Source organism: Sesamum indicum, unplaced genomic scaffold (assembly GCF_000512975.1).
Source record: "Sesamum indicum cultivar Zhongzhi No. 13 unplaced genomic scaffold, S_indicum_v1.0 scaffold00106, whole genome shotgun sequence".
NCBI lineage: Eukaryota > Viridiplantae > Streptophyta > Magnoliopsida > Lamiales > Pedaliaceae > Sesamum > Sesamum indicum.
This window is the reverse complement of record NW_011628043.1, coordinates 659,133-716,766: the sequence shown is the minus strand read 5'-3', so window position 1 is coordinate 716,766 and position 57,634 is coordinate 659,133. Positions and strand designations below refer to the sequence as shown.

General features: G+C 36.2%; 1 non-coding gene and 1 pseudogene across 1 annotated transcript; one reads left to right on the top strand and one right to left on the bottom strand.

Annotated features, from left to right (window-relative positions):
- Positions 1 to 30,550: 30,550 nt before the first annotated feature.
- TRNAN-AUU lies at positions 30,551 to 30,622 on the top strand. Its single transcript has one exon. It is a non-coding gene; the product is annotated as a tRNA-Asn (tRNA).
- Positions 30,623 to 31,505: 883 nt separating this feature from the next.
- Positions 31,506 to 43,233, bottom strand: LOC105178822 (annotated as a pseudogene).
- Between the last annotated feature and the right edge of the window lie 14,401 nt (positions 43,234 to 57,634).

Genomic DNA, 57,634 nt, shown 5'->3' with positions numbered 1-57,634 from the left:
ATACAGGCTAGGAAAGTAATTAATTATGCTTTGTTCAGGCAATTAACATATACAATAATCAATATGAGGCACAACATCGACTATGTGATAAAAGGGACCATTTCGAGGAGGAGAAATGGAAACAGAGAAAATAAAAGAGAAGTCGAAGAGCAATAAAGCACACTAACATAGGCATAACACTAAGATAACGAGAAACAAGGAGCAAAAGAGGGAGAAATAGAAAGAGCAAGGATTTCAAAGAATCATGAAAGATAATATGATGAGATCTGTTGGGAATTTATCCACAAAGTGATGGACTCAAATAAAACAATAATTACAGAGATAATGGTGGATTTGAAAACCTTTAGAATCACTCAAAATTCCACATGAATAACTACAATAATTTCAGATCAATGAATAAAGAAAGAATAAAAGAAAAATAGCTATACGAAAAGCAGTAAAGTAACCGGCTCAGGAGCCAGATCTGGCAACCGAATGCCCAAGCGCCAACACCGGCCTACAACCCTCATGGCTGCAAAAAACCACAAAGCCACCATGACACAAAGATCCACAAATAGACCACAGCTTCATTTAGAATCACTCAAAATTCCACTAAGAAGTTTCTTTCACACTCAGCAAATATTCTGACAAAGTATTTAAGGAAAAGGGGTTTTACTTTTGCTGTTGTTCTATCTCTTTAAAACCATAGAAGACCTATATATATACACATATAGAACACAGAGAATAGAGATAGAAAGAGGTGAGATGATGAGAGATTTTCAAGAGCATTGGAAACTTGAGAGGAACAAAACAAGAGATAGAAAGGAGGGAGAGGAAGAGACATCTGCTGAATAGTGGAAGAATAGAGTTAAGTAGAAGAAGGGTTGGGTCAGGTAATGGGCCGGGCAGCAGGTGGGCTGCCATCCCATTTTTGGGGGGGGGGGGCATGGGCCAAAAACTCCAACAACATCATTGAATAATATAACATTATACTCCAGAATGAATCATGCTTTCTCGAAGAGACAATGTACATGTTTTGTATTTTCTATAATTTTAAGCGAATAATTGCATCAGATATCCAAATACTTCAATAGGTAAAACTTTTTTATGAAACAGATAATATGGGCTAGGAAAGTAATTTAACTACGCTATCTTTAGGTTGCTTATACAATAGTCAATATGCAGGACATCACTGAGCATGTGATAAAATGGACTATCTCAAGGAGGAGAACACATAGAGAAAAATAAAAGATAAGTTCGAGAGCAAACAAGAACGCAAATGTCTAATATGGCACTGCAATAAATGGGTTGTACATCTTAAGAGATTTGCAGCATAGGGTGCTTGCAATAGCAAGTTCCATTGTGGCAATACGAGTCTCATCTATGTTAGTCGTCTTATTGCTATTTTTAAGTATAAAATTCAAGTAAAAACATAACAATTCATTTTCTAGGTGCGAGATATTGGATAAGAATAAACTCGAGACAGCTAGAGATATGGTTTTCAGTTAAATGCAAAGCTACTATATGAAGTCTAAAAAATTATAAATAACTATTGACATTACACTACAAATGGAACCTATAGAAGAGAATTTGAGTGAGAATTAACTATTTGAAAGAATAACAAGGACAACATCTAGTAGGATATACTCTCAAGCTTAGAAGAAGTACGCACATGCATGCTCATCTGCACCTAGGTCCAGATGGAGGAAGACATGAATTTTGACATAAATGCGCATCCGCATCTACGTCGGGAGAGAGGAAGACATGAATTGAGCTTGACGTAAATGCTTATCCGGATCTAGGTCTGGAGGGAGGAACCTAAGCTTGTCGCAAATGCTCATCCACATCTAGGTTTTGAGGGAGGAAGACATGGAGTAAGTGTGACGTGCATGCTCATCCGCATCTAAGTTCAGGGGGAGGAAGGTGAGAAAAAAGTGAGGTTGTCTTGCATGGCAATCCGCATCTAGGTCTAGATGGTGTAAGTGTGATGTACATGCTCAATCGCGTCTAACTCCGGAGGGAAGAAACTGAAAAAGTAGTGAGCATGATGTGCATGCTCTCCCATGTTTATGTTTGGAGGGAGGAAGGTTGAGAAAGAAGTCAGCTTAACTTGCATGCTCATCCATGTCTAGGTACGGAGGGAGGAAAGTACGAGAGGTTTCATATTTCTCTAAATTTGAATGACCAATTCAACAGTTAGACATTAACAATGCATTTCTACGCAATTATGCTTATGCTTGGCCTATTCAGTAGTTATACAGTAACAACGCATTTCTACAAGGTTATCTTGAGGAAGACATATTCATGTTGCCCCCTAAAGGATATGATGTTCCTCCCAACTTGGGGTGCAAATTACATCGACCTTTATACAGCCTAAAGCAGGCTTCGCGCCAGTGGAATGCAGAGTTCACTTTCAAGCTTGTTGCTTATGGATTTGCTCAATCTGTCCACGATCACTGCTTATTTGTCAAGCCTTCATGCTCGAGTCTTATGGCTTTACTCGTCTATGTAGACGATTTGTATGCGGAGGTGTGTGTAAGAAGTGAGGATGAGTGTTGAGTAGAGCAAATAAAATCGTTCAGCCAAGTAGGACGTTGAGAAATTCTCATTACAGGTCCCTCTCTTGATGATATTGATCAGGTTAAGCGATAACTTCACAAATTGTTCACTATTAAAGACATGGGAGATGCGAGCTACTTTCTCGGACTTGAAATCGCCCGTAGTGCTTTAGGTCTTTATGTGGCACAGACGAAATATGCGATGGACATTATCAAGGACACTGGTTGCCTCCATCAAAGTCTGTGTCTAGTCCATTTCCCTCTGGTTTGAAGCTGGCTGCTAGCTCTGGTCCCATTTTCTCGCGTCCTGATTCTTATTGAAGATTGGTTGGCCGATTACTTTATCTTGGCTTCACGCTATCGAATATTTCCTACTCAGTACAGAAACTTAGTCGTACCTAAATCAATCTTGTGACTTGCATTAGAAGGCAGCATTGCATGTGGTTCGTTATCTCAAGGGATCTCTCTCCAAAGGTCTGTATTTTCCAGCTAGTAATTCCTTGGCTCACAAGATACTATATCTTCCTCAGTGATGCATTGGTGTCGTGGAAAACCAAGAAGTAGTCCACCGTTTCTCGTTCCACTGCTGAGTCTGAATATAAGAGTTTGGCTTCGACTGTTTGTGAAGTTCGTTGGATATCATACATTCTCTCTGATTTCAACATTCCTATCTCACTGCCTATTTATTTGTTTTGTGATAATAAGGCCGCGTTACATATTCTAGCTAACCTAGTCCTTCACGAGCGTACAAAGCACATCGAATAAGATTGTCATCTCGTTCGAAATGCCTTCAAGGAAGGTTTTATTTTTCCTTCCTTTGTTCCTGGTTTTATGCAATTGGCTGATGTATTTACCTCTAGGTTTGGCCTGGTGTCTCTCGATCCCCGTCCCACTTGTGGGGGGGCTGTTGAAGTTGATCATCTCCATTTGCAGCAGAAATCTGAGCAGCAACAACAGCTAAACCAGCAACAGCAGTAGCTTGAAGAAGTAGACGCAGACATTGGCATTTTGGATGCTGGATGAGACGTTTTAATTAAATTGGATTTGGGAAACACGTCTTCTTTATTTTGTTTGTAATTGGATTTGGGAAACCTGCCTTGTCATTTATTCGAATTGTAATTGGGCCAGCTCATTGCCCATATGGTTAGTTTGTTACATTGGCAGTTAACTTACGTGGACGGTATATATATAAGTCAGGAGAATCATCATTTTTATTGTAACAAAAAATTTATAAAGACAGCCTACAGAAATGAAGAACTCCTCTTCCTCGAAAATCGTTTTTGCCTTGTTTGTCTTCCTCGATATGCAATTCAACAACAAGCAACCAGGGGGAACAGAAGATGAGGATTGGTGGAAATCTTCTGACTGATGTGTTTACATTAAAGGAAAGTTCAAATATGAAGAACTGCTAGTTATGCATGAGGCAATTTCGAAAAACAATAATGAGCTATCGAAATGAATTATATGCTGAAAATGTCCAAGATAGACCAATATGGATTATGTTTGATACTTTAGGAAAAGATATTCCCACAATCCAGCACACGATCAACATAAGAATGAAATATGACTTGTGAAACATATATCTTGTAACTACAATATAGTGATTCTACCTAAGATGCAAATGCATATAGATAAATATTACTAATTAATATGAACACAATATTTACGAAAATGTACTTGAAGGCTATGCTGGTATTCAAAGAAAGATGGAATATCCGAGCAACGAAATAGCTTCCTTGTTTGAGCAGGCAGTGACTTTTGATACCAGACAATGTCCCCATTCTCTAGCTGTAATAAAAAAAAATTAGAAAGTTATCAAAATACAATCTTTGTTCTGGCAAGATACTTGTGCTTGTGATTTCATATACCTGGTTGGATATAAATGTAAGTCCCGTGTCAATGTACGCACACATGATTGTGGGCTCAAACTTTATCTCTTGAGAAGCAAAAAACACAAGATATCTTCACCATTTAAAATGTATTTGGGCATTTTGTGAAAGATATCTTCAACATTTAAACGGTATTTGTGCATTTTATGAAAGATATCTTCACCATTTAAAATGGATATGTGCATTGTATTCCATATGCATAGCAATTTTTAAGTCCTTGTAAAGAAATTGCATGTAACATGCGTTATGTTCATCTCCATGACATTTGACAGATGCAATAATAGCTACATTTAATGAAAACAGTTGCATGTGGGTTTCATTTTAAGTTGCAGCTAACAACAATCTATTAGGATTGTTACCAAGATGTAAAAATAAGCAAATACTGTCTCTTACATTTATATATTGGAACAAACCTCGAAGAATTCTATCTCTTCATCAGGAGCATAGCCTGCAAGTTGATTTAACTTCTCTAGAATATCGGATGACTTGTCATAGCTCTCGACAAAAAGTCTTCCAGCATATCTGGTATGAAATGAGAGTAGATTAAAGGCCAACACCATTCTTTTATCTTTACTTTTCAGGGAATTACTCGTGTCTATCTTTTCTATAGATATTTTCTCCACATAGAACCTCATGGGAAACAAGACAACAAGAAAAATACCTTAACTCCCCTTTCTCAGGCTCATAAAGCATAAAGAACAGTAAAATGTCATCACTTTCTTTATCAGGGAGAGGGCCGGCGCGTAAATTCTTAATCATAGTATAAAAATTTAATAACACCAATGATGTAAAGAAAGGCCTCCAAAGCTCATTTACGGCATACATTTGGAATTATCATGAGTTACCTCTGCACGCTCCATTTGTCATCATTGGGATTGTTACTTGATAAGCTCTTTAAATGGCTGACCTAATGTTCATACAATCATATGGCTGACATTCAAATTGTTAAGTTTCTTCAATTTAGTACCCATGTAAGTAACTCCAAAGTGGAAACGGTGTCGATCAAGATGAAAAGCAAAGTCAATCAACAAACTCTAATCATGCCTTCCACATATGTTTCTATCTGCAAGTTTTCTCTTTTTTTTTAATACTTATATATTTTTAGTTTTACAGACATTTCATATAAATGGGATGATTATACAATCCTTCATTAAAATTTGATGTAATTATACATAAATTGTTAGTAGTTTGAAAAATTATATTTAGTAATAATATCTTTTATTTTCATTCAATAATTGAATCCCTCTATTAGTCAAAATTCATAGAATTTTCTTATATATTAGTAAAAGATATTGAAATGGAAAACTATATTTATCCGCGAATGACTTACTACTTACTGCAGGTTAAACAAATTTTTCCTAGCAAAAAACCTTTATAAGGGTGAAGATATACCTCCTCACATGCATTAGTGTGTGTGAAGATGTATAAGACCAGTTTAAATAGAAAAAAATTATTTGTCCTACAATACTTCAGTAATAAGTCAATCAAAGATAAATCTGGATTTTTATTCAATTTTGTTCTTCTAATATCAGCACATTTTGTGAATTTTAACTAACGGAAAGAACTATTTGTTAGATGATAATAAAATCAGAAGTACTACATGTAATTTTTCAAATCACATAAAGTCTACGTATAATTATATCAAACTTAAAGAAAAGGCGGTCCAATTATCCCTAAATAAATACATATTTAATACTATAATGTAAAATATATTAGAATTGCGTTCAATGAATATCTTATTTTTTTAATTCTATTAAATAATCTGATAATTTAACTTATATATTTACTAAAGTATGATTAATAAATGATTTAGTATTTTTATGTTGTTCTCTACATTGAGATATAATACTACTTGTTCTTCTATTTTATTTTACATAATTAACAAAATAATAATTTAATTTGCTATAGCAGTATCTTAATTATTTCAAAATCGGTATGGTTTTATATTTAGAAATTTTTTTTTTCAATTACATATATATTTATATTATTAAATAATTTTGTTATATAATTAATTCAGAACAAAAAACATTTGTAGATAATCTTCTTTATAGTAATGAAAAAATCCAAGAAATACTGAATATTTTTTATATGTTTTATACTTTATCAATGAAATATGTAAATTAGCTAGTTATGTATAAACATTTACATAATTTAATTTGTATAATTACACATCTTTGCTAACTAAAATAATCTATTTTGTATAATTAGCATAAGTAAGAAGTTTTAAAGTTTTATATTTTCTATTAATCAATTAGTAAAAATATTTAAATATTATTATACATTCAATTTCATATTAAATGCCATTATACTTTCATAATTTATTAACTACTTTTGATTAAAAAAAATGTATATATATAAAAATATTTTTATGATTAAACATAAGGTAAATCTTTATTTTATTTGTGTAATATGTTCAATAAATATTCTTAAATACATTAATGTTTTAGAGTTATCTTCCCAATCAAAATTTTAAATTTTCTTAATAAATAATATTGAGTTCAAACTTAGTTTTTCCTTTTCAAGTTATGTCGAGCCCGAACTTGAGTTTGAATCTTAAAATTTTGTTGAACTCATACCCTAACAATTACCTAAAACAAAATAGAAAACAAGAAGCCAATGCTATATACTACCCAACACGACTCGAACTACATTTTCTATTATAATTCTTGTTGCATCTTCTATTTTGTTTCACAAATACATATCACGTGTATAAAGATTATGTTATTAATTTTATCTAGGGAAAATATTTTATACACGTCAAAATATATATGTGAAACTAAATAGAAGATGCAACAGGAGTACAAAATCCAATGTGAACACAATCAGGAAAAACTGCATAATGATGTGGCAAAAGTGATAACAAATATAATTAAGAAGCATAAGATGTTTACAGTGTAGGACTCCTCTAGGAGTGTCAATGGCCGATTAGGATGATGAGTTTTATTTTGGCGCTTTCCCCATAGCCAGAAATGCTGGAAGTACATTGGTGCAAGAAATTCTCTGGCAATCTCTTCCTGTCAATCATCTTCTATTTTAGCGTATACGAACATAGTACAAGTATGGAAAAATAACATTTTTCTTCCGATAAAATAAAGCCGTCCACTTTTGGTCCCATTGGCTAAGGGACTATCACTTTTGGTTACTAACTTTCAAAACATAGCACTTTTAGACTAAAGTGAGAGTCTTGTAACCAAGGGATCAAATGTGTAAAGGCCTAACGACCACGTGTTTTCATTAAAATATCTAACAGAAAGGTGTAATGAGACCAGAAGTGTTTTTCATAAGTTACAGGAACAAAAGTGAAAATTCCATAACCAATGGGACAAAAAGTAGAAAAATCCTAAATTACAATACGAAAAATATCATTTTTCCAACATAATACAAGTGACATAGTACAACTTTAATTACATTATGGATATTTAAGGAATAGTGGAATGTTAAATAGTTAAAATTACTAACTTCCTAGACGAAACATGTTATTTTCCCAACATAGTACAAGTAACAACAAGAATAACAACAACAACGCTACGCTATAGAATTTTTTTTTTGTGTCAACTTACCATATCATCTTTTTGAAATTAGTACTTTGCCAGATTTGATCGTCCTTTTATTGATTTTATGCCGCAAGAACATTGCATGTTGTGCATATGTGAAAAATATGACATGATATTTTTTCGATAAAAACTTGGTTGAGAAATAGTTATAAATGACAAAGTGTAAAATTTTGTAAAGTTAAGATGGCAACTTGACTGAAAAAAATTTAGATGCCAATGTATAAGAGCGGTCATAGTGCGGATCACAAAATATAATTAATCGAAAAGCTTTATGTCTAATACTGTAATGTCATACAACCTCAAGCATCATATTTATCCAAATAATTTAATAACTTATTTTTAAAATAAGAATAATTATCTATAAAATCTTAAAATATCCTATAAGACCTAGAAGCATAAGATGTTTCAATTAAACTTAGCCAAACACCCTCTAAGTTTCTTTTATAAAAGTAAAAATGACTTGAGCTATTGTTTTATCAAACCTTAAGATGCTGAGAAATATCTTTGTCATCAATGTCGCACAGTGTTTATCCTTGTCACTATCATGTATGTACACCAACATATAGGCATTAGACTGCCTCGTAAACTTGAGGGGGGCATTATCTGGATTTCTTGTCATTACATGCTGTCAAGACAAAAATGAAAAGGTAAGAAAGTATTAACAAGTTTTAACAAAAGTAGGAAAAATAAAAGCAAAACTTACTTCTTCTTTAACTCCATAAAGCTCGTCTAAAGCCTTTATTATGTTTTCTTTTGTCACTCGTTCATCATCGAGTTTATACCTGAAACCATTCAGAATGATTTTCTTTATATAGTTTGGAACGAGAGATCTACATGTAATCCATAAAACTCCATTGAATTTTTTTTGTATCAACTTACCATATCAACTTAGCGGAATTAGTACTTTGCCATGTGTGATCGTCCTTTTATTGATTTTATGGCAGAAGAACATTGCATGTTGTGCATATGTGAAAAATATCACATCACATAACTCCTTAAACATCACATGCGCACTGCATATGATGTTTTTTCGATAAAAAATTTGGTTGAGAAATAGTTATAAATAGCAGAGTGTAAAATTTTGAAAAATTAAGATGGTAAGTTGACACAAAAAAAATTTAGATGCCAATGTATAAAATCGGTCATAATGCAGATGACAAGATATAATTAATCCAAAAGCTTATTATGCCTAACACTGTAATGTCATACAAGCTCAAGCATCATATTTATCCAAATAATTTAAGAACCTATTTTTAAAATATGAATAAATATCTATAAAATCTTAAAATATCTTATAAGATCTAGAAGCATAAGATGTTTCAATTAAACTTAACCAAACACCCTCTAAGTTACTTTTATAAAAGTAAAAATGACTTGAGCTGATTTTTTATCAAACCTTAAGATGCTGAGAAATATCTCTGTCATCAATGTCGCACAGTGTTTTATCCTTGTCACTTTCACGTATGTACACCAACATATAGGCATTAGACTGCCTCATAAACTTGAAGAGGGCATTATCTAGATTTGTCGTCATTACATGATGTCAAGACATAAATGAAAAGGTCAGAAAGTATCAACAAGTTTTAATAAAAGTAGGAAAAATTACTTCTTCTTTACCTCCATAAAGTTCGTTTAAAGCCTTTATTATGTCTTCTTTTGTCACTCATTCATTGTCGAACCTATACCTGAAACCATTCAGAATGATTTTCTTTATGTAGTTTGCAACGAGAGATCTACATATAATCTATTGCTAAAAGCAGAAAATTTACATTTTTACGTCTCGAGAAAATAGCATTTTTGGTCCCATATGTTTGGGCCTTTTACAAATAGTCCCATTTGTTGTGATTCTCTCACATTGCAACCCATAAGTTCAAAATTTTCTCATTTTTAGTCCTCATCATACTTTTTTGTCCAATAATTAATGGAGCTGTTAGAAGGTTTTTAAGGGGGACTATGAGGGTTCCACTAATTATTGGACGAAAAATGTACTAAAGGACTAAAATTTAGAAAATTTTCAACTTATGGGATACAATGTAAGAAAATCGTAATAAATGGGACTAAAGTGAAAAAGGCCCTAACATATGGGACCAAAGATACAATTTTTCCTTACATCTCACAAGTTAGTCTTTGGCAATATCTGGTCCCATTGTTTTCGAAATCACCATATTGCATTCCATAACCCCAAAAAGTTTGGAATTTGCATGCCAAGCCTTAATTCTATTAAATTTATTTCATAAAAAATTTAATAGTGTACAAAAATCGCAAAGAGGCTAACTTGTAGGACGTGAATCAATTTTTTCCTAAAAAGCATTAGTTAATGACCTAATAAAAACTTAGTGTGTAAATGAAGCTCGTTAAGTTTAAGCTTCTCAGACTATACGAAGCTAATGAACATTTAAAAATATACAATTGCAATTTTTTATGGATTAAATTCCATAACTAACTCAATACCACTGGATGGATAGAGTTGGCCTTATGACAACATCATAGTATCTGCCGTGCACACCACCACTATGGACCAAAACACTGCAAATAATGAAAATAGTCAGAATGAAAATGTAACCGAAAGTTTTGCAAGTGTGAAGAATAAGAAAATTTAGAGATATTGCAATTTGAATAAGAAAATAATCCCAATGGTCAATTTTCACTGGAAAAAATTTTTTGTCCTATATTTTTTGAATTTTGGCATATTAGTTCTTTATCTTACTAGACTTGCAAAATAGGTCCGCTTTCTACTTTTTAACAATTTTGGTCCATACCAATGCGAGCCAAAGTATTTTTTGAAACCTAGATGACTGGACGTCGTATGTCAACAAACATTGGACTAAGATGCAATCCCTTGTGGAGAAGCTCTGAGACCCCAATGATGATCTTTAAAGCAGATGTGCATTGACGTAATCCTTCGGTCCCCTCATCCCTCCTTCGACCTGTTTATCACAAACTCTAAATGGGCTTAAGAAGACCGTTTCATGAGTTGATAAAATGGTTGAACCAATACGAGGCAGCGATTGAAGAATCTGCACTGTCGGTATTAAATTTGGAGGCTTCAACCTCAAGAGCGCAAGGCAAGGGAGACATACGCCAAATGAGAAAGAAGGATGAAGCTAAGTCTGACATTGCAAGCATTTTCAGCGCTACTGTCGCCTTGATGGGCGAGGGTAGGAGAAAACATTGCTAAAAGGCATTAGAAGAGGGAGTGTCGTGAACTCCCCTTCACCCAACTATGGAATTTGTTGAGAAAACATGATTACTATTCTTATTTCCAAGTGTTGGACACTTGCTCTTGAAACGCATTTCCACAAATGATTGGTAGAAATGAAAGGGAATAGAACGCTAAGTGAAGTAGTCTTAAAGCTAAGGAATAGCTAGGCCATTACTAGAAAAACAATAAGACTAAATAGACTTAGCTAATAGTATTCATGTCAAAATAGTATACGATAATGTAACTCAACGTGATGAAGTCGTTAGTCAACTGTTGGACAAATTAGACTACAAAACTTGATCAATAAAAGATTCTTTTGGGTCGCTGAGTTATTATCGTACTGCATAATTGGAGTATGCATGCTCAAAACAAATGACTAAAACGGTAGAACATAACTTACAGAGAGTGGCATGCATGAGCTAGGGCCATATCCCTCGAGATAGGATGAGTAGGTTGGGAGATTCAAAGAGTCTAACAATAGATGATTTGAGTTTACAAACTTGTGGATCCTTTTCGAGAAGGAAGAAAGCCGTGAAAGCACTTTGTGGGACAAAGAATGCTTTATAAAATGATCTATTGGATTGGATCCAAAATGGACATCTGTAAGTTACTAAATACACAAATGCAAGTAGAGGGTTCACAAGTTCAAGAACTTATAGAAAGTTTGGACAAATTAGACTTGAGGTGGAGAACCAAACTTGTTATGGAGAGAAACCCCTCGATGGGATCAAGGTGATATTTCGCTCATATTTCGCAGCTAATCGTTGTAGTTCGTGACATTGAATTTGTTAGTCTACATTATCATGGTTAAAGGGTTCTTAGATATTTTCTAGAAAATAAAAAATTAAATAATAATCAGCAAATGATTGAAATATTATAAATTAAGGGCCTTCGCGTTAATGTACAAAAAAGTCACATGATTCTCTCATGATCAGCTTCTGATTAGGAGGGACAGATACCGATGAAGTATTTGGGACTCCCCCTTATATCGTTGTGACTTACTCTTTTGCATTGTATACTCCTGCTTGACAAACTTGATCAGCGTATCAAGGGTTGGAAAGGTACGTTTTTATCATATGCTGGACGAGTACAATTTATTAAATCTATTCTTACTGCTCTTGGTGTATATTGGACTTCTGCTTTTATTTTGCCTAAGGGTGTCACTCGGGAGGTAGAAAAGCGACTGAGGGCTTTCCTATGAAGGATTCAACTTCCGTAAAAATGCGAAGGTTGCTTGGGATTGTGTATGTCGACCTATTAATGAAGGTGGTCAAGGCAACCAAGACATCACTGCTCTCAACCGTGCTCTTATGGGAGTTAAACTGTGGCAAGTTATTCGGTGTAATAGGGCATATGACTGGGTAGATTGGATCTATTACATGAGACTGTGAGATATTTCTATCTGGATGGTATCAAATCGAAGGGGTTCATGGGGCTGGCGAAATCTCCTCCATCTTCGGCCCCTCATTCGACCGTTTGTTGAGTATGTTATTGGAGATGGGGCTATGTTCTATTTATGGCAGGATCCTTGTCATGAGTTAGGCCCATTTATTCGACAGTTTCCAAATGTTCCTAGCCTTATGAATACATGGCTGACAGAGACAGTTGTTTCAGGTGATTCAACTCACACTTCGCTTCCCTTGGCCTAACCGCTCGTGGCCTAGCAGATGGAGGGGCAAGCACATGATATATGCGTCCTATCATGCCTTACTTGGTTCCTTGATTTATCACATCTAGCGTGAGCGTAATCTTCGACTTTTTTATGGGAGCCATCGTGATTCACGGACTTTGGGTATACTTATTCTTGACGATGTGCGATAGAGGATTCTTACTGTTCAACTGCCTTATGCTGTTAGCAGATGCACATTTTATCGTTTATGGAGGATTCCTTGGTTTTTCGAGGAATCTACCTAATTGATGCTTGTTGTACTGTACTTATGTACCCCCTCTACTTAATGAAATTTACATTTACCAAAATATTATGAATTAAGCTTAAAGACTTGGTTTATACGAAAGCCCACCACTCTCCCACTATTTATACGAAAGTCCACCACTCTCAAGTTGGGTTTCAGGAGTAATATTTCCTAGTAAGCTTAGGATCCACAAGCGAATTTGCCATGCCCCACTTTTACGATTCAAATGCCAAAGGCCTCGTGGGAGGTATCCAATACCATTTTCATTCCATGAGATTCCCAAGATCCTTTACCTCACCTATTCACATGATTCCGAGACTCCAAGTGAATCATGTTACTCGATGTTAGGCCCCACCCATTTACCAAATTACATTTCATTCGTCGTCCCCCACGACTCGTGAGACAGGAAAACGGTGAACATGTTCCTTTGTTCACAATAATGGTGCAGCTTTCCTCTATCCTAAATGTATCATGACTCATGAGACCACACTTAGCTATCGGTAGCTTCCTCACCACATTGCTGTGGATGGAAGGCTTGGACGGATCAAAACCATTTGGATCGAAGTCCATTATAGGCCTAATATTTGACTTGGTCCAACCAAGTGAGAGTTAATATTGAGTTTTTAGACCGAGACCTCATCACATATTAACATTGCATGCACAAATATAAAATATTTAATGCATTAAGTAAACGCATCGCATGCAATGAAACCTAGCAACCCCTGTTGGATGATCAAGAGCCCAACCTATGTGACTCACTGAGTCTAAGGACTATCTAAGGTGACCCTATGCTATTACAATAGTGATTTACCCATCAACATATAAATGGGCCTTCAAACTCCTTCCTTCTTCGCGGGCCTTCATCTCCATAGGCTTGCCTTTACATAGAAATTATAAAACCTCACCGAAAACCAATGTTACTATCATTACAATTGAAACAAGAAATCCTGATCAAAACCGGGGGAGTACATAAGGGGGATGAGAGCAAGCCTTATTGTTCCAAGGCATAAAAAGAGAGAGAGGAGAAAATAAATCACAAGGGTACACAGACCCACCCAAAAAAATAAAAAGCCATACATGCAGTCTAAGGCTCCGTGATCATCCACTAACATTCAACTACCACATAATCACAATTAATCATGCTAGATAAAAAAAAAATGAACATCCCAAGAAAAATAACATGATATCCAATATCACGACAAACAATTATATGCAGAAAACAACAAGTTTAATATTTACAATTTAAAAGGATCACAGAGTTTCATGCATCCAACCAAATTAATTAAAGCAATTTAATTTAGAGAAAATCTAATATTATCCAAAATTAAATTAGAAAAAATAAATATCTTTAAGAAAATAGAAAATCCAATTTTTCGGAAGACCCAGACGTGCGAACAAGCGGATGGCATTAGTCGGGCTAACTCGCTGGCAGCCCCGCCAACGTGGGCATGTCTTTCCGACCTGCGGTAGACGCTTGCCGCACATTAGGTCATTGACTGCCGACGTTCAGGGCCGGGAGCCAAGGATGACGGCCGTTTTCACTGGGCTGTCGGGATCATTTTCAGGGATGCGGACGACGAGCAAGGCAACGGCCGCTGACGACGGACGCGGACGAGACGTGTTAGGTTTTCGTTGTATCACGCACGGCACCATTCCTTTCCTATGGTGGCGGGAAGTGGTGCGGCGCGCGCATGCTCGTCGGGCACACGTCCTGTGGGGGCGCGCGCACACTCGCCCTGTGGGGGTCGGGCGCCGGGCCAGTTTTGATTTGGGACTTGGCCATTTTTTTAGGACAAGAACGAAATAAGACACACGAGTTGCGGGTGACGGTGCTCGCGCTTTGATAGCCTCTGGGCCATTACGAACAAAAGAAGGAGGACCGGAAAAATTATAAAATCCAATTTTTCGGAAGAAACGGTAAAAAACGGCCTAGCAAAAAATGGAATACGGAAGAAACAGTAAAATATTCTTTTATTTCTACACGTTATACTAAAAATAAAAGTAAATATTTTACCGGAAAATTTAATTTTCTTAAAATACTTAAATCATCCAAAAAATTACAAAAATTGTAAAAGTTAATTTTCTCATATAATTATACAAGAGTAGGCAAAATGAATAACATGCTTCAAAAGCAATAAAATCACGTTATAATGCTTATTCACATCGAACCGAGCAGTGATACCACTTGAAAGCAACAAAAATCCGAGTGGATAGGCCCGAGAATGCGCAAGCGAAAGCCGTAAATAAAAATTAACAAATTAAAAATCAAATTAAATAAATCATGCTTCGAAGGGTGTACACTTGGAGTTCCTTGGCATTCGATGTAGTTAATTAAGTAAACAATAAACTAAAACAGTGCTTATGGTAAAATTAAAACTAGAAGATGCAAGAAACGTAAATCAAGAATTACCTTTGCCTTATTTACTTCGAACTTTCTTTCGTTGAAGCTCTCTAAAGACACGTCTACACCACACCGGAATATGGAATCTCTTAATTCAATTTGCTGAAAATGAATAAGGGAGAAAAGATCACACCAACTATGTAGAAACAGGGAGAGGCCGATTTGGAGCTCTAGGGTAGGAACTTAGTGTTTGTGTTGAGTTATGTTATTAGTTATTCCAAATAACTAATATATATACCTTGTATGAATGTACTGAAATGTGTCGAGGTTCATTCTACAATCCAAAAGGTAATATATTCTTTATACCAAATAAAGAATGGCTAACATAGCACTTTCCAAACTGATAATTGCTAGGCAATTTTTCAACAAGCTTAGTTTAGGGTGTTTTTGGTCGATTTTATTAAGATAAAAATACAAGGCCCAATTAATTTTAATTAAATCTAATTTAATTAAAATCTACCTAATTAAGTTCATCATATATTTAACTCAATTAAATACATGAGCCCAATAAGCCTTTATTAATTTATATGTTTGACTTATTAAATAATAAAGGCAAGCCCAATATAAATTAATCCTAGTAATTTATCCTTGGGCTGCATCCAATGGATCTCTGTTATTTGTAAGTAATGCAATTACTTATTGAATTAATTCCTTATTCCTTCTTGGTAATTTGTGTGTCTCTTTAGGTTCACCTTTCAGCTAGGCTTGGGCTAGTGTCAAACATTATTATTAATTAAATCTAATTTATTTAATAATTCTTGATCAACCCTTGATTAAGAAAGCCCATCACCATGGATGGTCGTCTAGCAACAGTCCATAGGACTAGAGACTAGGCGAATATCCATGTGAACTTTTAGGCTCTCGAGTCCATACGGGTATCGTCCTTCCATCTATCATCTCCCGGCATTATTTTAGGGCATGGAATTTGGTGTAGGCTCCCATTCTAGACTAGGTGTCTATGCTTACTACTTGAGATCGCGTTATGCCAAATTGCTCGACATAGGAAAGGACTTAATTAAGTGGGCTTTAATTAAATTGTATATAATTATTTGGGGCTGGTATTTTAATTAATTAAAATCGGCCCAAGCTCATTAATTAAGTTGGTGGAAATAATTGAAAAAGAAAATTATTGACTAACAAAATTATTTTTGAAAAATGCCATGTTAGTCATCCTTTATTTGGAATAAAGGATTATTACCTTTTGGATGATTAAATGAACCTAGACATATTTAATGCATCCATTCAAGGTATATATATATATATATATATATATATATATTAGTTATTTGGAATAAGTAATGCATACATAATAAATAAAGAAAATAATTTCTTCTTCCCCCTATTCATTCCACTCGGCCAAACCCCCCCTCTTGTGCACACTTGGTGTATTCTTCTCCTTAATTCTTTTCTATCAAATTGAAATGAGGAATCCCAAGTTCCGGTGTGGTGTGGATGCGACTTTAGAGGATCTCTACGTTGACGCCTTGGGTGAACAAATCAAACGGAGAAGGTTTGAATTAATTAAGAAAAAGGTAATTCTTGATTTACGATTTTTTGTTCCTCCCATTTTTTACTATACCAATAGCCCCATTAATTTTATTGTCGTTTAGCTTTATTAACTACATCGAACGAAGGGGAACTCCAAGGGTACACCCCTTGGAATTTATGATTTCGTTGCAATTTCATTTTATTTTACGCAATTTATTTTAACCGCTTCCGCTTGCGCATTCCCGGACTGATCCACTCACACGTAGCGGTGCTTTTCAGTTATGTAAATAAACAAAATTCGTGAGCACAATAAATACAACTACCAAATAATGAACACTCACTTTATTCTTAAACAATGTTACAATTACACCAAAATTGTCAGAATATATTACATAAAGATCAATCTAATTGATTTTTTGGTCACTTATCCTAACAAACTCCCACTTGACTCTAAAGCCAATCACTTATTATCCTCGAACCTGTCTTTCAAGATGCTGAGAATTTAGCAATCTGCGACACTGGCTTGGTCAATGGATATGCTATATTTTCTGCTGATATGACTTGGTCCATCCGAACGTCACCTCTTCCCTCCATCTCCCTAAGTAGATGGTAATGTCTAAGAATGTTCTTGGATCTGTGATGAGATCTCGGTTCCTCCGCTTGCGTTATAGCCCCGTTGTTATCACCGAAGATAAGCACTGGGTCGGCAATGCTAGGCACTACACCCAAATCTTGGATAGAGTTTTTTCATCTAAACTGCCTTCTTAGTTGCTTTTGAAGGCGCTATGTACTCAGGTTCAGTGCTGGAATCCACTGTGGTATCTTGTTTGGACCTTTTCCATGCGACTACACCACCATTCAGCCTGAATACATACCCTAATTGAGACTTGGCATCATCCTCATCAGAGTGGAAGCTATTGTCATTGTAGCCTTCCAGAATTAACTCTCCACCACCGTAAACCAAGAACGTATCTTTAGTCCTTCTCAGGTATTGAAGTATGTTCTTGATTGCAGTCCAGTGAGCCTCACCCGACATGCCTGATATTTGCTTGTTATGCTCAAAGCAAAAATGACATCTGGTCTTGTGACTGCTTCTTGGACAGCTTATTTAATAACTATAATAAATCTAAATTCCTCATCAGTCTTAGGAAACTGTTTCTTGGACAGCTTAACCCCATGCCTCATAGGAAGGAATCCTCGTTTAGAGTTTTTCATCTTGAATATCTTGAAGTCTTTCTCAACATACGAGGTTTGGGTAATTCCTAACATTCTTTTAGATCTATTCCAGATAATCTTGATCCCTAAGATGTAGGAAGCCTCAACCAAATCCTTCATGGAGAATTGTGTGGACAATCATACTTTAGTGTCGCCTAACATCTTAACATCACTCCCAATGAGCAGGATGTCGTCCGCGTAGAGCACGAGGAACGCAATTGAGCTCCCACTGACCTTGTTGTATACACAATGCTCAACATCGTTCTTGATGAAATCATAATCCTGTACGACCTCATCAAAATGGATATTCCAACTTCGGGAAGCTTGTTTGAGACCATAGATGGACCTTTGTAGATGGAAAACCTTCGGCTCTTCTCCAACAGATGTGAAACCGTCAGATAGAGTCAAAAGCCTCAACTATGGATTCGGGTTGATCCATATAGATGTCTTCCTCAACAAAACCATTAAGGAAAGTTGTTTTCACGTCCATCTGCCATATTTCATAGTCATAACATGCAGCTATGGCAAGCATAATCTGAATGGACTTGACCATTGCTATGGGCGAATAGGTTTCCTCAAAATCGACCCAGGTCGTTGAGTATACCTTTTCGCCACAAGCCTGGCCTTAATGGTAATAACCTCCCCGTCAGCTCCAAGCTTATGTTTGTAGACCCATTTACAACCAACAGGTTTAACACCCTTGGGTGAGTCTACCAAAGTCCAAACATTATTTGAACTTATAGAGTGCATCTCGGGTTTCATGGCCACAATTCATTTTTCTGAATAAATGTCCGACATCAAATTGACCAGTCAAACATAAAAATCCCTACCTCTCAGGTTGTTGGGACAATCTGACAGACTTTCGGAGGACAGGAATATCATTAGTGGGAACTATAGGTGTAGATGATGTCACTACATCCATTGAGGTGTTGCCTCACTAGATTCTTCAAGGAGTTATTCCTCACGTTGGGTATCCACTGAAAAATCTTTTTTCAAGAACACTGCATTTCACGAGACAATAACTTGTTGTTCGGAGGTATCATAGAAATAGTACCCCAGTTTCCTTAGGATAACCACGCACCTGCACAAACTAGACCTCGAGTCCAGTTTGTCTCCCACTAGGCTCTAAATGTATGCAGGTCTACCCCACACTTCAAGTACTTGTAGGACGCAGGCTTGCCGTACAATATCTGATACGGAGTTTGGGCCATGGTTTTAGAAGGCGCCATGTTCAACAACTTGATTGTCGTGTCAAGAGCATATCCCCAGAAGAATAAGGATAGTTCGGTAAAATTCATCATGGACCAAACCATGTCCAACAAGGTTCAATTCCTCCTTTCAGAAACATCGTTAAGTTGTCACATTCCAAGAGGGGTCCACTGAGAGAATTTCATTCTCTTTTAGGTAATCTATGAATTCCCCTCTTAAATAGTCACCACCTCTGGCTTGTGTATTTAGTGGCCCACAAACGTCTTGGTCATCTTCTCTTTTAGATAAGACTTACAGGCTGGTAGGTGACCCAAATCATCTATCTCTAAACTTTTTGAGCCTACCAACCTTTTAATCCTATCGTGAGAGATGTGACCTAGCCTTGCATGCCAAATCTGCGTGTTTTCTTCATTTTTTCTTTTACATTTATTTTGAGCAGTCATGAAGAAATCATTCTATCCTAACATGATCACTAACAACTAAGTAGACTCTCCCTACAGCTTTAGTAGGAACAACCTTGCCATCAACAAGCTTCAGGACCACGTCGTCTCTACTTAGCTTTCTGCTTCTTTTCTGCTCCAGCAAATCAGTGCAGCTGTGAGCTCTATAGCCGGTATCTAATACCCAAGAAGCAGAGTTAGTTATCATGTTAACCTTAACAATAAATATACCTGCACTGGAAAGGAGCTTGGGGCACTACCTCTTCTAATGGTCCTTTTCTCGGCAATGCATACAGACTTCATTTGCATTTATTGACTTAGAACCCACCTTTCCTTCGTTAGAAATGGTGACCAGGAAAGCCACTTGGATTGGGGCTTCTCGAAATCATTTAGCAATCTTTACGAATGTGATATTATCTTAATGATTGTATCAAGCATTTATCTATGGCACCATGTGTTTGTTGTGCTTACTATTTATGGTGAATAGGATTTTAACGTCACAACAAATGCCCACGGACCAATTGAATAACCCATGTAGTTTGGTTGCGCATTGGATGGCAGCCATAAACCACCTTTTGAGGATTGATCTGAAACGTTCCAAGTCGGGAATCTTGTGACTGGGCATCAAGAGTCCTATAGAGACTTGCACTAAGTATTGCGTTCATTAGATGAGTGTCGTATTTCATCAGCGACAGACATGGGATGCCTATGCAATTTTAGTGGATTAATTGACAATGTTGTTAACTGATTGATTTGACTTGCAAGAATCATCATATGGAAGCCTAGGAGGCTTGGTCGATGTGACTTGAATTCCCAGCTCCAATAGTACATGGTTAGTCCTTGGACTTAAGGAATCATACCAGTTGTATACATATGATGGCTATATCTTAGATCTGGCGAGAGATGATTGCGCCTTCGATGTCGTCATTATAAACCATTTCTAGTGTAGCTGGATTATATATTGAGGATGGTGGATTTCAAGATAGAATCTGTCCCCTATCAGTATATGATGAATATATCTCCTATGCGCTTTGAGATGGCTTAGACACTCTAAGTTTATGGCTATAGTGATTGGTCGAATAGAAAATGATTTCCTTTATTAATCAATAGAGTAAGCGCATCTCAAGTATTCAGCATAGTTGCCTAGTCCAGGATGGGAACCTACGGCAAATTCTATGCCCTAGTCTAAGGCGGGGAGATGGTCGACGGAAGGACCGTACCTGTATGGAACTTGAGAGTATAAATGTTCACACCAACATTCACCTAGTCTCTAGTGCCATGGACCGTTTCTAGACGACCACCCATGATAACGGGCACTTCTGATTAATGGTTAATTGAAAATAATTAATTAAATTAGATTTAATTAATTATTTATGTTTAACACAATGCCCAAGTCTAGTTGAGAGTGACCTAAAGAGTCATAAATAAATCACTATGGAATTGGTGGAATTAATTTAGAATTAATTCAAGAAAAAATAAATTAATTTAATCAAATTAAATTAATTCAAGGAGAATATATATAAATGATTGGATCATTCATTTAATAATCTATTTGATGGATGACTCATGAATTAATTAATTTTGGGCTTAATACCTTTAATTTTATTGGATTAATTTATTTGGTTTGTCTTAAATAATTGATTGAATCAATTAATTAGAGTTTGGGCTTAGATTTATTTAATCAGATTAAATGAATCTTTGGACTTAGATGGGCTAAAATTAATTTAAATAATTATTATCCAGTGGACTTTGGTTGGACTTAATTTAATTTGATTAAATCAAGTCCGGTCCATACTTAAAGTCCAAGATCATTTGAGGGAGGTTGGAGCAAGTTAAGAAGGAGTTGAAACTCCTCACCATGATGAAGATAATTGAGTGGCTATTTTATCATAGTTGAAGGTTATATGCATGTGTGTGTATAGGTTGCCTTAGAGGCAAACTTAATAGTTAGTGAATTTTGAATTCAGTTGTATGTAATATACAAAACTACACACATATCATGTATAACCAGCACCTAAGCCAAGAAAGTTGCTCTCTTTGCTCTCCAAAAATGTTCTCCTTTTTGTTCTATATTGAATTTGGATTAAATTTAGAACATAAAATATTTCGAAAGCACTAATAAATAGTGTTAGTTTGGAATTTTTTTTCTTCTTGTTTTTTGTTCTATTTAGCAATAGAAAAAGAACTATATCTAATTCTTAGTGTGGCGTGGAAAAATTAGGGGTGTTCTAATTTGGATTCTAAAGTGAAGGGGGGAACGTAAAGGGAACAATGCACGTTGCTGCTCAACTATAGAAATAAAAGGTAAAGTTTCATGTTCTGTTTCTATGCTTTTTGTTTCATCCTCTAAGCCACTTGTCTAGCATGTTTATTTATTTGTTATTATTCTTTTGACAAACACCGAGGACATTCCTTAGATTTCTAGGCCAATCATTATAGTTCATTCCATTAAATTTATTTGTCTCAAAAATCATGGTTAACGGATTCTTAGACATCAACTTTCAAAATATAAAGCAGAAATTAGCAAATTGATTATAACATTAAATACAAGTTAAGACTTGGTAGTTAGTCATTAACCTCTCCTACTATTTCTTCAATATCCCACCACTCTCAACTGGGGATTTGAAAAACTATTTCCTAGTGGGTTTGGGATCCACAAACACAATTCTCCATGTCACGCTTTTTCGCTTCACAAGGAAAAAGGTTTTGTGGGAGGTAATCATTACCTTTCTCATTCAATGAGATCCCCAATATACTTTTGCCTCCCCTTTTCACGTATCTCGAGGACTCCAAGCGAATCACATTACTCAGTGTCAGGCCTCACCCATCAACCAAATGAATATCTCAACTGTTGCCCCATATGATTCGTGAGATAGAGAAACATGAGCATATTCCATTTGTTCACAATAATAGTGTAGCTTTCTTCTATTCCAAATGTGCCACGACACGTGAGAGCACAAAATGGTAGAAGTAGCATCCATACTACATTATCGTGGATGGAAGGCTTGGAATTATCAAACCATTTGATTTAATTCTATTTTGGGTCTAACATTTACTTGCACCATCCAAGTGAGAGTTCAAGTTTGTCTGACCGAGACCTCAGCATTATAACATTTTGCATGATAAAATTTTAATGATTGAGTATAAACACATTCCAAACACATCATACATCAAAACTTAAAACATTTACCACATGCAAAAACAAGCCTAGCACGTCCCTGTTGAATTATCACAAGCCCAATTCTAAGTGACCCACTAAACCTCCATTGAGTATATGGTCAATATAGGGTGTAGCCTAACTATTACAAAATAGTAACCCATTATCATTCTAATGGGTCTTCCTTCTTCTTCTGTCGTGAACTCCGTCCAACAAACCTAGGCCTTCATCTCCTCGGAAGCTTATATTTATTCAAAATAAATAAAACCTCATATTCCTAACTATACTTGTTACAACTGAAAATAAAAACCCCAATCAAAAGTTAGGGAGTACAAAAGGAGGGAGAAGCAAGCCTTATTATTCCAAGGCTAAAAACGAAAGAAGGAATTAAAACAAAGAGGCACGTTGGCGTCACCCAACATAAAAGTAAACCATACATTCGGCCAATGGGCTTTGTTATCATCCCAATTGTTTATCAAAAAACCAATAATTAGCACATTTGTATCAAATATAAACATGCTAAACAAATAAACACAATCCATATATTTAACAATTGATATCCAATATCAAATAGAAAAATAAAACATAATTAAATGCAGAAAATAACATTCTAATAATGCAAATAAAAAAATGAATATCATCCATACATCCGATGTACAATTTTTGTTTGTTTGTTTGGAAAACATTTCCAATTAATTTAAGGCACAATTTAATTTCAGAAAAATCTAATTTAACAAAAAATCAAAATTTGTCAAAAATTAGCAGAAATGTGGAAAATTAAATTTTCAAAGAATAACGGCCTAGCCGTTAAAATAGCAGACAACCATCTACTTCCGGCCGTGCTCGCGTGTGTGCAGGTAGGGGCCGCGCGCGCTCTCTGCAGGGTGGCCAATGATTGGCCGGCAGGCAGCAATAGTTGTAGCACTCCATTTTTTAATTTTAAAAAAATGCATAGATATCCATAATCTAAAAGCAAAATATACATATTTTTTAAATATATAATAATGCCTCAAAGCTATAAAACATGCTTTCCAAAAGCAAATTAAGCACGTTATTCATGCCCAATACATAATAACATGTTAATCCTAAAGCCATAATACCAAACTGGGCTCTAATACCACTGAAAAAAAGCGGTATGGCCTGGGAATGCGATGAAAGCGTGAAATAAAAAATTTAAATCGGTTCAAAGGCATGCTCCCTTCGAAATTTCAGGCGTTCGGTATTTTTCAAAAGTATAATAGCAAACATATAAATATGCTGGACAAGCGGCTAGAGGATGAAATAAAAAGCATAGAAACAACACATGAGACTTTACCTTTTTGTTTGTACAGATGAGCAGCAATGTGTGTTGTTCCCTTTACGTTCTCCCGCTCCGTTTCACTTGAAAAATCAAACTAGAATTCCTCTAAGTTGTCCATACCACAAAATGGAATAGATATAGTTGTTTTTCTCTTGATAGATAGAACCAAAAACAAGAAGAAAAACAACTCTAAACAAACACTATTGTTTAGTACTTTTGGATTATTTTATGTTCTAACTTTAGTTCAATTCAGTATATAACAAAAGGAGAATATTTTAGAGGGAAAAAGAGAGCAAATTTCGTGGCTTAGGAGGTAGGTAATGTTGGATATGTATATAGTTTTGTATATCACATACAATTGAATTCAAAATTCAATAACTACCAAGTTTGCCTCCAAGACAACCTTTACAACCATATATGCATATAACCTCCAACCATGATAAAATAATCGCTCCATCATGTTCATCATGGTGAGGAGTTTTAACTCTTTCATAACCTGGTCCAACCTCCCTCAAATGGACTTAGACTTGAAATATGCACCGAGCTTGATTTAATTCCATTGGACAATAATTAATTGAATTAATTTTAGCCCAATTAAGTTGAAAAATTTACTTAATAATCCAATTAAATATATCTAAGCTCAAAAACTAATTAATTGATCCAATCAATTACTTAAGCCAAACCTAGTAAATTAATCTAATTAATTTAAAGGTGTTAAGCGCAAAATTTAATTAATACAATTAATTAATTCTTGAGCCATCCATCAAATGAATGTGACCCAATTAAATTACTTTATTTCTTCTCAAATTAATTCCAAATTAATTCGACTAATTCCATAATGATTTATGTGTGACTCTATAGGTTCACTATCAACTAGACTTGGGGTCGTGTCCAACACAATCATTAATTAAATCCAATTTAATTAATTTATTTTCAATTAATCATTAATCGAAAATTTCCGTCACCATGGGTGGCCATCTAGGAACGATCCATGGCAGCTGAGACTAGATGAATGTTGGTATGAATATTTAGGCTCACAATACCATACCGAAGCGGTCCTTCCATTATCTGTCATCCTTAACTAGAAACTATGCTCGATAACTCGAGATGTATTTGCTCTATTAGTTGACATAGGAAACCATTCCCTACTCAACTAATCCTTGTGGCCAAAGACTTTAAGAGCTTGAAGCGCATAAGAGACTTGACTATCATATACTGAAAGGTAATGGATTCTATCATGGGAACCACCGTCCTCACTACATATTCCAATTGCACTGAACAAGAATTGTAATGACCGCATCCAAGATAAGGTCATCCTTCGTCAAATCCAATACACAACAATCATATGTATGCAACTGCCTTGGTTCCTCAAGTTCGAGGACTAATCCCATACTATCGGAGCCAAGAAGATCTAATCATATTAACCAAGCCTCCAACACTTCCATATGACGATTTTCGCAAGTCAGTTCAGTCGGCTTGACAACCCTGATGGAACACAACATTAATCCAATGAATGCAATTTTAGTGCAAGTCTCAACAGGAGTCTTGATGCCGAGTCTCGAAACCCTTGACTTGTTCCAAACCTAACAATCAGAAATTAGTTTCATGGCCACCATCAAATGCGCAGCCCAACTACATAGGTTGTACAATTTGGTTTGTGGTTTTATTGTGATGTTAAGCATATAAACATAATTAGTGAGTACAACAAATACAATTGTCAAACAATAAATACTCACTTTATTCATAAATAATGTTACAATTACACAAAAGTTACTAGAACAGATTACATAAAGGCCAATCCAATTGGCTTTTAGGTCACCTATTCTAATTGGTTGGCTCGTGATCATCCAACAGGGGTGTGCTAGGTTCTTTTGCATGATGTGTTTATTTAAGTGCTTTTAAATATTGGATATTTATGCTTGCAAAATATTAATGTGTTGAGGTCTCGACCAACACTCAAATTTAACTCACTTGGTTGGACCAAGTTAATGTTTTAGTTCCCAAAATGGACTTGGATTAAAATGGTTTGCTCTGTCCAGGGTTTCCATCTACAATAATGTGGTGAGGAACTTATCACTACCAAATTGAGTCAAGCTGCACCATTATTGTGAATAAAAGAACTTGCTCATTGTTTCCTTGTTTCACGAGTCGTAGGGGCGATAGTTGAGGTGTGATTTGGTTGATGGGTTGAGCCTGACACTAAGTAAATAATAGGCCCTTAATGGACTTAGGTCTAACTGGTTTTTCGATCTATCCAAGTCTTCCATCTATAACAATGTGATGAGGAAGCTACCGCTATCCAAATGTGGTCTCACGAGTCGTGGCACATCTGGAAATAGAGGCAAGTTGCTCTATTGTTATGAACAAAGGAACACGCTCATTGTTTTCCTGTCTCACGAGTCATGGGGGCTGACAATTGAGGTGTGATTTGGTTGATGGATCGGGCTTCACACCAAGTCGCATGATTCTCTTGAAGTCCTCAGTATCATGTAAAAAGTTCAAACAAAATATCTTAGAAATCTCATGGAAGGAGGTTGAAGGCATTTCCTCTAATTTCGCCCATTAAGAGATCGAAAGCCAAGGCAGGCCCACCAATCCATGATAAGAATGGCCCACTGAAAATTACCAGGCTCAACCTAAAAGGGAAGCCCTGTACACTAAGAACGACCCAATAAGGAGGCCTGGTATGAGGCCTACCTTCCAAGCCCAAGCCGGGAGGAAGGGAGGCACCCTCAAGAAGTTGGACTCCTTGACCTAAAAGGACTCCTCGCAGAACATGAGTTCGCATATAAAAGGAGTCCTCCTCCAACCAAAAACGTGTCGCTCAAGTCAAGGAGGAGATAAAATCATGCCTTATCCCTGGATTTTTGCCTTCTTTCTCAAAAAGGGAGGTCACTCCAAAGTTCGTGCGAAGAGGGACTCCTTCTCTATAAATACAAGCAGTACCCCTCAACATAGATACATGTAGCCCCTCTTCAAGAAGCTGGAAACTGTCTTGCTATTTTGCTGCAACTCTCAAATCGTGCGTTTTTCATATTTTATTCACGAAATCCTTATTTTCATTTCAATTTCTCATTTCAGCATTCCTCAAGAGGGACACCTTCCATCTACCAAGAGGAACGCCTTCTTTCGTCCTTCAACAGGGACGTATTCTTCAGTCCTCCAACAAGGACGTCGTCCTCAGTCCTCCAACAAGAATGCCACTCTCCGTTCACCAAGAGGGACATCTTCCATCCACCAAGAGGGACACTCTCTAGAATTTGAAAAATCACTTTCTATTCTTGATTCAAATTGTACTATCATCATGATTTCTCTCAAGAAATCGCTTACTCTAATAAGATTTTTCCTTATATTTTATTTCTTAATATTACTTTTCTCCTAAATCTGATACTAACTTGGGCGTTGGAGTGCTAACGCCTTTTTATAGCTCCACCCTTCCGAATTGGCAATCGTTGCGGCCCAAGCTTTGAGCATAGTCCATATCAATTGGACCCATGTGTTTTTTTAACGCATCAATATTACATTGATGTAACTATCCTGTTACATTGTTGAACAGCATGGTTTAATCAAACCATCAAAATGCAGATCAAACCGTTAGATATTATCAAACTTGCAGAAAAAAATATTTGATAAAATTTTAGACTTATTAGATATACGAATGTCGAGATTTCATACTCGGAACATAAAAATAATAATTCAAAGTGATGTATCATTGAGTTAGGCCATGTGATTTTAAATCATACCATCAGGTATGATCTAGTGTATACAGTCTTATATATATTAAATTTGACATTAATCGGGTGCCCGAATTTTATGATATTGTAATTGTTGATTAAACTTTTTGATCTCATTATATATATACAGTAAAGTAATAATTGAAATAATTAAAATTGCTCAACCACCATTATTCTTATTATTATCATTATTTTTAGATTAATTCATAAGAGTCAATAAATGTCGACATAAATTTATAAGAATAAATAATTTCATAATGCATAGTATGTATCTTGATTTAAATATAAAACTCAAAAATAAATAAATAAAATCATAAGTGAATCACTTATCAATTTCAAAAAAGTATAACACAATATAAGTATATATTAAAATATCACATAAAGTTTATATGTGACATATTGAATAATTATTTTATAAAAAATATTATAATTTACTAAGCTGTTGAATATATTTATTTCTGTATATAGATTAAATGTATAAATAAAAGTTTCATAATTTATTGTTATCCAAATAAAATGTATGATATTGATTAATAATTATAATATGTCAATTTTGAGTATAAAATTGATAAAGTATTGAATATGAAATTAAATATATAAAAATTTTAAAAATAAAAAATCAAAAAATATAGAAAAAGATCCCGAGTTGATGTACAGAGGCAATTGAGCTCGAATTCAAGATCAAAATCGAGGCAGCTTGTAAGCGTTTGCCACTCGTAAATATAATAATAGGATGTAGCTATACATATATATATATATATGTAGGCATATATATAGAATAACATATGGAAATATTAGTTTTGGGAAGAGCTGTCCGTTTCATTTCCGTCATTTCCTTCATCTTTTTTTATGACAATTAATTAATTACTATCTTTCTTTAATTGATTTAACTACTTGCTAGTTAATAATTAATGAGTAGTTTAAATTATTTATGTTTTTTTTTTCGGGTTGTTACCTAGTTAAATTATTTTATTTATTCATTAGATAATGATTAGTCGATTAATTAATTTTATTATTGTTAATTAATCGAATTAGCTAGTTTAGTGATGATTAGGCAAATATAATATAGTAAATCAATTGCATTAATTATTCGGTTAACATTTTACTAAATAAATCTTTTTTTAATTAATAATATCTAATTAGTAAGAAAAGTTGTTAATAAAAATAGTCATTAAATGAAATATATAGTTATTTATCTATGGACTCAACAGACTAATATGATAATCTGAGGGTTGGCAAACATATAGGGTTGGCTTCACTAATATGATAACTTCTGATGGAGAAATGGCTATATCATTAATTGATCTAATCAACTATATCCTTCATTTGAAACTTATGTTTCAAGAATGATTTGATATTGGTGATAATATCTAAATTAGATCCTATTAACAGAATGTCATCTACGTACACGTACAGAATGATAATATTATCCTCTTTAACCTTACAGTATATACACTTGTCATTCTCATTAGTGAAGCCAAACGATAGAGTAGTTTCCTCATTGTTTAGATGCTTGTTTTTAGTCTATAGAGTGACTTAACAAGTTTACAAATTTTGTTCTCGTTACCATGAGCTACAAATCTCTTAAGCTGATCCTTGTACATTTCATCATCGAGTTCACCATACAGAAAGGCTATTTTCACATTCATCTGGTGAATCAGAAGATTATACATCGAAGCAAGTGCTACAAGCAATCGAATAGTAGTCAATCGAGGTATTAGAGAATATGTATCAAAATAATTTCTCCTTTTCTTTTGCTTAAATCCGTTGGCCACCAATCTGGCCTTAACTTATCAACAATTTCATTAGGTTTCTATTTCTTTTTGAAAATTACACCTGACCTGACCCTGCTAGAGCCTCGAAGGAGATCGACTAATAGCCATGTCCCATTAGATACAAAGTAGCTTGTCTCGCTTTCAACAGATTCCTTCCACTATTTGACTTTGGAAGAAGTTATAACATCTTTGTAGGTTACAGGATCATCCTCGATATTGCAAGTCACAAAATCACTTCCAAAATTCTTGACAATCCTTCTTACTCCTTCTAGGTGTATCTAACTCTTCATGCGTCAAACTAGAACTACTAGGATTTACCCCTATATTTGTCATGTTTTCTGCATGATCCGGAATAGAAGTGGAGGCAAGTGAGTCGTCTAAGGAAACAGTTTGAGGTATTCCCGCAATAGTAGAAAATATATCTTCCATTAAAGTAGGATTAGAAAATTCGACTATTGTGTTGACGTTAATGCCTGAAATTTCTAATTTAATGATCATAAATCTCAAAGCATAACTTGTCTCCACATAGCCTAAGAACACTGCATCAACAATCTCAGGGCTTAATTTCTTTGATGGAATATAATGAAATAGAGTCACTTTGAGGTTCCCTCTGAAATGAGGCATGGAAGGGAGCCACTACGAAGAAGTTCCGAGAGTTACGAAGGAGGGTTCGAGCTCATATTGGTCATGGGTTGAGAACGAGAATTGAACTCTATGAGATCTAATCTCTCGTTGTTCCTCAATAGCTCAGTGGTAGAGCGGTCGGCTATTAATCGATTGGTCGTAGGTTCGAATCCTACTTGGGGAGATTTGGTTCATTCTGAATTAACGAATTCAGAATAAAGGATAGAAAAATTATGGTCAGACAAATCGCTATTTTTTTAGGGGGTAATTTGCTCATTTGCGATATCACAAGTGGTTGCTTGCATTTTTTCCTATGTTTTACTTATGATTTTTCAAGATCTAGCTATGTAAGGACCCGACTAGCAGCCACACTCCTAATTGTAAATCCTCAAAGGCTTGTTATGTGAGGTGCGATACTGAGAAGAAGAGGTCATTGCAGATCTTATTTAGAACTATTCTTATAGAAAACACAAACATATCACTGCAAATGCAGATATAAAACAAATATGTCATGAATTCGTAAACTTAGTACGTTGCTTGCCTTGTTTTTGTTTTTAGAGCAACTAAGGTACGTCTTGTGTTCTATAGCATGCCATATTAAGTTTTCGTTTTGCACATAAAGGTCAGGGCTCATAATACAACAATCGACTTATTTGTTCAGTAGATAACTAAAAGGACATATAGCATGAAATGAAATTTTTACATAATATTTGGTTTCAATTTTGCTTCATTTTCGAGATGGGCCAAAATATGGACAATGTTTGCCTTGATTTGTTTTGAAAGTTTTGGTAGTTTTTTGAGAAGTTTTGAAATAGTATCTCATTTGTTTTTTGTCAAAATAAGTCTACACTAATTAAAGGCCCTACAACTAAAAAAATTATATACATACTCATACATATATATCAATATATATAAAAGAGACATGATTTGACAATGAACAATAGTTTTTCTCTCCTATTAAACAAAACCAAACATATGTATGTATTGTTATTTTCTCTCTCTATCTCTATAAAACACATCAAAACAAGTGAAAAATGAAACCAAATATAGTGTTAGGTTTTCTGCAAAACTTTTGGTAAGATTATCAACATCGAGCAACAAAATAAAATTTATTAAGAAAAAAAAAAGAAAATAAAACAAGGTATAGATTCCCTGATTTGCTGCAGGAGCCTTCTAAGGGTATTGTTAACGTGTCCAGTCCAAGATATTGCTCCCAATAAACACAAATACTGCTTCTCTGTAGAGTCAAAGCATCTTATGAAATTTAAGCACATTTGCATATAAATATTGTCATAGAGTGTGTCTGTGTGAGAGAGTGAGTGACACCTGGAAATGGTCGAACAAAGTATCTTAGTCCTACAATTATTCTGCTTGACTATGCAACACAAGAGCAAATCTCCACTGCATAAAATCGAGAAGATTCAAGCAGAAAGTAGAAGTTGTAACATGCCTAACCACATAAGCATCATACCATCATTTTCATTTAAAGTGATTGTAACAATTAGGCTCGGGCTGTAATACCTTTGAAAATTCCTCATCTCGTACTTGCAACTTGTTCTGCACACGAACCTTGACACGAGAGAAAGTTTCACCATCATTGATCATCAATAAAAATGGCTCGCCAAGAGTTTTAATTTGCTGCCAGGAGCAAAATAAATATATAAGAATTGAAAGTAAGAAAATGAAAGAGATGCACTTGTATTTGAATTATAGAGGTAGAATGAGTACAAATATCTGAGGAAAACTATGAAGTAACGAACTGAAAATACTACCGTCTGGTTTTGAGCATCCTCATGAAGTGACACACATGAATCAAACATTTACTTGGGCCAAGAAATTTTTCTTCCTCTGGAATCTGCAATGAGAAATTATAAAAGTGAAGAAATTGTTGTTATTAAAGATGAACATATGGGGAAGCCAACTTTAAAGGAAAATGTATCGTAGCCTATCAAAGACACAATACTAACATGGAAAGCAATTAGCAAGATATTTTTTGTTATGTGTATCACCTGAAAAATGCAAGCATTTATATACATAGACACACATATGTATAGAGATAGAAACATACCTCCTCTGCTCGTAAAGTCCAGCGATTGTCAGTTCTTGTTGTGATCTTATCATTATTAGGATATATCTGTAGAAACTTAGCGTTTCAGCAACTTTAAAAAATAAGCATAGAAGGCTAGACATAAGGAATTTCTAACATCCATTTGGAAACATAATATACAATTTACTAAGTGAAGACCACATGGGCAAAATACAAAAACCTAGGAAGTACTCAGACCAACTTCCAAGTTGGAGTGCATATCTCTGACGCGTGCAATTTGTGTGTAGCCAAACCATACAAGATTTTTCGGCGTAATTGAACTTAACTATTTAAGTTGGATCATTAAGTAAAAGTTTAGAAGAATATTATTTTGATATTAATATTAGGAAACTAATGAATGAAAATAAAAGACGATGCAATAATTCAAGACCTCATAAATCTTGTGCAAGAATACTTCCAGCAACCTGAGCTCGCATTTGGACGAGAAAGTTTCACCTGTTTAATGTAAACATTGCAACAGTTAAAAATCATATAACCCTATGTTATGACACAAATCTTAGAATTCTAGGAACACACACACGCACACTCCCGGTAACAACTTGTTAGCTATATTACCTTCTCCTTGAGATGCTCAAGCACATCACCCGCAATGCTTTCTTTTGGCAGCCTAATAATGTGAGTTTCCAGCTATATATGGAAAACAAATAAGATATTTAATGTTTGCTAAATATATAATAAATTTGCAAGTCTTGCATATGTATGCACTTGTATAGGAGCATAAAGTCCAATTATGAATCAATACTCACTTTAGAGTTTAACGCATAGCTGAAAGCTAGTTTGAGGATTCTCAACTCTTGCAATTCTGGCCGAGGTATATCCACTACTTCAAAGTACAGAATATCAGAAAGCTAAACAAGAAAGTAATGCTTTGTATGTTTAACACCCTCATCAAATGAACCCCGACTTAGAGTTGTATGAATGCGTGCTTTGTCGTAATGCAATAGCATCTCTAACAAGTTTTCTACTCCTCGATATCTTATAGGATGAGCTTTTGGTTGCTAAGAGTAGATATTATGTGATGTAAGCCGTAGTTTGGAATCATCGACTCCGAGTTGGTTCGCTACTCTCTTAACAACTTCATCATATGAATCAAGCTTTGACCTTCACAATTAATGAAATTTGAATAGCAGGGTTAAGCGGATCAATATTACCAATCATAACATAGGAAATCACACTCTAGAATTAAAAGTTTGTTTTCTATTGAACTCACAGTTGTAAACAAAATTCATCATTTTCAGGCGTTTCCAAGGAGCGAAAGTGGATAACCTGCAGAACAACAAACTAAAAAAGTCAGGATATATTAGATAAAAGTTAGAAGCATCACATCATTGCTTTAGCAAGAAGGTAGTTACGGGGAAAAAGAATACTTTTAGTCTTAGAACCATTATTTTGGGGTCACTGAAAGGAAGTAGATGTTATAAATGGGGTACATTGAGTAACTAATAGTATCCAGGTATGCACAGGCACATACACACTAAGATAATGGGAATCAAGACCAGGTGCAAGAGAAAGAGCAAAAATTTTAATGAGTCGTGGAAGATAATATGATGAGATCACTCGATAATATTATACTCCGATATGATTCATTGTTTCTCGGAGGTGACAATCTATAAATTTTATATTTTGTATATTTTTAAGCAAATAATAGCATCAAATACCAAAATACTTCAATAGGTAAAACCTTTTGTAGTGAAACAAATAATACGGGCTAGGAAAGTAGTTAAATATGCTCAGGCAATTAACGTATACAATAGTAAATATGAGGCACAACATCGACTATGTGACAAAAGGGGACCATTTCAAGGAGGAGAAATGCAAAGAGAGAAAATAAAAGAGAATTCGAAGAGCAATAAAGCACACAAACATAGGCATCACACTAAGATAACGATAAACAAGGAGCAAGAGAGGGAGAAATAGAAAGTGCGAGGAATTTCAAAGAATCGTGGAAGATAATTTGATGAGATCTGTTGGGGATTTATCCACAAAGTGACGAACCCAAATGACACAATAACTACGGAGATAATTGTGGATTTGAAAATCCTTATAAAATAATTTCAGATCAATGAATAAAGAAAGAATAACAGAAAAATAGCAATATGGAAAGCAGTAAAGTAACTGGCTCAGGAGTCAGATCCGACAACCGAATGCCCAAGCGCCACCACCGGCTGGCAACCCTCATGGTTGCAAAACATCCACAAAGCCACCAAGACACAAAGACCCACAAAGAGACCACTTAGGCTTCGTTTAGAGTCACTCAAAATTCCACTAAGAAGTTTCTTTCACACTCAGCAAATACTCTCACAAAGTATTGCACGAATAGGGGTTTTAATTTTGTTGTTGTTCTATCTCTTCAAAACCATAAAAGACCAATATATATATACAAATAGAACACAGAGAACAGAGATAGGAAGAGGTGAGATGATAAGAGATTTCCAAGAGCATTGGAAGCTTGTGAGGAACAACACTAGAGATAGAAAGGAGGGAGAGGAAGAGACATCGGCTGAATAGTGGAAAAATAGGGTTAAGTAGTGATTTAGGGTTAACTAGAAGAAGGGTCGAGTCAGGTAATGGGCTGGGTAGCAAGTGGGCTGCCATCCATGTGGGGGGAGGGGCGGTGGGCCATGGGCCAAGAAATCCAACAACATCATTGGATAATATAACATTATACTCCAGAATGAGTCATGCTTTCTTAGAGAGACAATGTACACGTTTTATATTTTCTACAATTTTAAGCGAATAATTACATCAGATATCCAAATACTTCAATAGGTAAAACTTTTTTATGAAACAAATAATATGGGCAAGGAAAGTAATTTAACTACCTTATCTTTAGCTAGCTTATACAATAGTCAATGTGCAACACATCACTGAGTATGTGATAAAAGGGACTATCTCAAGGAGGAGAAACACGTAGAGAAAAATAAAAGATAAGTTCAAGAGCAAGCAAGACGCAAATGTCTAATATGGCAATGTAATAAATGGGTTGTTCATCTTAAGAGATTTCCAGCATAGGATGCTTGCAATAGCAAGCTCCAATGTGGAAAATACGAGTTTCATCTGTGTTCGCCCTTTTATTGCAATTTTTAAGTATAAAATTCAAGTAAAAACATAAAGATTCATTTTCTAGGTGCGAGATATTGGATAAGCGTAAAATCAAGACAGCTAGAGATATGGTTTTCAGTAAAATGCAAAGCTACTATATGATGTCTAAAACTAATGATATTACACTACAAAGGGAACCTATAGAAGAGAATTTGAAAAAGAAGCCAGCTTGACTTGCATGCTCATCCATGTCTAGGTACGGAGGGAGAAAAGTACAAGAGGTTTCATATTTCTCTAAATTCGAATAACCAAAAAATTGCAAGAAAGTTGAAATTTGTACATGGTTTTCAGTTTCATCAAATGAACCCTCATTGAAAAGATTTTTTGGTTCAAGGTCAGAGAATAACTAGGAAACACCCAACATATTTAAAATATGTTGGACATCTTCTAAGTGATGTGTTTACATTAAAGAAAAGCTCAAATATGAAGAACTACTAGTTGTGAAAGAGGTAATTTCAAAAAATATTAATGAGCTATCGAAATGAACTATATGCCGAAAAAGCCCAGGTTAGACCGATATGGATTATGTTTGATACTTTAGGAAAAGATATTCCCACAATCCAGCAACACGATCAACATAAGAATGAAATATGACATGTGAAACATATATCTTGTAACTACAACATAGTGATTCTATCTAAGATACAAATGCATGCAGATAAATATTACTAATTAATATGAACACAATATTTATGAAAATGTACTTGAAGGCTATGATGATATTGAAGGAAAGATGGTATATCCGAGCAACGAAATAGCTTCCTTGTTTGAGCAGGCAGTGACTTCTGATACCAGAAAATGTCCCTATTCTCTAGCTGCAATAAAAGAAACCAGAAAGTTATCAAAATACAATCTTTGTCCTGACAAGATACTTGTGCTTGTGATTTTCATATACCTGGTTAAATATAAATGTAAGTCCCGTGTCAATATACGCACACGACTGTGGGCTCAAACTTTATCTCCTGAGAAGCAAAAAACACAATGAAAACAACTACATGATTTTTAAGTGCATGGGAATAAAAGTGCGGTATTTTTAAGTTCAACCTAAAGTGAGAGTCATGTAACCAAGGGACTAAAACTGTAAAGGCTCAACGACCATGTGTTTTCATTAATATATCTAACAGAATGGTGTAATGAGACCAAAAGTGTTACTTTTCATAAGTTACAGGGACAAAAGTGAGAATTCTATAAATAATGGGACAAAAAGTAGTAAGACCCTAAATTAAGATACAAAAAAAATTATTTTCCCAACATAGTACAAGTGAAATAGTACAACTTTAATTATATTATGGATATTTAAGGAATAGTAGAAAGCTAAATGGTTAAAAGTACTAACGTACTGGACGAAACATGCTATTTTCCCGACACAGTACAAGTAACAACAAGAATAACTACAACAACAACTAAAACGTTAAATGGTTAAAATTACTAAAAAAGAACATGCTTCACAAGAAGAACAAAAGTGTACTCCCATAAGAGTAAATGATATTGGACACAGGCTAATCATGTGCAGAGGGGAAAAAATACAATTACATACATAACAAGTAGATTTTACTATAAGAAAAGTTCCATTTGATAGCTTAATGAACTAATAAGGTTGATTTTTGGTATTGGTTCTTCTCTGAGATAGAGGAAGATTAAATTTCCTAGTGCGGTTGGTAGTTACAAATTCTATTACATACAAGTATACATGACATGTGTATAAAATCCTTCCTTAGATGAAATTAATCATGTAATCTTTATATTAAGATGTGTATGCTGTTATGGAATAAAAACTATAGCATGAATTGTAACAGAAAATTCAATCTGTATAAAAGGGCGCAACAATTGTTAAGATTATGAGAACTTAACTTTAATCAATTGGAAATACTTATATACCTTAAAAGTGTGAAATAGTTTAAGCTTCTGAACACAAAAACTTCTAACTTTTTTTTAAGATTATGAGAACCTAACTTTAATCAATTGGAAATACTTATATACCTTCAAAGTGTGAAATAGTTTAAGCTTCTGAACATAAAAACTTCTAACTTTCGCATGATCCACTAAATCAAAACATATATCCTTTCCAATCTGCCTTGCAAAATCTTGATCAGTCACAACCTAAAGACATCACCATCGTTCTCTAATTAAAAATCTGCTTAAAATGGAGACAATGAAATAGTAAAACTGTTACTATGTAGAACAACTGTCAATATAATTTACCTTTACAATCATGTACATATTAGCTTCTGCTTTTTTTTCTTCTTTAGTTCTTTCTCTTTTTGCGCCCTCTTCTCTGTAGGGCCATAGGTATACTTGTAGATGGCTCATCATTAACACTATTTTTCATGTGGTATACAACCTGAATAAGAATCAAAGATATCATCACTTCCCTAAGAAACAAACATACATGAAAACAAATCATGATATACAACCAGATAGTCCTTGGAATGAGATCCTTAACCTTTCTGAAATAGGGAATGTGGAACAACATATGGAGAAGAGAGTTGATATAACAGGTGGCTCCTTGGTTCTTAAGTCCAACATAACTAGTTTTCCTTTTAGAAATATATAAATATTGATCCGTAGATCGGTAGACAGCAATATCAGCTTCAATCACACAGATTTCATTGACTATAAAACCTCGACTTGTATCATAAAGGTCATTAAGTGGCATAAAGGATGTGAAACCCCAATCACTTTCCCGACATTAAGTTGGTGTTTTGTTTCTACATGGTCAAAAAGTAAGTGCAGATGAGCAGATAAAATGAAATGAGCATCCAAAGGAAAAACATGAAGAAGGAAGAACAAATGCGTGTTTGAGAATTATACATATACTATGAGATCCACGAAAATGAAACAAAATCTTAGTATATATAAAGGGCACATGCTCAACATATAAGCTTAATTTCATCTATACATATAAAAGGAAAATTCTTATGATTAGACATTCAACATTTCATCAATGAGGGTAAAGATGAGATTCCAGCCCATATAATGAATAGCAAAATCAATATGTTGCAAAGGATGATAATCGCTTCTCATCTGACCAAATTTATGGAAGCATTTAGACATTACAATTGTACTTGAGTACCTTTTCTAATTGAATTGCTGCTATGAAATTGATTAACAACAATCAAACTGAAGTGTGCATATCTGCTCCAACCATATGCTAAATTAGCTGAGTCAATAAATCCCATATACATGGATAGAAAATCAACATTGTTCCCCCTTAGAAAAACGAGCAGCCTCCTGACATGTATAAAACGAAATATTAATTTTCAATACTATTACAAGTGTCGAAACTTGTACAAACCATCAACTATATATTAATGTCTCAATTCATATAGCAGGTAGAAAATTACCATGTAACATCACCAAGTTCACATGTGTTGGAATAGAGTTTCGTCATACTGAACCTTGAAAAGTCTTTAATCCTCCACGTAATCTTAACTGATTGAGCATCCTCCACTGGTTGATTTTCCATGGAATTACTTGTTCCTCCATGTACTACAAAAAAAGTTTCATTAAACACTGAATTATAAGTAAGGTTTTAACATTAAAATAATATTTGCTCACATTAATTGCTTCATTAAATACTGCATAATAAGTAAGGTTTTAATATTAAAATAGTATTTTGCTCCCACTTATTGTTTTATTAAATACAGAATTACATGTCGATTTTAACATCAAAACAACCATTTTTCACTTATTGTCATTAAATACTACATTATTTTAAAATTAAAATAGCATTTGCTCCTATTTATTGTTTCATTAAATACTGCAAAAGAACATATAACGAAGATATTCAAAACAATATCATCGGCTGCATTCCAACTCTTCAGGAACATCTATGATATAAGATTTATTGACATTCATTCTTTTTTTTTTTTGAACCATTTTGCAAAGATAAAATGTGCATGGCACCGAATAATTAACCATGTAACTTATCATGTTGACCAACAGACTAACTATTGGCAAATTCTTATTGCTTAAAATTGGATGAACTCATGAATTTTAAAAAACTAGTTGCATATTATTTAAACTAGGCCTATCCATTAGAAAAAATAGATTTCGTTTGGATTGGGTCACTACCCATCAATTCCTACAGGTCATATATAACAAATTGGTATCAAATACTTCTAATATATATCTATATGTGAATATGCATTGATATATCATTTTGTTACAACAATTGAGGAGATGCCTGTATGATAAGAACCTCCCAAGGAGGGCTGGTCTTACACCGGAGCTTGAGGATGGGGTTAAGACTTTCAAAAAATTGGCCAAGTGTCAGCATGGACATATGGATGGAGACAAAACAAGCTGTCCTTGCCGGAAGTGCAAAAATACGAAGTTCAGAACATCCAACGATGTCAGTTATCACTTGTGTATGCGAGGATTTACGCTAGAATGTGATAATTGGACTTCGCATGGCGAGGAGAGGGTGCAGGAGTACTTTGATGCTGTGGTTGCCCCTCTAGTGCTGATGAAGCAAACCCCAGCTGCTCATGAGGAGGTAATTATTCACACTGGGGTGATGGACGGATTGGGCACAGAAGTGGTGTTTGATGCAGCCGGGCCGAGTTATTGTTTTCTTATCTTGATGGTGTGCCTGATGATGGTACGAGGTTCTGTCCCACTGATGCTGGTCCTAGTTCATATTATTACAATGGTGGCCCCTAAGAGTATGTGTCTGGATTGGCAGATCGATTTTATGATGTAGTGCATGTTGCCGACCACCCGTTATGGAACGTTTGTACCCAATCTGAATTTGCATCTGGTGCTGAGTTGGTGAATATCAAGACAAATAGTCATATTTTCGAGCAATCATAGGATCGAATATTCTAGTGGGCTGATAGAAGATTGCCCTCCAGTCACATTATGCCTAGAGATTACTACAGTACGAAAAAGTTGATAAAGGATTTGGGTTTACACATTGAAAAGATTGAGGCGTGTGAGAATCGCTGCATGTTGTACTAGAGCGACGACGAATGCTGGAAGTTTTGTGGAGACACTAGGTAAATGCCGACATGGGAGCAAGACATTGGCGGCAAGAAGTCACTGTGTATCGTTCTTAGGTACCTATCGCTTACTCCCAGTCTGCAGAGGTTGTATGCCTTGAGAGCAACTGCGGAGCACATGACGTCGCATGCCACACATCAGATGGAGGATTGATCTATGTGTCATCCTTTTGATACAGAGGTTTGAAATCAGTTTGACCGGAACGTATCCCAATTTTTCTGAAGACTCACGTAATGTTCGGCTAGGCCTTTGCACAAATAGGTTTGTACCGCACGGGCAGTATGGTCGTACTTATTCATATTGGCTCCTTATACTTACATCATACAATCTTTCCCTGGGTATGTGCATAAGTTCTGAGTACATGTTTATTACGATGGTGGTCCTTGGCCCTTCTAATCCAAAGCGTCTGGTTGAAGAGCTATTATAATTGTGGGATGTGGGTGTTCGAACATACGACAATGCCATGGACAAGGAATTCATTATGTGGGCGGCGTTGATGTGGACTGTGAATGACCTACCAGCCTATGGGATGCTGTTTGGATGGAGTATCGTCGGTATTATTGGGTGTTCAGTTTATATTGATGCTATATGGTCATTCCATCTATAGCACGGTAAGAAGGCATGCTATTTTGACTGCTACAGACAGTTTCTCCCTAAGGATTATCCCTACCAAAGGAAAAAGAAAACCTTAACAAAGAATCATGTGGAATATAAAGTTGCGCGCTTGATTCTGACAGGAGAGAAGATCCGCGATTGGGTTGCAAATATCAATCCTGCAGTTGAACAGCCGTTGACACTCCCTTCCAGCTATGTTAGTGCCTACAAGTGAACGAAAAAAGCAGCTTCTGTGATCTACAAGTGAACACAGCGTTGATGTCATGACATTAGATAAATGTGCTTGATAATATATTCAACACCGTGATGGACATAAAGGGAAAGACGAAATCTACTTACTGTTCTGCTTTACGTTTAGAATGAATGTCTAAGTTACCGTTTTTTAATTTTTCTTTATTTTGAGATTTATTTAATAGAACACTATCGATTAAAATTGACTGCAAAAATTGAAGCATTGTCCTCGATTTTCAAACCTAGGATTACGTCATGAAAAAGCTACTTCAATCAGACTTGCAAACGGAGTCCTTGCTTAAGGAATTTTTGACGTTCGATTTTAAGGCATAAGAACAATCGCAAGGTCCGCAGTGTCATACCTACTTCTATCATTAGTGAGCAGTATGACAGGCTAGACAATTGGCTCAATAATGCTCCACATAAATCAAATTTATGCGGCACCCAACCGGCATATTGGATATGCCGTGATGAAAGCATATTTAAAGCCTAGTTGACTGAAGGTCGTCTGTACGCAAACATTAGGCTAAGATGGAATCCCCTATGGAGAAGCTCTAATGCCCCAATGTTGATCTTTCAAGAAGATGTATATTGACGTAATTCTTCAGGTCCCTTCATGCCTCCTTCGATCTATTCATCATAAAGTCTAAATGAACTTGAAAAGACTATTTCATGAGTTGATAAAATGGTTGGACCAATACGAGATAATGATTGAAGAATCTACACCGTCGGTATTGGATTTGGAGGCTTTGACCTCAAGAGCGAAAGGCAAGTGTGCCGGATTCCAAATGAGAAAGAAGGATAAAGCAAAATTAGTCAAAATTTACTTATTATGTTTGCCATAAATTGCCAAAGGTCATTAAAGAAGGAGTATCATGAATTCCCTTTGGCCCAAACCATGGCATTTGTTAACCAAACATGATTACTATTCATATTCCCAAGTGTTGGACGCTTGCTCTAAAAGCCCATTTCTGCAAATGATTTGCAGAAATAAAAAGGAATAGAATACTAAGACAAGTAGTCTTAAAGCTAAAGAATGGCTAAGCCATACTGCAAAAGCAATAAGGCTAAATAAACTTAGCTAATAATATTCATGTTAAAATAGTATATGATTATGTAACCCAGTGCGATCAAGTCTTTAGTCAATGCAAACATCTTTTGGAGTCTATGATTGTCGAACCGCCTCCCTTTTCCCTTTGCCCATGCCCAGATGGGCAACAGTAACGCTCTGAGCGCTTCCAATAGTTGATTTTGTCTTACCTTTTTCTTTCAACGTCTGGCCCCTTTAATTTTTGCTTCTGAGGTTGGTTCCTCCCCTACCTATACGGATGGCGCAGACTTTTCAATCATTGCCTCGTACTGGACCAATATATTTATCAACTCATGAAGGTCTTTGTCAAGCCCATTCATGTTATAGTTCATGATAAACGGGTCAAAGGAGGGAGGAGGACTGAAGGGATCACATCAATGTACGTCTCTTTTTCAAGATCAGCATGAGGTCCTTGAGCTTGATAAACGGGTCAAAGGAGGGAGGAGAGACTGAAGGATCACATCAATGTACGTCTCTTTTTCAAGATCAGCATGAGGTCCTTGAGCTTCTCCACAAGGGATAGCATCTTAACCCCATGCTCCTGTACAGAAGACACTTCAATTATCTTGGCACCGAAAAATACTTTTATGACAGCATATCTAATATGCCGGTCCGGAACCACATAAATCTGGCTCATGCGGAGCATTATCGATTGGACATCATCATGCCTATCGTACTATTTCTGGATGTCATTGGTCATTAACGCCATTACAATACTGTGAACCTTCCTATTGTCCTCATGCCACTTCTCGAACGCCAAATGTTCTTCGCATGTGGACCCTTCCAGCAAGGCCCGAGGAAGAGACATATCCAAAATATAGGTCTAGTTCGCAGAATCTAGGACAATCCTAAGATTTCGCAACTAATCATTATATTTCGTTCCATTAAATTTATTAGTCTCAAGAATTGCAGTGAGTGGATTCTTAGACAACTACATCAAATCTAAATAGAAATTTTAGTTGATTATTATAATATTATATATCAAGTTTAAGACTTGGTCTTCAGTCATTAACCCATCCCTCTATTTCTTCAAAAAGCCCACTACTCTCAAATGGGATTTTTCGAAAATCATTTCCTAGTGGGCTTGGAGTCCACAAACGCATTTCTCCATGCCCCGCTTTTACGATTCACATGAAAAAAGGCTTTATGGGTGGTAACCTATATCATTCTCATCCAATGAGATCCCCAAGTTATTTTGTCTCATCTCTTCACGTGATCCCAAGGACTCCAAGTGAGTCACTCTACTCAACGTTAGACCTGACCATCAACCCAATGAATATCTCTATTGTCACCCCCCACGACTCGTGAGATAGAAATAAGAGTATATTCCATTCATTAACAACAATAGTGTAGGTTTCTCCCATTCAGAATGTGCCACGACTCGTGAGACCACGAATAGGTGAAAGTAGCATCCACACCACATTATTGTAGATGGAAGGCTTGGATTTAAACAAACCATTTAGATCTTAATCCCTTCTAGGCCTAATACTTAATATGGACCATCCAAGTAAGAGTTAAGTTTGTTGTAACCGAGACCTCATCATTATAACATTTTTGCATGCATCAGTTTCAATCATTGATTATAAACAGATGCTTTCCAAACGCATCATACTCCAAATATTAAAACATACACCACATTAGAAGCCTAGCATGCTCCTGTTCGATTACAAGCCCAATCCTAAGTGACCCACTGAGCCTGCAGTGAGTTTATGGTTAATCTAGAGTGTGGACTAAGTATTACAAAATAGTAATCCATTATCATTCTAATGGGCCTTTCTCTTTGCTCCTCTTCCGTCGTGATCCAATGGGCCTAGGGTTTCATCTCCTCGGAAGCTTACATTTATTCAAAATAAATGAAACCTCATATTCATAACTACACTAATTACAACTAAAATTGAAAACCCCAATCAAAAGTTGGGGGAGTGAAAGGGCATCGTGACGTGCGAGTGGATCCGCCCAGGAACGCGCAAGTGGAAGCGGTTAAAATAAATTGCGTAAAATAAAATATAATCGCAATGAAACCATGATTTCAAGGGGTGTACCCTTGGAGTACCCGGGCATTCGATGTGGTTAATAAAATTAAATGATAATGAAATTAATAGGGCTATTGGTGTAATGAAAAACGAGAGGAACAAAAATCATAAATCAAGAATTACCTTTTCTTGACTTATGTCGAACTTCCTTCGTTGATTCGTTCCCGCAAGGCCCCAATGTAGAGACCCTCTAAAGTCGCGTCCACACCACACCAGAACTTGAGATTCCTCAATTCAATTTGCTAGAAAAAAATTGAGGAGAAGAACACACCAAGTGTGCAGAAGAGGGAGGGTTCGACCAAGTGGAAAAATTAGGGAGAGGAAATTATTTTCTTGCTTTTTTATGTATTCATTAGTTATTCCAAATAACTATTATACATCTATATATCTTCAATGGATGCTTAAAACATGTTTAGGCTCATTTAACCATCCATAAGGTAATAATCTGTTATTCCAATTAAAGGATGACCAATTTGGCATTCTCCAAAGATGATTTTGTTAGTCAATAATTTTATTTTCCAATCATTTTCACGAACTTAATTAATGGGCTTGGGCCGATTTTAATTAATTAAAATACCGTGCCCAATTAATTAAATTAAATTTAATTAAAGCCCACTTAATTAAGCCCATCATATATTTAATTCAATTAAACATATGAACACAATAAGACTTTTATTAAATAATAAGTCCAACTTATTATATGATAAGGGCAAACCCAATATAAATTAATCGAATCAATTTATCATTGGGCTTATCCATCCAATGGATCCGGATCATATATAAGTAATCTAATTACTTGTTGAATTAATTCCTCGTCCCTTCTCGGTGATTTGTGTATGACTCTTTAGGTTCACCTTTCAGCTAGACTTGGGTTAGTGTCTAACACTATTATTAATTAAGTTTAATGAATAATTCTTGATCAACCTTTGATCAAGAAAGCACGTCACCATGGGTGGCCGTTTAGCAAAGGTCTGTGGCACTAGAGACTAGTCAAAAATCCATGTGAACTTTTAGGCTCTCGAGTCCACGGGTACAGTCCTTCCGTCTACCATCTCCCAGCCTTAGGCATCGGTTCCCATCCTAGACTAGGCGTCTATGCTTAATACTTGAGATCGCGTTACGCCAAATTGCTTAAAATGGAAACCTCCTCTTCCTATTTGACCAATGACTGTGGCCCACAACTTTATAGAGCGTAGACGTATGTCCAAGTGTATAGGAGATACCTCTGTCACGTTTGGATAGGGGATGGATCCTCTTCTTGGAACTCATCGTCCTCGCTACATACTTTGAATGCACTAGACGAAGCTTATGATGATCATGTCTGAGACAGGATCACCTCTCGCACGAATCTAAGATACAGTCATCTCATGCACCTGACTGTTGTGATTGCTTAAGTCTGAGGACTACTTCCATACTATCGGAGTCAAGGACTCAAGTCATATTGACCAAGTCTCCAAGGCTTCCATATGACGATCCCCGCGAGTCAGTTCAGTCGATTCGTCACTTAGTCAATCGACCTATTAAGATCACATAGACGTCCCACGTCTGTTGCCGAAGAAACATGGCACTCATCAAATGAATGAGACTCTTAATGCATGTCTCCATAGGACACTTTGATGCCTATTCTCGTTGTCCTCGACTTGAAATATTTCAGACCCAACCCTAAAAAGTTGGTTCCATGACCTCCATCCAATACGCAGTCCAATTGTTGCACGGTGGTTCAAGGTGGTCTATGGGCTTTGTTGTGATGTTTGATAGAAACGCAAATATAAATGTTATGAGTACAACAAATGAAATGCCAATAGCGAATAATCATTTTATTCATTGAATTATATCATACATAATCGAGTTATTGTCAGAATAGTTTACAGGTAGGTTAGTCCAATTGGATTTCAAGTCACCTATTACAACAATCTCCCACTGAACCTAAGCTAATCACCCCATCGACCTCAAACCCATCTTATTCAGATTCCAAGCATGGGCAATTTGCAACATCGGCTTAGTAAGTGGATCCATTGTGTTTTCTACTTAGCTGACTTGGTCCATCCTGACGTCACCTCTGGTCACCATATCTCTAAGCAGGTGGTAGCATTTAAGAATATGTTTGGAATGGTGATGAGATCTCGGCTCCTTTGCTTGTGCTATCAGCCCATTGTTACCACTGAAGATAACTACGGGCTCAGAAATGCTAGGTACCACACCGAACTCTTGGATGTAGTTTTTCATCCAAACCGTTTCCTTAGCTGTTTCTGAAGCTGATATGTATTCAGCTTTCGTGGTGGAATTTACTGTGGTATCCTGCTCGAAACTTTTCCAAGCAACCACACCACCATTCAGCTTGAATACAAAACCCGATTGAGACTTGGCATCATCATCATCCGATTGGAAACTAGCGTTGTTGTAGCCTTCCAATATAAATTTTTCACTACCATAAATCAACAACATATCTTTAGTCCTTTTCAGGTGCTTAAGTATTGTCTTGACTGCGCTCCGGTGGCCACCCCGGCGCATGCCTAATATCTGCTCATCATGCTCAAAGCATATGCGATATCAGGCCTGATGCACTAGACAGCATACTGAATGCTTCCTACGGCTGAAGATTAGGGGATGTCCGATATCCTTTTATGTTCCTCATCAATCTTGGGAGACTGCTTCTTGGACTCTTAATCCCATGCCTCATGGGAAGGAATCCTCGTTTTCAGTTATCCATCCTGAATCTCTTAAAGACTTTCTCAATATACTAGGATTCGGTCAACCCTAAAATCCTTCTAGATCCATCCCTAGAGATCTTGAAGCCAAGGATGTAAGTGGCCTCACTAATATCCTTCATGGAAAAAATTGTGTGGAGAATCATGGTTTAGTATCACGAACATCTTAACATCATTCCCCATGAGCAAGATGTTGTCTACATAAAGCACAAGGTATGCAACCGCGCTCCCACTGATCTTCTTCTATACACAAGGATCAAATTCATTCTTGATGAAATTATAATCCCGTATGACTTCATCAAAATGTGTGTTCCAGCTTCGGGAAGCTTGTTTGATGCCATAGATGGACCTCTGGGGACGACAGACCTTCTATTCTTCTCCAAGAGAAGTGATACCCTCCGACTCATCCATGTAGATTTCTTCCTCAACGAAATCATCTACCATATTTCATAGTCATACCATGCTGCTATGGCATGCAGAATCTGAATGGACCTGCCCATGACTATGGGCGAAAAGGTTTCCTCGAAATCAACCCTAGGTCAATGGCTGTATCCTTTTGCCACAAGCCTAGCTTTCAAGGCTGTAACCTTTCCCCAAGCTTCAAGCTTACGTCTGTAGACCCATTTGTATCCAAGAGGTTTAACACCTTTAGGAGGGTCTACGAGGGTCCAAATTTGATTTGAATCCATTGAGTCCATTTTAGATTTCATGGCCTCAAGCCACTTCTCTGAATCAATGACCGAAATCGCTTCTCCATACGTTCTTAGATCATTATCCAATTGACTGGTCAGTCCCAGGAATCCATACCTATCAGGTGGTCGTGATTTCTTGATCGACCTACGGAGGGCTGGAGCACCATTAGTGGGAACTATAGGCTCAAATGATGTTACTTTGTTTTGCTGAGGTGTGTCACTTGTCTCCTCAAGTAGCACCTCATCGCGTCGGCTATCCGCAGGAAAACCCTTTTCCAAGAGCACAACATTCCTTCAAAGAAAAACCTTTTGCTTAGATGGATCATAGAGGTAGTATGCTACAGTTTCTTTCGATTATCTGACAAACCTGCAGTGAATAGACCTCTAGTCTAGTTTCTCTTCCACTAGCCTCTTAACGTATGCGGGGCTACCCCACACTCTCAAGTACTTGTAGGACACAGGCTTGCCATGTCATATCTCATATGGTATATGGGGCACCGTCTTAGATGGCGCTATGTTATGTAATTTGGCCGCTGTCTCAAGAGCGTGACCCTAGAAGGAAAGGGGAAATTCCGTAAACATTATCATGGATCGAACCATGTCCAATAGGGTTCGATTCCTCCTTTCAGCGACGTCATTCAGCTGTGGCAATCCAGGAGGAGTCCATTGAGAGAGAATTCCATTCTCTTTTAAATAATCAATGAATTCACCACGTAAATACTCGCCACCTCGATCCGACAGAAGGGCTTTAATTTTATGGCCAGTTTGATTCTCGACTTCAAGTCTGTACTCCTTGAACCTTCCAAAGGCCTCATACTTGTACCTCATTAGGTAAACATAACCATACCGTGAGTGATCATCGGTAAAGGTTATGAAGACCGAGAATTCTCCTCCAGCCGGAGTATTTAATGATCCCGAGACGTCAGTATGGATCAAATTCAAAAGACCGTTGGCAAGTGCACTTTGTCTAACAAAAGGCTTCTTGGTCATTTTCCCTTTCAAACAGGATTTGCAAGTCGGTAAGCTGTCCAAATCGTCTATCTCTAGACTCTTTTACTTTACCAACTTTCTCATCCTATCTTTAGAGATATGGCCTAGCCTTGCGTGCCATAACTGTCATGATTATCTAATTTTCATTAGTGTTGGGCAGTTATAATCCAATTAGATTGTTGGAGAATATAAGGACCATTTACCAATATAACAAATAGATGATAGTTATTATCAAACATCAAAAAATCATTTTTATTGGTCATAAACATATAACAATGATTCTCTAAAATAGGAATGGAAATAATATTCTTGATCATGCTCGGTACAAAATAACAGTCTTTTAATTCTCTCCGAATATGATCACTAATAGCTAAGTCGAGAGATCCCACGACTTCCGCAGCGACGACCTTCCCATCTCCTAGCTTTAGAATCATCTCATCCTTACTTAGCTTTTTGCTTCTTTTCAACATTTGCAAGTTATTGCAGGTGTGAGCTCTATAGCTGATATCCAATACCTAAGAAGCAGAATTAGTTATCATAATCACTTAAATAATGGTTGGAGAGGAGTTGTGGGCACTCCCTCTTCCAATCTCCCTTTCCTTGCAATGATTACAGACATCGTTTGCCTTCGACCGCCGAGAACCGCCAACCTTCCCTTTCCCTTTGCCTAGTCCCGTGGGAGAAGTAGGGGGCGCTCAAAGCGCTAGCAGTGGTTGCGATGGCTTTCCCCTTGCCTTTCTTCCTCTTCCAGTATCCGACCCTTTTGCCTTTTGATTTGGAGGTTGAAGACTCTCCTACCAATACCGACGGTGTAAACTTATGGGTTGTTGCCCCGTATTGGACCAACATATGAATCAATTCATGAATAGACTTCTCAAGTCCGTTCATGTTGTAGTTAATAATAAATGGACCTTAGAACGGAGGAAGTCACTGAAGGATCACGTTAATGTACGTGTCATTGTCAAGCCTAGCTTTAAGGTCTTCGAGCTTTTCCTGTATGGATAACATCTTAACCCCATAACTTTGAATAGACGATTCTTAGACCATCTTAGTCCCGAAAAATGCTTTTGTGGCGGCATATCTAATATGCCTATCAGGAACCGCATAAACTTCCTTCATGCGGAACATTATCGAAGGAACATCATCCAACCTATCACACTGCTTTTGGATGTAATTGGACATCGAAGCCAATATGATACTCAGGATCTTGAGGTTGTCCTCAAGCCACTTCTCAAACGTGATACGTTCTTTAGGCGAGGACCCTTCCGGCAAAGCCGTTTGGAGTAGCTTCTCCAAGACATAGCCCTAGTTCTTGAAATCTAAGACAATCCTCACATTTTGCCACAGTTCATTATAGTTCGGGCCATTGAATTTATTAGCCTCCATTATCATGGTTGAAGGATACTTAGATATTTTCCAGACAATAAAAAATGAAACAAAAATCAGCGAATGAATGTAATATTATGATTAAGCTTAAAGACTGGGTCTTTAGTCTTTCACTCTCCCACTATTTATTCGAAAGCCCATCACTCTCAAATGGAGTTTCGAGAATAGCCTTTCCTAGTGGGCTCGGAATCCACAAGCGAATTTTCCATGCCCCACTTATACGATTCACATAGCAAAAGCCTCGTGGGAGGTATCCAATACCATTCGCATCCCATGAGATTCTAAAGATCATTTTCCTCACCTCTTCAGATGATTTCGAGGACTCCAAGAGAATCATGCTACTCTGTGTTAAGACCGACCCATCAACCACATCATACTTCAACTGTCGCCACCCACGACTCGTGAGACAAGGAAACAACGAGCGTAGTCCTTTGTTCATAACAATAATGCAGTTAGCCTACTATTCAGAATGTGCCATGACTCGTGCGACCACACTTGGATAGCGGTAGGTTTCTCATGATATTGCTATGGATGGAAGGCGTGGACAATAGAAATGCCATTTCGATCCACATCCATTTATGGGCTTAATATTAGTTTATTGCTGGGCTCAACCCATCAATCAAATCACACCTCAACTGTCGGCCCCCACGACTCACGAGACAGGGATACATTGAGCGTGTTCCTATGTTCAGAATAATGGTGCAGCATACCTCTAGTCCAAATGTGTCACGACTTGTGAGACCACAATTATGTAGTGGCAGTTTCCTCTCCACATTATTGTGGGTAAAAACCTTGGACACATCAAGCCATTTTGATCCAGGTCCATTTATGGGCCCTAACACTTCAACTTGGTCCAACCAAGTGAGAGTTAATTATGAGTGATTTGACCGAGACCTCTTCACATATATAACATTGCATGCATAAATATCAAATATTTAAAGCATTTAAATAACACATCGCATGCAATGAAACCTAGCATACCTTTATTGGATGATCACGAGCCCAACCTATGCGACTCACTGAGTCGATGGTCTGTCTAAGGTGGCCCGATGCTATTATATAGTAAAATTATCCATGAACATATAGATGGGCCTTGTGATATCTCCATGGGCCGCCTTATTTATGGGCATTCTTCTCCACGGGTTTGCTTAAAATAAAAATCTCACCAAAAATGTCCTATACTACTCTCATTACAATTTAAAAGAAAATCCCGATTAAAAGTTGGGTGAGTACATTGAAAGGGAGATAGCAAGCCTTATTATTCCAAGGCTAAAAACGACGAGGAGGGAGAAAATAAAATCACAAGGGTACACGGGCCCACTGAACAAAAATTAAAAGGCATACATGCGGTGTAGGGCTCCATTCACATTCATTCTAGAACATAATAACAATTAATCATTCTAGACAAGAAAACAAACATCCTAAAAATATCGCGATATCCAATATCACGACAAAAAATTATATGTAGAAAACAGTAAGTTTAAAATTTGCAACTAAAGTGGATGATCAAGCCTCGTGCATCCAATGCACTCAAATAAATCAAAATAATAAATTAAGCTCCATGCATCCAATACATGCAAATAAGTGAAATTAATTAATTAAGCCTCATGCATCCAATGCACGAAGCTAGGCCAAATTAATTAACTAAGCCTCGTTCATGCCATGCACGTATAAAGCCAAATTAATTAACTAAGCCTCGTTCATGCATGCATGTATTAAGCCAAATTAATTAAAGCAATTTAATTCTAGAAACAATCCAATTTTCTCCAAAATTAAATTAGCAGTAATTAATATTTTTAAAAAATATGCAGAAATTGCAAAATCCAATTTTTTGAAAAAACGACGAAAAAACAGCCCAACCAATGGCTGTCAGCACCAACAGCACAGCGGCCGCACAAGCGGTCGCACGCGCGCTGGCTCCCCTACCATCACGAGTGCGAACGCATGCGCCTGCGCGTGCACTACCTTCCTATGCACTATGTTGCGCACTGCCGGTCGGCATACACTGCTACAGTGCCATTTTCTTTTTTATTCCCAAACACTAATCTAAAATTAAATCAAGTAATTTATCAAAAAAATCAATTTTATTAAAATAATTGAAATCATCCAAAATTGCAAAAATGAAACAAATTAATTTTCTCACATAATTGTTTAAGTATGAGCAAAAAATATATCATGCTTCAAAAGTAATAAAGAACATATTATCATGCTTATTCACACATAATCATAGCTCCTACATCGAACCTGGCTCTGATACTACTTGAAAGGCACCAGGAGGTACAAGTTGATCGACCAATGAACGCACAAGCGGAAGCAGCGATAACAAAATACGTAAATTAGAACAGAAACGCAATAAAATAATAATTCCAAAGGGTGTACCCTTGGTGGTCCCGGGCATTCGATGTAGTTAATATTAATAAACAAAAATAATAAAATTAACAGGGCTATTGGTTGAATGAAAATGAGAGGTGCAAAAATTGTAATTCAACATTACCTGTTTGATTTATTTCGCACCTCCTTCGTTTGATTCGTTCATTTAAGACTTAAATGTAGAAACTCTCTAAAATTGCATCAACAACACTAGAATCGAGATCCCTCAATTCTCTTTGTTAGAAGAAAATAAGGGAGAACAATACACATCAAATGTTTATTCAAGAGGGGCAGCCCAGAGGCGGAGTTAGGGTGTAAGAAATTATTTTGTATATTATGTTATGTATTCATTAGTCATTCTAAATGACTAATACACAAATATATACCTTGAATTGATGCATTAGAGCATGTCTATTCCAAATAAAGGATGACTAATAAAGTGAATTTGTTGTTAGAAATGGTGAGCAGAAAGCCAATTCGATCGGCGATTTTGAAAACTATTTAGCAATCTTTATGAATGTGATATTATCTTGATGAATTTAGTAAGTATTGATCTGTGCCACCATGTGTTTGTTGTGCTTACTATTTATCTTGAATGGTGTTTTAACGTTACAATAGATGCCCACAGACCAATTGAATAACCCATGTTGTTAGGCTACCATTGAATGACAACTATGAAATCAACTTTTGAGAGTTGGTCTGAAACATTCCAAGTCGAAGACCTCGAAACTGGGCATCTGGAATCCTATAGAGACTTTAACTTAGTATTGAATTCATTGGATGAGTGTCTATTCAATTTTAGTGGATTTGTTAACAAGGTTGTTAGCTGATTGAACTGACTCGCAGGAATCGTCATATGAAAATCTTAGACACTTGATCGGTATGATTTGAATTTCCGGCTCCGATAGTATAGGATTAGTCATTAGACTTGAGAAATCATGGCAGTCACATGCATATGATGGCTATATCTTGGATCTAGCAGGAGATGATTGTATCTTCATTGTGATCATTATAAGCCTTGTTCAGTGCAGTCGGATTATGTATTGAGGATGGGGGATTTCATGATAGAATCCGTCCCCTATCAGTATAAGATGGATATATGTCCTATGTGCTTTGAGATGGCATAGACTCTCTAAGTCTATGGTCATAGCGATTGGTCGAATAGGAAATGGTTTCCTTTGTCAATCAATAGAGTAAACGCATCTCAAATATTCAACATAGTTCCCTAGTCCAGTATGGGAACCGACGCCCAATTTCTTGCCCTAGGCTAAGGCTGGAAGATGATCGACGGAAGGACCATACCTGTATGGAACTCAAGAGCCTAAATGTTCACGACAACATTCACCTAGCCTCTAGTGCCATGGTGATGGGCATTTCTGACGAATGGTTAATTGGAAATAATGATTTAAATTAGATTTAATTAATTATTTATGTTGGACACAATGCCCAAGTCTAGCTGAGGGTAAACCTAAAGAGTTACACACAAATGACTATGGAATTGGTGGAATTAATTCGAGAAGAAATAAATTAATTTAATTGGATTAATTAATTCAAGGAGAATATATAAATGATTAGATTATTTGTTTAATAGTCCATTTGATGGATGACTCAAGAATTAATTAATTGAATTAATTAATTTTGGGCCTAACACTTTTAAATTAATTGAATTAATTTATTTAATTTTGCTTAATTAATTGATTGGATCAATTAATTAGAGTTTGGGCTTAGATTTATTTAATTAGATTAATTGAATCTTTGGACTTATTTAAGTTAAAAATAATTTAATTAATTATTATCCAATGAACTTTGGTTGGGCTTAGTTTAATTTGATTAAATCAAGCCTGGTCCATACTTGAAGTTCAAGCCCATTTGAGGGAGGTTGGAGCAAGTTAAGAAGGAGTTGAAACTCCTCACCGTGATGAAGAAAAAAGAATGCTTATTTCATGAATGTTGAAGGTGATATGCACATGTGTGTATAGGTTGTCTTGGAGGAACACTTGGTAGTTATTGAATTTTAAATTCAATTCTATGTAATCTACAAAACCACATACATATCATGCATAACCAACACCTAAACCATGAAATTTGCTCTCTTTTCTCTACAAAAATGTTCTCCTTTTTGTTCTACATTGAATTGGATTCAAGTTAGAACGTAAAACATTTCAAAAGCACTAAACAATAGTTTTAGTTTGGAGTTGTTTTTCTTCTTGTTCTCTGTTTTATCTAGCAATAGAAAAAGAACTACATCCCTTCCTTAGTGTGGTGTGGACAAATTAAAGGGGCTCTAATTTAGATCCTAGAGTGAACGAAAGAGAAACGAAAAGGAAAACAACGCACGTCGCTGCTCATCTAAGAAACAAAAGGTAAAGTTACATGTTGTATTTGTATACTTTTATTTTTTCCTTTTATCACATCTCTAGCATGCTTATTTCATTTATTATTATACTTTTGACGAACACCGGACGCCCGAAATTTCAAAGGGAACACCCCTTTGATTCGTTTTAAATAATATTTTATTTCACGCTTCCACTGCATTCCCGTGCCATACCGATTCTTTCATTTGTTAGCCAATAATTTTCTTTTTCAAGAATTTCCACCAACTTAATTAATGGGCCTCGGCCGATTTAATTAATTGAAATAAAAGACCCGATTAACTAAATCCAATTTAATGAAAACTTACTTAATTAAGTCCATTATTTATCTAATCCATTTAAATATGTGAGCCCAATAACCCTTTATTAAATAATATGTCCAATTTATTAAATAATAAGGGTTTGCCCAATATAAATTAATCCAATTAATTTATCCTTGGGCTTATCCATCCAATAGATCCCTCTCATATATAAGTAAACCAATTACTTATGGAATTAATTCTCAATTAATTCCTCGTCCCTTTTTTGTGATTTATGTATGACTCTTTAGGTTCACCTTTCAGCTAGACTTGGGCCAGTGTCCAACACCATTATTAATTAAATCCAATTTAATTAATAATTCTTGATCAACCCTTGATCAAGAAAGCTCGTCACCATGGATGGCAGTCTAGCGACGGTCCATGGCACTAGAGACTAGGCAAAAATCCTTGTGAACTTTTAGGCTCTCGAGTCCATACAGGTACAGTCCTTCCATCTATTGCCTCTCGGTCTTAATCGAGGCCATGAAATTAGGCGTCAGTTCCCATCTTGGACTTGGTGTTTATACTTAATACTTGAGATCGTATTTTGATTAATTTGCTCGATATAGGAACCTCTTAATCCTATTCGACCAATGACTATGGCCATAGATTTATAGAGCGTAGACGCATATCTAAGAGCATGGGAGATACATCTATCACGTTTTGACAGGGGATAGAACCTCTTTTTGGAACTCATCATCCTCGCTACATACTTTAACTGCACTAGATAAGACTTATGATAACCATGTCTGAGTCACGATCACCTCTCGCACAAATCTAAGATTCTCATCTCATGCAGGTGACTCCCGTGATTCCTCAAGTCTGAGGACTACTCCCGTACTATTGAAGCTGGGAACACAAGTCATACTGACCTCCAAGTCTTTCATATGACGATCCCTACGAGTCAGTCAGTCGATTCGACACATAGCCAATCGATCCATTAGTATCGCATAGGCGTTCCACGTCTGTCGCCGTTCAAACACGACACTCATCAAATGAATGCAACTCTGGATGCAAGTCTGAGTAGGACTCTCGATGCCCAATCTCAAGGTCCTCGACTTCGAACATTTCAGACCCAACCCTAAACAGGTTGTTTCATGATTGCCATCCAATGCACAGCCAAACTGTTGCACGGTTGTTAAAGTGGTCTGTGGCCATCTTTTATGACGTCCAAGCAGTGGTTGACATAATTTGGTAAGCACAATAGATACGTGTGCTGATGATGAATTCTTGCCACATTCATCAGGACAACATTGTTTAAATAACGATTGCTTGAGTGGTTCTCAAAACCGCCATCTAATTGGCTCTTGGTCACCCATTCCAACAGTGGTAACATAGGAAAGGTTCCAAATGGAATAGCACAAGGAATCTTATCATAGAAAATTGAATGTATGGCAATATTAAATTTATATTGAAAAATGGTAAGGACCAAAAAACAACACCCAATTGTTGGGTGGGCTACCTAACATAGCCACGCCAGTAATCACCTTGGAGGATGACAACTAGGCTATGGAACACGATAATAGGCCCGAGATCTCATCACAGGTGCAAGAAAAAATCTTAGACACGATCATCTGCTTGGAGCGATGATAGAAAGATGTAGCAAGCGGTTGGACAATACAAAAGTAGACCCATAAGACTTAGCCGGTATCGCAGATTGCTCATAATAAGATGAATCTGAAAGCATAAGTAATTAGCTTTAAGGTCAAGTGGGAGATTGTTGGAATAGGTGATCAAAATCCAATTAGATTGGCGGTTTTGAGAACCATTCAAGCAAACTTTATTTAACCAATGTTGTCCTAATGAATATGGTAAGTATTCATCTTCCAGCACTCGTATCTGTTGTGCTTACCATATTAGGTCAAGCACTGCTTTGACGTCACAACAGAGGCCGACAGACCACTTTAACAACCGTGCAAAAGGTGGACTACACATTAGATGGCGGTCATGAAACCAACTGCCAAAGGTTGGGTTTGAAAATATTCGAAGTCGAGGACCTCGGGACTGGGCATCGAGAGTCCTACTGAAGCTTACTGTAGCACCCCCTTTGCTACAAGGGCTATACCTACCCTAAACGTCATACTTATTGTAATCCCTGTGTTTATATATATAAATGCACATAATAATTTAATCCATGTGTATATGTAACCCCAACGTCATAATAGGTATTATCAACCCACAACATTATATATATATA